At 43.3% G+C, this 72,089-nt stretch overlaps 1 protein-coding gene across 1 annotated transcript; it reads left to right on the top strand.

Moving 5' to 3' along the window:
- Positions 1-30,415: 30,415 nt before the first annotated feature.
- Positions 30,416-60,434, top strand: TMEM218 (transmembrane protein 218). The gene is made up of 4 exons (XM_060250590.1): positions 30,416-30,843; positions 35,899-36,009; positions 38,423-38,525; positions 60,119-60,434. Exons 2-4 carry the CDS (start codon positions 35,900-35,902, stop codon positions 60,254-60,256), a joined length of 351 nt encoding a protein of 116 aa, XP_060106573.1. The 5' UTR covers positions 30,416-30,843; position 35,899; the 3' UTR covers positions 60,257-60,434.
- The last annotated feature ends 11,655 nt before the right edge of the window (positions 60,435-72,089 follow it).

Genomic DNA, 72,089 nt, shown 5'->3' with positions numbered 1-72,089 from the left:
GTGATTGGATGGTGAGCTTGGGGTGGCCCAAAGCAAAAATCATGAGGATCAATGAGGATCCGTGGTTCAAAACCAAGTTTTTGGTCCATGTTGCTGCCACAAAGCCATGGATCCATGATTTCTGTGGTGCAAACTCTACCCATGGACATGATATGTGATTGGATGGTGAGTTTGGGGTGGCCTAAAGCAAAAATCATGAGGATCCATGAGGATCCGTGGTTCAAAACCAAGTTTTTGGTCCATGGTGCTGCCATGAAGCCATGGATCTCCTATTTCCGGGGTGCAAACCCTGCCCATGGACATGATATAAGAATTGATGGTGAGTTTGGGGGGATCTGAAGCAAAAATCATGAGGATCCATGAGGATCCGTGGTTTGGAAACATGTTTTTCCACTGTTGTGGCGCCGCAGATTCATGGAGGCATAATTTTGTGGTCTGCCTATAGTCTAAGACAGGATCTACAGCATGATGATTGTATGATTTCATTTCACCGTAAAAATCATAAGAATTAATGAAGATCCATGTGTTGGAACCCTGTTTTTGCACTGGTGAGGCACCACAAATCCATGGAAGCATGATTTTTGTGGTCCTGCCTATAGTCTAAGACAGGCTCTACAGAATAACAATGGTTTGATTTCATTTCAATGTAAAAATCATGAATTCATGAAGATCTGTGGAGATCCGACTTTTACCTTTTCCCTAAAAACATACTCCAAAGCAAGAGAAGCACTGACATCTTTGAGACTCTCCTACCAGCATGTCCATGATCTTCCCTTTGGGCTTGTTGGCTCTAAGTCTGGAAAGGGTGGAGGGACAGGGGGTGGGGTCTTGGAGAGAGCAAGCGGGTCTTGTTTACGGAAGAATCCCAGAGGTGGAATAGAGAAAGCGACTCTTCTTTGTATTTTCTGTTTCGGTAGCAGCAAATGGTCAGCCTGGATTTTTTTCTCACCTTCTTTACTTTGATGAGCTGCAGGAATGAACTGCAATTGTCAAACTGTTTGCAAAGGGCTTTTTCATGCAGAGCAGTGGCTGGTTTTTTTGGGGGGGGGGGGTGAAATGAAACCACTTCTGAAGGGGGGGAGGAGATAGCCCGTGAGATTTTTCCCTCCATCCCTACCACCCCAACACACACAACCGCTGTCGGGGAAGTGTGTACAACCAGGCACCAATGGGAAGGGTCTGGGATGGTGAGGAGGGGGGAGAGAAGAAAAGCAACTGGGAGGGAGCGATTATTGCATTCCTGTATTGCTGCGGGTGAGGAAAGGGAAGGGATTCCAGCGGGCCAGGTGGCAGTGCAAAAGAAGTCGATCTTTCTCCCCCCTTCTTGGGGGGGGGGAGGCACCCTATTTGGCACCCCCCTTCTGGCAGCGCCAGGGGCAAAGCACCCCCTCTGCCTCCCCCCTAGATCTGACCCTGCTCAGGGATCCTGGAGGTTTTTTTCCTTCCTCAAGGCATAGAGGAGGGGTCCCTGGGGGAGTGGAGGGGTAAATGCCCTGCACTATGCATGGAGTTGGACTGGATGACTCTTAGGGACCCTTCTAGCTCTATTTTTCTATGTTCTGTGTTTCTATATCATTGCAACAGGTGCCTTGAAATGGTGATGCCCCAAATTGTATCAGAATTCCACAACTCTGATCCTATGTATTAATTTATGCAGGCATACCTGTAGGATTGGGCTATAAAATACCTATCTCCTAAGCCGTAACATTTGGGGATATGTGATTCCCCCCCCCCCCCACTTTATCTGGATCTGATTCATAAGCTTTATTATAAAAATGGACTTATGAAACATTGCGAACACTTTCCAATAAGTGGGCATTAGCTACCGCTGAACTGCAATAGAATTACTATGGATTAACATATTACAGGCCTATTAAAATCTAATGAGTATGCCATGATTAATATCATTATGAAGAATACCAAAGGAACTAATGATGATTACCCACTTTACAGTTAAGTACGAGAGTTTCATTATCAATGACTGGATGGCTTCTCTTGGAACTCAGGGTGGATCTGACAACATTTGCCATGTGTGTGGGGGGCACAACAACATGGCTATTTATTCAGTTGCTCATTGGAATATATATTTCCTTTATCGCAGCCTGTAGGACCAAGAGAAAGAACATTTGCCGTCCAGCTGTGTTGAAGCTGATTGAGCTCTGCCAGATTAAAAAAAACAAACAGAGATACTTACTCTCAAAACATGTATTTATAAATGCTGGAAAGCAGCAGCTCTGATCAGCTGTGTGTATAGTTGATGCAGTAGTAAGATATGTGAAGATGCTCCTGGCCATATTCAGTACACCTGCTTTTTCCCATCTGGGGGCCTCAGAAATGGGATGAAAGGAGATGCTTAATCTGATTCCTTCTCCCAGTTGGCATCTAGAGAGCTAACTCTTTCATCCCTAGCCTGGATGTCAGCCCACCTTGTGGTGTAGTGCAGTATAGTGGTTAAGTGTGTGGACTCTTATCTGGGAGAACCGGGTTTGATACCCCACTTCTCCACATGCACCGGCTGATGTGACCTTGAGTCTATCACAAGTACTCACAGAGCTGTTCCTTTCAAGAGCAATTTCTGTCAGAGCTCTCTCAGCTCCACCTACCTCACAGGGTGTCTGTTGTGGGGAGGGGAAGGGGAAGGAGATTGCAAGCGACTCTTGAGGCTCCTTCAGATAGTGAAAGATGAGGTATAAATATCTCTTATCTTCTTCTTTATTCCTTCCTCTTCTGCACATGCATCCTCCATAGGTAGTTCCAGAAGCCATCTGGCCGAAAAGAACTTCCAAGGGTTTGGGCCAGCCCTTCCTACTCCTGGGCCCAGTCTCCTACTACCTGTTTTCCCCCACCTTTTGGGGCCATACAGGAGGCTCGTCTGTCTTTCCACCCTACCTACATGCTGCCTACTGGTCAGCAAGATCTGCCCAGGCTTCCCATAAAGATGGCAGCCACCCAGTGGTTGCATATGGACCCCATTTCCCACTTGCTGGCCATCCAGAGGGCCTATGCTGTGCTGTCTCCATTAGCTGGCTCAGCCTGAGGGCTCTGCCCACTCCATTGGCTGCTGGGGCAGGCAGGAGTGGCCCAGACATCAACAAGGTTGGAGGCACCTTCAAGACCAGCTTGGAACCCAGTGTTTACACAGACCATGGGGAAACCAAATCCAGAGTGTCTAGGGCTGGAGAATAACCCAGTTAATTTGTCACAAAAGCTATTAGTATCTATAGCAAGCGGAACAATTGCTTAAATGAAGATGCTTGTACTAAATAAGACCAATAGTCCACTTGGTGTTTTTTTTTCTTGGTCATGTGACAGCCAATATATGGTAACCACAACCCCATAGGGGTTTCAAGGTAAGGGGCTTTCAGAGGTGATTTGCCTACCTCTGTGTAGCAATCCTGGACTTCCTTGGGGCCTCCCATTCAAGCAATAACTAGACTTGACCCTCCTTAGCATCTTAGCTCTGACAAAACCTGGCTGCTCTAGGCTATGCAGGTCAGGGCAGATAGTTCACATAGTTAGATTATAATTGGATATCCATTAGTACACTGAAACTTGAGCCTTTCAGCAGATATGTGCTGCTATGATTTAAAAAAACCCTCCAACTGGGCGTTCAGACAGGTTCCTTTATTAAGGCTGCCTCTTCTGCATTAAAAAATGGATTTAAAAGAGCTTTGTGTATATAGGTGCTATGCTAACCATCAGATTTATTTTTCTCATTACCGTCAAGACTCCAGAAGTGGCAGCTGGTGAATTCCAGAGCTGGTGGGGCAGTTGTGGGGTTACTTTGTGTGCTTTGTAAGCAAGGCATCCTAGGCAAGGCTAACTACTTACGCCCTCTAGTGTAACACCACAGTGGTGACCCGAATGTTGGAACTTCCTGTATGTAAAGCCTGGGCTTTACCACTGACCTAGAGAAGACAAAAAAAGAAGTCAGGGTGGTGAAATGAGACCATCTATGAAGAAATCAGATCCAAAAACAAACAGGCAGATACACAGAGACTGAGACTGATTTCCCACTAGCCTTATGCTGATCTCACGCTAGGGTTGCCAAGTCCAATTTAAGAAATATCTGGGGACTTTGGGGGTGGAGCCAGGAGTCTTTGCGGGTGGAGCCAGGAGACATTGGGGCGGAGCCAAGAGCAAGGGTGTGACAAGCATAATTGGACTTCAAGGGAGTTCTGGCCATCACATTTAAAGGGACTGCACAATTTTTTAAATGCCTTCCTTCCATAGGAAATAATGAAGGACAGGGGCACCTTATTTTGGGGCTCATAGAATTGGACCCCCTGGTCCAATCTTTTTGAAACTTGGGAGGTATTTTGGGGAGAGGCACTAGATGCTATACTGAAAATTTGGTGCCTCTATCTCAAAAAACAGCCCCCCCAGAGCGCCCAATACTCACGGATCAATTCCCCATCATTCCCTATGGGAATCGTTCATGGAGATGCATGATGGCTCTGGGGGCAGGGCTTCCCCCGCCGGCCAGCTGGCTGGGGGAGGGGGGAAGCCTGTAAAACCGGGGGATCCCCCTCTGGGACCTGGGGATTGGGAAGCCTATCTCACGCTCCTCTTCTCAGCTGGGCTTCCGTCAGATTTCACACTATCTGCACTGGGGCTGCAACTAGCTTCACCTTTTTTGCACAGCAAACAGAAACCTCTAAAAACCAGTTTCTTTTTGCCATGCGAAAAAAGTGAAGCTAGTTGCAGCCCCAGGGCAGATAGTGTGAAATCTGACGGAAGCCCAGCTGAGAAGAGGAGCGTGAGTGGCGTAAGGCTAGTAGGAAATCGGTCTGACTGTAGGTATCCATAGCATTGCTACAATTAAGTAAACAACCTACTGCATCTTTGGGGGTTATATTTGTTGGGGGTATTAATGGCTGCTTTTTATTGGGTAGCAGCCAATATTAGATTTAGAGAGTCTGCTTTGTCAGATGCAAGGGCTATTTCATATGCTGTGAACTAAGGCAGTTAAAAAAATAAAACGATTATTTTGTTTTCCCTGAATTATTTGCCTGAATTATTTCATATTATATAAAATTGTGCCTGCAACTGAAACAGGCAAATACACAGAGACTGCACCACCACCATCACCACCACTCATTTTCTTATATGACAGACAATATAGTCTTATGGGCTTAGACTGGAGTAACTATGCCTTGGATTGTACTGTGAAGTCCATGATTCAAAAAAGAAAAAAAATAATGGATCCAGTTGTACTGCCTCTTACATATTTTCCCACAATGAAGAATTATTGCCTATAGGATATAAAGATGCTTCCAATGTTATTTATATCTTTAAACTTCCACAATTCACATTTTTAAAGCTCTGCTTTGTATGAGAATATCAAATCCACACTAAACCATTTGAGAGGTTGCTATTGCAGCAGCGTTCTGCTCTTTCTAGAAAATATCAGATTTTTTAAAAAAAACTTTTAAAAATGACTTCATATCTCATTTTATTATTTCTGAACCTTGCAGGATTTGTTCTGTTTGAAGTTTTACATCCTCATTTCCTGTCAGTTCTATTAAAATTGATTTCCGCCATGAGCAAGAGAAAGATAATACAAAATGGGTTCCTGCAAACGGGTGGAAAAAAACTTTATCCCCAAAGGAGTCATCAAAACCCCTTATTTTATTTGAACTTTCTTTTCTCTGTTGTTTTCCTCAGAAAAGGGCAACTTCTTCTCTGGCTGATTATAGAACAAACATCTCTCTCAATAAAACTGGTGAGAACCATTTAGCTGTGTGATTGTGACAGGCCATTTATATCACAGGGTCCCACGCAGCATCCTATGATTTTGGAGGAACCAGTTTTAAATGATAAAACCTTCCCCTTAGTTACCAGTCATTCTAAAGGGATAGGCTTTGAGTTCACTGCTCTAAGTTTAGTGGAGCAAACAATATAAAAATCACTGAAGCAGGAATTATATATTAACAACAAAGAAGATTTATTTATTTACAATTTGGTTTCAAGATACAGATAAGCAGCACAGGTCACTAGGCAGACAAAGGAGAGACCTGGTTGAAGCACATTAATTTAAACTAGTTGCGGTTTCAGAGAGTAGTCAGAATTTTCTTTAATACTTTCTGGCACAAACAGGCTTTTATTGATAGCCACTAGGTTGGATCCTGTCACACACACACACAAACACGAATCCACCCACACCAGCTTGCCTTTTCCCAAGAGTCAGACTAATAGGGTCAGGTCTGCTTATTGCTGGAGGCAGGCCTAACACTCAGGTACTCTAGGGTTGCCAGGTGCAACTCAGAAAATATCTGGGGGCTTTGGGGGTGGAGCTGGGAGACTTTCCCATTCCCTAAAGTAAATAAAAATACAGCAGTGCAGTTCCCCTGAATGCAGTCTTCATTTCCTCATTCCCCAGCAGCTAAACTTCCACTAAATCAAAGTGAACACATGCACACACCCTATCACAAAGCAGCCAAAATAAACACATGTCAGTTAGCAAGCACACACTTTTGTAATCTCACTGGGCCAATTTACTTACATTGCTGCATATAACCATCTGCTGTATTTCAATCAACTTCTTCAGACTAATAGGCAGGGGTTTTTTGTAGAAAAAGCCCAGCAGGAACTCATTTGCATATTAGGCAACACCCCCTGATGTCACCATTGTTTTGCAAGGTCTTCTTGTAGAAAAAGCCCAGCAGGAGCTCATTTGCATATTAGGCCACACCCCCTGACACCTACCCAGCCGGAACTGCATTCCTGTGTGTTCCTGCTCAAAAAAAGCCCTGCTAATAGGAAAATGAAAGAACAGCCTAGAAGTGGAGTTTTCCTCCAAACAAACAGAGGTACTGCTGAGAGTAACATGGCTGTCTGCTCACCCCACCCAGCTGCAGCTTTCCTGCTGAGACTTAAGGGCACACAAACATTCAGAAACACAAACAGTTGCAAGCCTCTTCTAAACTTGCCATGGCCTGAAGGCATATGGTGGCTGTTGGGGCAGGGCTTCCCCCCTCCAGCCAGCTGGCTGGTGGCAGGGAGGAGCCTGAAAAACTGAGGGATCCCCTGCCTGGACCTGGGGACTGGCAAGCCTAGGGTATCCTCTTCTCTGTAGAGCCAAACCACTCTGCCACACTACCAAGCAGAGCTACCCTTCACTCAGTCTGCTCTATTCCTGAGCTCTCACTGCCCTTTTCCTGAGGCAGAACTGAACTCCTGCTGGGTTTTCACTCCAACATTCCTCCCCCGCCTTCTCAAAATTGATTGGATGCAGGAGTAGCAGTCCTATAGGCTCAAGTGCATGGCTGTTTTCCTCTTCAGGGGCAGGACAGCCTCCCGTCCATCACAGCAGCTATTTTCATTGCAAAAAATAAATATGGTAGACTCCTTGGTCTGTCATAAAGAATAATGGAAAATTAAGGTTTGAGCATTAGATGGTCATGGGTAATTGTATTGTTTGCCATTTTAAAATGCAAAGACCATTATGGAAAGGTACACATCTCTTTCATCAGCAATGCAACTAAGGTGACCTTATGTTTGCTGAAACGGTGATGTTCTTTTTGAGCCGTGAGCACCTTTAGAATTATGGCACAGGGGGTGGGCAGAAGCACAAAATGGCAGCCACAGGAGGCAGAGCCACAAAAACACAGAGGAACCCCCAAGTGCAGGGAATATTTTTAAAAAGAAAACTAAGAAATAGGAGTGAAAAAAGAATTAAACCAGGGGTGTCAAACATGCAGCCTGGGGGCCGAATCAGGCCTCTTAGCAACTGGCTGTCATCTGCTTCCTTCCCCTCTCTCTTGCTTCTCTCTGCATCACAGTTTGCTTTGTAAAGCTTCCTCAATTGCACAGGAGCTACAGAGCAAAACCTCTGTTTTCTCCATTGGCTGAGGCGCCTCCCTTGGGGAGGAAGCAGGGAGGGAGAGCTTACTTTGCCAGGCCCTCTCTTAAATGCACAGCAGAGCTACCGAGCCAAGTCTCTCTTCCTTCTATTGGCTGAGGCTCCTCCCCCTACTGGTCCCCTGGGGAAGGAAGGAAAGAGCCAGAGCTTCCTTTGCTCAATTCCTTGGGAGAGATACAAAGAAAGCACCTTTAAGACTAATGAGTGCTAATGTTTTAATCATGTTTTATTTTAAGTTCTTTTTTTTTTTACAAAATTGTGTTTGTGCCCTTTATAAAATTTATATCTCTGCTACCTAATCTTAAATACGTACACACATGGCTTGGCCCAACAAGGTCTCATTAATGTCAGATCTGGCCCTCATAACAAATGAGTTCGATACCCCTGAATTAAACTAACACTTCAGGGGCAGCTGCTGGAGAAACATCATTTTAATCTGCATACCCAATCAGCTTTCCAGTGGCTAATCAGAGTCCCACTTGGCCCAAACCGCTTTCTACAAGCACTTAGCAGGCACCAGGTAAGGTATCAGTGGTTGCCATGGCACACCTAGACACCTTGTTAGGGACCCCTGTTCTAAGCTGCCTCCATTCACAAGAAGCATGAGGCTTCCCAAGGGAGCGAGAACAGTGCAAAAAAATGGACAAACCAGACAAGGACAAACCAGAGTGGCTTCAAAGTAATGGTAATTGTGATGTCCAAAATTATTTTCAAATAGTATAGCTGTGCATACTGGTAGCTTACCAAACACATGTAATGAGAGCGTGTGCTACCTGCAAGCCTCTCAGTACGCCTCTCGTGTGAACAAGAACAATGTATGTACTTGCCATGCGCATGCAACCTTGGTACACATGAATGTAAACCTTGAACAACCCGACATAAATCACACTTTGTTGGGCTTGGCCATGCGTGCCATTAAATGCAACAGGAGGTACCAGAGATATAAACTTTATAAATGCCTAAATTAGTTTCAGATGCCAAAAGGCAATAGCAGGTGAATGACAATAGCAGACTTGATTGGATTAGGTGTGATATGCAGAGGGTAGTAGGCGGAAGCTGGGTTCAGGCAGTAGTAGGCTTTCAGGCAAACAGGGGACAGGTGTGGGAGACTAGGTCTGACTGTTGGGCATGCTCCCAGTTATGTCTGGTGGTCCATAGAAGGTGCCAAATGGCAGGCCAGGAAGGAGGTGTTAGGGTCTTTTTCAGGCTGTGGAGGATAGATTTGGGATGCCAGAAAGAATAAGGCATGGTTAACTCTCTCTGCATCTGAAGCCTTTGCCGGCCCTTGAGCCTTGGCTAGAACCCTAGAGATTGGCACCCCTGGATCCCCAGAAAATGCATGAACTTGAAAGACTTGCTATTGGCCCAAATATTGGTTTGTTTGTGGAATCTGAATACAGTCCTTTACTTTTAGAATGGGAACTGTTACCTCATTTAAGGTCAGATAGTAAATGGAGATAAAATGAGGCACGAATGGAGTTGCATGTGGGCTAGAACAGTGAACGGCTGTGAGAGTTGGACAATAAGGAAGACCGAGTGCAGAAGAATAGATGCTTTCGAGCTGTGGTGCTGGAGAAGACTCTTGAGAGTCCCTTGGACTGCAAGAAGATCAAATCAGTCAGTCCTAAGGGAAATCAACCCAGACTGTTCCCTGGAAGGTCAGATGCTGAAGCTGAAGCTCAGATACTTTGGCCCCCAAATGAGAAGTGAGCACTCACTGGAGAAGACCCTGATGCTGGGAAAGACAGAAGGCAAAAGAAGAAGATGATAGCAAAAGATGAGATGGCTGGACAGCGTTACTGATGCAACTAACACGAATTTCAGCAGACTTCAGAGGATGGTGGAAGACAGGAGGACCTGGTGTGACTTTGTCCAAGGGGTCACAAAGAGTCGGACTCGACTGTGTGATTGAACAACAAAAAGAACAGTGAACAGCACCCCCCCCCCCCCCCCCCGTGGTGCCTGTGGGTACCATGACATCTGCCAGCACCTTTACGGTTCCTGCCAAGTGTTTTTAGAACATGGATGGGGCCAGGTAAATCACCTCTGGACGTCTCTTGCCTCAGCAACCCTTCTTCCCTCCCTGGGGTTGCCACGAGTCAGCTGTGGTTTACAGCAAAAAAGAAAAACTGCCTCTAATAGCTCTGCAGTGCTGTTACTTTGTAAGGGGTCTCAAAACGCCTAGCACCTTAATTAATAACTTACAATGTTTAACTGTTTTATCTAACTTTTAACTTAATTTATGACTGTAACTCAACTATATTTTATATTTTAAATTGTTTTTATAGTAATGATTGTATTTTATTGTAATCTTGGTAAACACCATGTCCTGTGAGCCGCCCTGAGCCTGCCTTTGGCAGGGGAGGGCGGGATATAAGAATAAATTTATTATTATTATTATTATTAGTGTTTGCTGTAACACACTTGCACAGTAATCTTTTAGAAATTTGGCAATGTGGGAACTGGCAGATGAACTTTGGAAATTAAGACTGTAGGAATTTGCCTCTGGATGTGTAGGAAAAAGAGAGAAGGCTGGAATTAGTAATTCTAGTCAGATTAAAGGCTTCAATTGCAGGAAGGGGGAATCCGTCTTCCTTCCTCCGTGGTTGTACCAGAGCCTTTCCCTTCAACTCTGAGCTCCCAAGACAGATGGCATATGCAGAGAGACATCTTCAGCTCTCTCTGTTAAGAGAGGTCCCTGCCACCTAGTGGTGCCTTGTGGGCCCCAAGCTTTTGCCTGCCTTTTACAAGAGAATAATTTAACGCCACTTCTCACTTCTGCACCATATCTACAGGGCGTGAAATTAGTTCCAGCAAGCAGCTAATAAAAATATTTAGCAATTCGCTAGTCCTTAAATCGGCAGCAGAATGTATTTTTTCATTTGCATTGGTGCTTGTTTCTTCTAGTTCTAATATTTGATAATCAAGCCAAAACTGCTCTGCTAAATCTGTAAATCTTTAGGTTATATTTCTGTGCAAAAAAGTTCAGGATTGATTCCCACACTTATCATGCACGTCTTTTGAGCTTTGGCTTCTAGCATAGTTACCTGGAAGTGCTTATTTCCTTCTAATTTTAAGATGTGAAAGGGTTCTGTGAGCACACAGGAAAGTATTTTTCTGGTACCCCCCTCCCCCCCATAAATCACTATTCCAAGATTATCTTTTGGAATATGTTTCCCCCTCCCCCAGTTCTCAAGGTTAAAATTCCAAGCCCAGGCTTCTACTTTTTGCAACCCTAAACAGGTCTACTTAAGTCCCATTTTAGTCAATGGAGAATATTCCCAGGAAAGTGGTTTCAGGATTGCATCCTTAGCCATAGCAACCCTGCAGTATCACCTCGAAGAAGCAATGGGAAGCCTTCCTTTTCCATTGCACAGATAGCACCTAATGTGCGTGGATCCCTCATACAAGTGGCTGACTATGCAAATGCCCTGTTGGCTAGAGGGACACTTTTCAAGGGGAGAGAATCCCATGAACTGAATCTCTGCCCTGTTGTCCATTCACACAGAAGGGCCTCATTCATACTAGGCTTCCCAACCCCACCGCCCTGGCAGGGGACCCCCGAATTTGTAGCCTCCTCCCCCGCTCTCCAAAAATCTGGAAGTGGGGCGGGGAGAGAACATGCGTGTAGGCATCATGTAGTTGTAGAGCTCCTGATCCATTTGTAAAATGTGTGCCTTTAAGGCTGCGCAGGAAACAGGAAGGGCTTCATTGGAAAGGGTCAGTAATAGTTTCCATGGAGAACGGCCCCTCCCTTTCTTTTGCTTTCGTTTTCACAGCAAGTAGAGTTCTGCAGGAAGAAGATCTAGTAAGTATTTGTGTGCGTGAGAGGGAGGGGGCAGGGGATTCCCTGGTTTGGAGGCCCTCCCCCCCTTTAGAAAGCGTGGGGGGGAGGGAAATGTCTACTGGGCACTCTATTATTCCCTATGGAGAATGATTCCCATAGGGAATAATAGGGAATTGATCCGTGGGTATTGGGGGCTCTGGGGGGGCTATTTTTTGAAGTAGAGGCACCAAATTTTTAGTATAGCATCTAGTGCTTCTCCCCAAAATACCCCCCAAGTTTCAAAACTATTGGACCAGAGGATCCAATTCTATGATCCCCCAAAGAAGGTGCCCCTATCCTTAATTATTTCGTATGGAAGAAAGGCATTTAAAAAGGTGGCTGTCCCTTTAAATGTGATGACCAGAACTCCCTTGGAGTTCAATTATGCTTGTCAAACCCTTGTTCCTGGCTCCACCCCAATGTCTCTTGGCTCCACCCCCAAAGTCTCCTGGCTCTGCCCCCAAAGTCCCCAGGTTTTTCTTTAATTGAACTTGGCAACCCTAATTCACATCCAAGGCTACTGTGAGGGGACTTTGGTCTCTTCAGGTAGCCGTCATTCTGCTAGCCAGAGTTTGTTAGCCAGAGTTTAGGCATTTTTGCAGCCCTGCCTACTCCAGACTACTATCATTCTCTGTTCTACTGAAGCCCTTTGGTGCATGGGAAGAGTGCCAGAGCCCTTCAACTCTGAGCAGAACTCTGTGTCCAAAATAAGCTGAAAAGAGATAAGCAAGGATGGATGGAACTGAACCAGGATGGGCCTTCAATGCAACGATAAATGGGCTTGTCACCTGATGCAAGCCCTACTGGTCACCAATTAAGCCCAGCTATCAAGAAGGGTGGTCAAGAATTCGATTAAATGAATAAAAGTATCCAAGGGAAAGATCTGTTGAAGCTAAGATAAGTAGGGAAGATAAGTATCTCTGCATCTCTCACACAAGACCACTCAAGGAGGAATTGCTGAATTCCTTCTCCCGTATAAAAGGGTTCAACATGTGTCCACTCATAAGAGGTGAACCAGTGTGACTCAGCCCTGAGACCAGAGTGTGCTGCTCTTTGCAGATCAGTTCCATGCAAGAGAAGGAGGGCTCCTTGATTGTGTGTATGAATGGAAATAGTGGTCAGCTGCAGGGCTTTTTTTGTAGCAGGAACTCCTTTGCACACCCCTCTAATGTAGCCAATCCTCCAAGAGCTTACAGCGCTCTTCTTCCTGGGCCTACTTTAAGCTCTTGGAGGACTGGCTGCTCAGGGGTGTGTGGCCTAATATGCAAAGGAGTTCCTGCTACAAAAAAAAGTCCTGGGGGTTGGGTGATGCTGAAGGGCATTGAAAACAGCTAGAGCAGGCCTGAGGCAGGCTCATCTGCAAAGATGTATATGTAGTGTTACCAGGTCCCCCCCCCCCCGGTTGCTGGCAGGTTATAGGAGCAGGGTTGCCATCTTCAGGCTGGGAAATTCCTGGATATTTGGGGAAAACAGGGACCTCAATGTGGTAAAATGCCATAGAGTCCATCCTCAAAAGGACCATTTTTTTCCCAGGGAAACTGATCTCTGTAGTCTGGAGATAAACTGTATTTTCAAGGGACCCCCAGTACCCATCTGGTGGTTGGCACCCTTAAGTTTAAGCTTTTTAATTAAAACTTTCATCCAATGGGATTAACTGCAGCTCTTTGCCTGATGCTATTGGGACATGGATTTTTTTTTGTCTTACTTCCCCACAGCAATATGGTGCTTCCATCCATCTTTGGCATTCCCGCCCTCCTTCCCTGCAATCCTTTCGAAACCTACATGGCTTCAAAGTTTTGGGAAAGACTGGATTTTCCCAGACCCACCCACACCAGTGCCATTTCCCCTGCCCTCCCTGGTGGCCATTTCCCTGCTTACAACTGGAGGGCTTTTGTAAAAAATGGCAACTGATTTATCGTTATAATGTTACAATGTTATAATAATCTCTGTCTCTCATTCTCTGACCTCCCAGGTTTCATCTCTTAAATAAAGTAGTTTCTAACCTCCTTTGTTCAAGAGATACACCAGATAAACCTTCTTCCTTATCTCCACTGTGGAACAGACTAAAGATTTATGTCTCTATTCAATAGTTGTTGTTTTAAAATCCTGACAAATCCTCTGGGGGAGGGGCAATGGGTGCTGCCTGGGGGAGGGCAAATGCAGGGAAACCTGCTTTGTGGAAGCCCTATTGCAGCTGCAGAGTATCTGTAGCCGTAGCAGCAACAGGGAAATGGCACACTCCTATGCCCATGTTAACAAAAACTCCAAGATTTCTCTGTAAATTGTTATGCCACCCTTTCTCCAGGATTGCATATAGGACCAGCCAGCACTATAGCCTGGAAGTTTTTCTTGGAGGGGGCAGGCAGGGGGCAGCAGTCTTCAGAGGAAACCTGCTAAGCGGATTGGGCTGACAGCAAATGCATTGTGTTAAAATGCAGGCAGTGATATTTTGTGTCATGGTGCCTCTGAGCATTACAATGAGTGAGGAATGACAATGCTGTAAGAGGTCTTGCCTGCAGCATACAAGTATATCTTCAGCTCAAAAACACTTTAGAAATGCTAAAGACTGGAAATTGGTCAATTAAACAAGGATGATTTCATTTCCTTATAAGCAGCTGTCAATTGGGTTGCCAGGTCTGGGTTGGAAAATACCTGAAGACTTTGGGGGTGGATTTATGAGGAGTGGGGTTTAGAGAGGGGAGGAGCCTCAGCATGGTACAATGCCATAGAGGGTACCCTTCAGAGCAGCCATTTTTTCCAGGGGAGCTGATCTTTGCCAGCTGGAGATCAATTGTGAAAGTGGGAGATCTCCAGGCCCCACCTGGAGGCTGGCAACCCTAGCTGTCAGCTTATAAGGAAATGAAAACAACTTTTACCTACAAAATGGATTTTTCTCTCTGTCTTTCCTACCAGAGCAAACACGGGACAATCAATCTTCTGGCCAGGCTGGAGAAATCGGGTAGGGGGCTTTGCCTGGTGAGAGCCCTCCCATAGCTCTGGGCAGCTGCCAGCTGTGGGTTGGGAGATACCTGGATATCTGAAGAAGAAGATGAGATTGGATTAATGCCCAGCCTTTCAGTTGGAGTCTCAGAGCAGTTTACAATCTCCTTCCCCTCCCCACAACAGACACCCTGTGAGGCAGATGGAACTGAGAGAGCGCTTTCAAGAACTGCTCTTGGAAGAACAGCTCTGAGAGAACGTGTGGCTGACTCGAGGTCACACCAGCAGCTGCATGTGGAGGAGTGGGGAATCAAATCCAGTTCTCCCAGATTATACATGCTCTTAACCACTACACCAAACTGTCTGTTGGGTGTGGAGCCTGGGAAAGCGGGGAGAGGCAGGAGCTCAGCAGAGCATAATGTATGGAAAGTCCACTTCCAAAGTAGCCTTATTCTCCAGGCAGGACTGGATCTACATGTTTTTTGAGAGGGGGCAAAATTAAAAAATGACGTCCCCTTATGGGCCATTCTATCTTATGGTCTCATAGAATACAATGAACTCCATATCCAATTTGGTGCTCCCCCCCTTTGTTGGCACCCAGGGCAACCACCCCCCTCTGCCCCCCGCTAGATCCAGCCCTGTTTCCAGGGCAACTGATCTTGGTTGCCTGGAAACCTTCTGTAATAGCCAGAGATCTCCAGGTGCCCCCTGAAGGGTGGCAATCCTAGCTGTGAACATGATTCTTCATCTCCTATTTTGTCTTCACAACAACCCTGAGAGGCAAGTTAGGGCTGCAAGAGAGCAAATAGTCCAAAGCAGGGGTGTTGAGCTCATTTGTTATGAGGGCTGGATCTGACATAAATGAAACCTGGTTGGGCTGAGCCATGTGTGTGATAAAATGTAATAGTATATAATGGAGATATGAACTTTATAAAGGACACAGACAAACACAAAGTTTTTGTATCTCCCCCATGTGATCGAGGGAACTGGGCAAAGGAAGCTCCGGCTCTTTCCCTCCCTCTCCAGGAGATGTGGAGGGGGTGGAGCTTCAGCCAATAGAAGGAAGAGGCTTGGCTCAGTAGCTCTGCTGTGTGATTGAGACAGCCTGGCAAAGCAAGCTCTCCCTCTTCCCCAAGGGAGGAGCCTCAGCCAGTGGAGAAAATTGAGACTTTGATCTGTAGCTCCTCTGCTATTGAGCAAGCCTGACAAAGCAAGCTGTGACACAGAAGGAAGCAAGAGAGAGGGAGAAGAAAACAGACGTGTTTACGGGCCTGATAGGAACCCTCCGGGCCTGATTTGGCCCCAGGCCTCATGTTTGACACCTCTGATCCAAAGGGACCCAGTTAACTTTTTTCAGTAGAGTGAAGATTTTAACCCAGATCTTTCAGGTCCTAGTCTGATGTCTGCTGTAGCGCACTGGCTTTCTTAATGGTCCAGTCGATGATCCTTGGTGTGACTACAAGGGCGCTACAAGTATGAAAGCATTTTCTTGTTTCCATCAGTGAAATATTTTAGGGCATGATGGTGTTAACAAACCACAGACTCTCTTCATTGCTATTGTACTTATTTTGATCTGATAAATCTTACTCTGAGTTTGGTTTAGGAAGATGGCAGAGAAAAGGTGAGAGCAGAATTCTTTCACAGGAACTGATTGCACAAGGCAGGTTGCTAGAAGGTGACTGGAAATGATTTTATGGTCTGAAGATGATGGGGTAAATCAGCTCCTAATACAGGACTAAATACCAATTCAAGACCTTGAGCCCAGATGCTAAGCCAGCCAGAACTGCATTCCTGCTCAAAAAAGCCCTGCTGATCAGGTGTTGTTCAGGTGTGTATCTGTAAGTTGCAAACCTACTTTTGGTTTATTGACATTCATTACAGAAATCTTATGGTCAATGTTTTGAGCCTAAGACCCAGAGGAAAATATGAAATGGCTGGGCACTGTGAGCTTTTGTATATAAGTTGCTTCATGTGCTGGTCAGCCAGTAGAGAAAATAGAGGCTTTGCTCTGCAGCTCCTGTGCAATTGAGCAAGCCTGGCAAAGTAAGCTGTGATGCAGAAGGAAGCAAGAGAGAGAGAAGGAAGAAGATGACAGTGAGTTGTTCATGGGCCTGGTAGGAGCCCTCTGGGGGCCTGATCCGACCCTCGGGCTGTATGTTTGACACCCCTGCATTAGATTTCGTGTATTCTTTAATCTAGGCAACAATTCTAAGCAGGTCTACACAGAAGCAGGGCTTTTTTTTGAGCAGGAACACAGTTCTGGCTGGCTTGGCATTAGGGGGTGTGGCTTGGAATCATAGAATAATAGAGTTGGAAGGGACCTCTAGGGTCATCTAGTCGAACCCCCTGCACAATGCAGGAAACTCACATACACCTCCCCCTAAATTCATAGGATCTTCATTGCTGTCAGATGACCATCTAGGCTCTGTTTAAAAACCTCCAAGGAAGGAGACCCCACCACCTCCCGAGGAAGCCTGTTCCACTGAGGAATCGCTCTAATGGTTAGGAAGTTCTTCCTAATGTTGAGCTGGAAACTCTTTTGATTTAACTTCAACCCATTGGTTCTGGTCCTACCTTCCGAGACCAAAGAAAACAATTCCACACCATCCTCTATATGACAGCCCTTCAAGTACTTGCAGATGGTGATCATATCACCTCTCAGCCACCTCCTCTCCAGGCCTAATATGCAAATGAGTTTCTGCTGGCTTTTTTCTACCAAAAAGCCCTGTATGAAACAATGGTGATGTCAGAGTGTGTGGCCTAATATGCAAATGAGTCCCTGCTGAGCTTTTTCTATTAAAAAAGTGCTGCACAGAAGCAAGTCCCATGTGATTCAGTTGGATTTATTTCCAGCCTCCAGGAAAGCATGCTTAGGATTTCACTGCTAAACTGATTCCCCATGAGTAGTTGCTCTGCCCCTAGCTCAAGCAATCAATTTCCCACCAGTTGCTGTGTGTGTGGATTCTGAGCCGCAGTTCCCTCCAATTTCCCTCGCAGCTTCTCTAAAAAACAAGAGCAGGAAGCCACAAGGGAAATTGGAGGGAGCTGCAGATCAAAATGCACCCACACAGCAACCGGTGGGAAATTGATTGCTTGAGCTGGGGAAAGCAGGAGCCCAGGGGCAGAGTATCTGCTAATGGTGAATCAGTCTGCTAATGATGAACCAGTCTCTTGTTGATTACTGTATGTTAAAATCAATTTAAAGTATTGATATTTAACAATAAACAAACTGGAAATGCAATAAGCATCGAATGTTGGAACCTCTTGCATGTGTAGCCTGGGCTTTACCACTGACCTAAGGAAGACAAAAAAAGGAGTTATGGTGGTGAAATGAGACTAGCTATGAAGAAATGATCAGATTCAAAAAGAAACAGGCAGATACACAGAGAATGACTGTAGGTATCCATAGCAATCATACAATTAAGTAAACAACAGCTTTGGGAGTTAAATTTATTGAGGGTATTAATGACTGCTATTTATTGGATAGCAGCCAATATTATATTTAGAGAGTGCTTTGTCAAATGCAAGGGCTATTTCATATGCTGTGAACGAAGGTAGTTAAAAATTATTTATTTTGTTTTCCTGTAATTATTTGAATTATTTCATATTATATAAAATTGTGTCTGAAACTGAAAACATGGACTGTGGAACATGGAAAACCTTATGGTACAATAAAAGTATTTAATCACTAAGGACCAAAATACACCTTATCTTTGGGATCTTTGGTTGGACCTCCAAATGTGTAATTTACGTAGCTGTAAAATGCAAACACAGGAGGATCCAATATGCATCAGGGAGGCTATTGGATTGGGAAAGGACTGGGAAAGTTATACCCTTCTCCTTTGTCTCCCAGATCAAAACTGCTCAAAGGTAGCTTTGGGCAAGGAGATAGGCACAATATTAGTGATAGGTAATATTGATAATGCTTGTGATGTTTTTATGATTTTTTAATTATTTTTATTTGTGTGCCATCTTAAGTATGTCTTTGAAGAGGAGGCAAGTGACTTTTCTGAATAAATAAATATCGGTTCCTGTTATGGTTGTCAACATCCTGGTGCTGCCTGGAGATCTCCCAAAATTACAACTCATCTCCAGACTACACAGATAAATTCCCCTGGAGAAAATGGCAGCTTCAGAGGCTGGACTATGGCATTGCACTCTCTTGATTCATGTTCCTCCCCAAACCCTACCTTCAAATCTCCAGAAGTTTCCTAACCTGGTCTTGGTAACTGATGGAGGTAGGAATGAAGTGAATAGCAGAATCTCTCAAGCCAAGCAGATGATCACTTGTTTCTTGATTCTGGCACGCTCGCTGTGAGATTTTACTTTTGCCTCTAGAGAGTCGACCTTGGGAAGGAATCAGAAGCCCTTGAAACTTCAGGTCAGATCCTGAGAAGAGGCAACCCTGTGTTTTCAGAATCCCTGATCAATATGCTAATTGGTTGGTTGTGTGTGTGTGTAAACTTCAGGGAGAAGGGTTACCAGCCTCCAGGTGGGGCCTGGAGATCTCCCGCTTTTACAACTGATCTCCAGCTGGCAGAGATCAGCTCCCCTGGAGAAAATGGCTGCTTTGAAGGGTGGACTCTATGGCAGGGGTGGCCAACGGTAGCTCTCCAGATTTTTTTTGCCTACAACTCCCCTCAACCCCAGCCAGCATGGCCAATGGCTGGGGCTGATGGGAGTTGTAGGCAAAAAACATCTGGAGAGCTACCGTTGGCCACCCCTGCTCTATGGCATTGTGTCCTGCTGAGGCCCCCCCCCCAAACCTCGCCCTCTCCCAGATTCACCCCCAAAGTCTCCAGGGATTTTCCAACACAGACCTGCAACCCTATAAGAGAGGCTGTTAAAAACAAGAAGACTAGCAAGTTTTTGCAGCCTGTGGTACTTGTGGACATCTTGGGGTTGCATATTATGCAGGTCTGACCATTCTTAGGGACTTAAATCTGCCTCTCTGGGGGAAAAAAAAGAACAGATCACCCATATTGTTTTTCCTTCTATAATAAATGGTTAATGCTTTCTCCTTCTTAAAGACCTTCCAAATCCTACAAAGAACCAAGGAATCGAGTGTCTGAGAAATGACAATGCATTTTTTTTTGTTAGACTTTGAAATATCGAAACGAGCCACTCCTCCAAAATTAAAAATATATGTATATATTAAGATTGTGAAGGCAGGCTTGCTTTCATAAAAGCACAATGAAAGCCAGGGGAAGGCTTGGAGGTTTGATTTCCGGCCATCCTACCTCATTTTTTCAGCCGCACACGAGAGACAAAAATCCTGACTATGGGGAAAAAACATTTATTAAATGGAAAATAGCAAGAATGGAGCGTTCCAGTCTCACACAATGGCATTCTCCCCCCCATCTTCCTGTTGGGCATGAGAAGCAGCTCTCCTGAATGCAGGCTGCTCAGACAATGCAATTTGCTATTTTTGTCCAGCCCACTTTCTTTCTATACAATTCTTGTTAATTAAAGCATCCTTTGCCGAGTGTCAAACCAGCGCTCTGATCACCTTGCACTGATTGTGATTACATGTTTGTACGCCATGGCAGATCTGGAGGCAGAAACAAAATGGAGGCAGGTGGGTGTTCAAGATTCAGCACCTGAGAGCTTCCCCAGCCTTGTAAATCAGCGTCCCAAAACCTTCTGCTAGCCTTCAATATGTTGGAAGATAAAGTAATTTCTCCTTGTGTGGGTTGGATGCAGAAAGTAGCTTAATGTTCTCCCTTTCTTAGCATTCTCTGCCCCCTAATAGCACGGTTGCCAGGTTGCAGCCCAGATATACATGTCTCTTTAATAGCTCCACAGCAGTGGAAGGTGTTGAAACACCCACCATATTCTTTTACTGGTCCCTTTGTACATGCACCCTCCTGACTTCCCAGGCAAGTAAGGGCAGTGGTTCCATTGTTAGGCCTCATGCTTTTCATCTAGTTAGGGTTGCCAGTCTCCAGGTGGCTCCTAGAGATTTCTCACTGTTACAATTGATCTTCGGATGACCAAGATCAGTCACACTAGAGATAACGACTGCTTTGGACGGAGGACTCTGTGGCATCAGGCTCTTCTGAAGTCCCTTCCCAACCCCACCCTCCCTAGGCTGCACCCCAAAAATCTCCAGGTATTTCCCATCCAAGATCTGGTAACCTTGCTTCTAGAAGGCCCGAGATTCAATCCTCCGCACTGCTAGTAGAAGGATCCCAGACAACAGACTTGAGCAAGGCTCTCTGCGGAGTCATCTTGGAGAGCAAAAAAGAAAAAAAACAAGCTGGATAGGCCAACAATCTACTTAGGTGCAAGCAGTGTCCTTGGTTCATGAGCTATGAGTCATGACATGTTGGGAATAGATTCAGGTGGTGTGAGGAAATAACCCCTCTTTCCCCAATACTATAGTCTCAAGCATGGTTGCCAGGGCGCCTGGAGAAGTGAGCTTGCACCCATCTGGCCAGAGAGTGCGAGTAAAGCCATCCAGGAACTGAATGGGACTCATGTGTACAAGCAGCCTAAGTGTTTTAAACAGGCACAGAGTGCTTGCCAACATGCACGGACGTTTCTCCGCTACTGCGTGGAGTCCGCCATGGTGGGGAAGAAGCTGCGCCGACATGGAGCTGTCCAGGCGACTGGTGTTGAAGCGCTAAGCATGGAAACCACTGTGTTTCACTAACACCACTTGTAGCCATCTTCCTGCCTGGTTGGGCTTCATTCTTTCTCAATGGGAACCTCACGTACACACCTTGAGTCATTCCTAGCCCGCAAGCAACCCATCCGTTCCATGAATGGATTAACAGCCCAACTGTTGATCCTAATTGCTCAGTAATATCCTGAACAGTAGCTCTGGTCTAGGAGATGATGAGAAAAGAGGAAGGATCTCTCCTGTCACATCCAAGCCTTTTGTCTACACCGGGGATACCTAGGTCAATATCTGATTCCCTATTGTCACATTCCCAGATAATCCCATCTCATCCCAAGCACCCAGCCATTTCCATACTGATATCACTGGAGCCGCCCCAGGCCCTGTCGCAACCTGGAAGTTTCCAGGATGCCCAGGACGAAAGTGAAGTTCATTGGCCAAAGCATACACCCAATCAGGTGTCACCAAAAACTCACCATTGGTCCAGCTGATGTCCAGCCTTCGTGGTCATCAGCAGAACCTCCCATCTCCCTTCCCAGTCACCTCCCATCCCCTCGGGACTTAGGTGACTCTTTATAACCTGTGGACTAGCTACCCACAGGTGTGCTTTCTATTCAGCAACCCCCATTTCCCACTGTGTAGATACATCCCCGATTCCTGATCAGTTTCGGGTCCTCCCCCATTCCCTCATTCGTCGCCATCGGTGTCTTCCTTGGAGTCTGCGAGAGGTAGTATCACCCTGTCTGTTTATCCTTATATGTACCCCTATCGATCTATCTATATTTCCTAGACCTGTGTGAATGTGTGATTGTAGTATTTTGTCTTGTGTGAAAGAACTATTATTCCAAATAAATTACAATTGATTTTATTAAATTAGAGTCCTTTTATTGAGCATTTACTATCTGGATGGTTGAGCCTGGTATACATTTGGTAAAAAGATTCCTATTAAGCCGGGTGTCCACCTAACTAATTCCCCAACCTCGTTTAGAGGGCATTTGGCTTAACAGTGGGAGCCATGTAGGTTGCATCCAGTAGCACCTTTAAGAACAGCAAAGTTTAATCCTGGGTATCCAGAATTAAACTTTGTTGGTCTTAAAGGTGCCACTGGACTCAAACTTTCTGTTGGGAATAGGGCAGCCAGTCTTTAGTTGGGATTTGGAGTTCTCTTGGAATTCAACTAGGGTTGCCAGGTCCTGCTTAAAAATATCTGGGGACTTTGGGGGTGGAGCAAGGAGCATGGGTGTGACAAGCATGATAGAACTCTGAATGAAGTTCTGGCAATCACATTCAAAGGGACCACATGCCTTTTAAACGCCTTCCCTCTATTTGGAATAATGAAAGATAGAGGCACCTTTTGGGGCTTGTAGAATTGGACCTCCTCCCAGTTCAATCTTTTTGAAACTTGGGGGGTGTTTTGAGGAGAGCCACCAGATGCTATGCTGCAAATTTGGTGCCTCTACCTCAAAAAAACAGCCCCAGATACCCGCGGATCAATTCTCCATTATACCCCATGGAAATCGGTCTCTATAGGGAATAATGGAGTGCCTAGAAGACATCCTCCCCCCTCCGCATTCTGATGACCCTGAAGCTGGGGGAGGGCCTCCAAACTCAGGGATCCCCTGCTCCCACCTGGGGATTGGCAATCCTAAAGTCAACGGATCTCCAAAGATCAGTTTGCCTGGAGGAAATGGCAGCTTTGGAGGGTGGAATTTACAGCTTCACATCTGTGCTGAGCTCCCTCTCCTCTCCATACCCCACCTGTTTAGTAAAGCACCGCGCGGCCATGCGGCAGAGGCGACCAGGGGGAATCCCCTGGTCACTCGGCGCAGCGCGTGAAAGGACTCTGCCAATCAAGATCTGTGGCGGGAAGTTTGACTGGCCAGGATTGGTCTGGGCCAGCTGGGGGGCTGTTCCGGGCTGAGTGTATATAAAGCAGGTCCCGGCCCGCGTTGCCGAGTTCTGTTGTGATGTACCCTCTATTAAAGCATGTTGCCTTCAACACATCTCGTCTCTGAGTACATTACACCACCCTTCACAGGAAACACACTCAGATCTCCAGGGATTTCCCAAGCTGGAGTTTGCAGCAACTCTAGGTGGGAAGAAGCAGTGACTTGGTTTGCAAGAGGGGAGGAAAGAGCAAGAGGAATAAGTCACTGTTGTATAACCTTTCACAAAGGAAAAGTCAGGGGTGGGGTTGACACAGAAACCTTGGGCAACTCTGTCTTCTCTTTCTTTTTTAGCCCACTCTTCTTACACAGAATGCAAGGCAGCATACATGATCCTGCCCCATTTGCTCCTCACAACAACCCTGTGAAGTAGGTGAGGCTGAGAGAGAATGACTTGCCCAAGCTTACTCAATACATTGCACAGCTAAGTCAATTGGGGTCCTAGTTAGACACTAACTGCTAAACTCTCAGGCATCTTTCAGCAAAGCCTCTCCAGCATGGCTGCAATGAGAACACACTGAGGCAACTTCAGGTGTTCTGCTTTGCTCAGTTTAGGCTGAAGCTACATGTCGGTGGGAGACCAGGATGCTAGAACCCAAGTTTGTCCCAACTGCATATCATTTTGGGAGCATGTGCTAGGAAAACTGAAGTCCTTGGTCCTAGGGAAACTGAAGTCCTTGGTTCTAGGGGATTGGTAACCCTATCTGGGGCCATGGCCAGCTCTGCTGCAATGAACTGTAATGTAAGGATAGGACTAGAGCAAAACTTGTTTTTTTTCCAGGGCACAGGAAGGTGGTGGTAGAGGTGGAATAATTAGACACATGTGGAATATCTGGCTGAAGTTATCAGACCAGTCAGGAAAGAAGGACAAATCTAATACAGACACCCCAACCATAATTGATTGAGAAATTCTAATAATTATTGAGCATGGGTTCTCAACCTTTTTGAGCCTGTGGGCACCTTTTGAATTCTGAGACATGGCAGTGAGGGCAACTACAAAATGGCTGCCCCCCTAAGGATGTGGAGCCAACACAAAATGCCACAGAGTGAGGTCATGCATAACTCTAATAGCAACTCCTCAACATTTCAGGGAGAACCTCTGATTAATAGGATACTTTTCAGACTGAACATATTGTTTAAAAGTATTTTCTTGTATACAGACAGCTTACTTTCAGTACAGATCTTTGTGCTGCAGTGGCACCTGTTGCCAAAGCAACTTTTGAAAAAATCTCCTCAGGCAGTCAGATCTTCAGAGACCAATTGGAAGTCGTGCAGGGCAAAAGCCGTGCTTGGCCCTGCCAAATTTCTAAAAACACTTCGCTGGTGCCAGAAAAGGTGTTGGTGCGGGGTCTAGAGAGAAGGGTTTTTGGTCACATAATAGTAGTGACTGAAGACATTTTTGTTTTCTTTGCCATTCCCTTACTGATCCTTTTGCCTCTTTATGTTTCACACATATGTATATGGCTTTTAACTGTTCACCATAAGAGCCTGAACTGGGTGGAAAGGTGGGATAAAACTGTGAGAGAAACAAATAAATATAATGTAATAAATTTTAGGTGGGATAGGTAGTATTGTCTGGAAAGCAAAGTTAAAACTATGATACATTTAAAAATTTCCACCTGTCATCCCAGCCTCTGGTGGTGTCACTGTGGCGATGTGTAGATGAAGGTGAAGATAACTGGGCTTTGCTTTTGAATGTTTTGGTGAGGTTCTGACATATAAATGATCTCAAAGAAATCGAGCATTCTGCTCAACAGTATGCAGTATGAGCTGCGGAATGCCATTTTAAGAAGCAAGTATGTATGTTGAAGGAATGGTATATTTGTTTTGTTAGAACTGGTTTTCTATTTTCTGTTGCCACAGTACTTCTAAGTAGATGCAACATCAGCTGCTGTTATTTCTGGAAAAGATGCTTAATTTTACACCCTTTTAATATAAACGCTCTGATGTACTTCACAGTTCCATCACTTGATCGCAAGATAAGTAGATATACATGGATCTTGCCATAATGGAGGAGTGAGTTTGCATAGCTTATGGCAGATCAACAAATTCCCATGTGGCTTTGACATTTTGTATCCACAATATAGAAATAAAATAACAAATGAAAATAACTATTTTAAAAACCATCAACATTTATGCAAAAAATTGAATAGCTTAGCGGAGAAGTTTTTTGAAAAAGAAGATGGGAAACTTTCAGTCACTGTTCAGTAGGAATAAATGAGATGTCATTTCGGTGGCTATGAGGTTCAGGACTTCAAAAAACGCCAGAAAAAGGGACCAGTTCGGCAACTAGAGGTGCTTAATTTTGTGAATACGCGTTAAACAAAAAGAACAGTGAGGAAGACAGTGTAAATTCACTGCATGCATAAACTTGAAAAAGGTCAAAATAATCTTTCATTTCCACAAAGTAAAAACTTATTCTGGAAGCTGTTGTAACATTAGCATTTACTGGGAACTGGTTACCTCAGGGCATTTCTTATGAAGTCCTGGCAGATCCACCCAGTAGGAACTATAAATTGTTCACAGATAATGGATGTTTGGCAGCTTTAGATGAAATGAATTTCATAGGGCTGGAAGGTTGCCTGGGGTGGCCTGTTCCAACCCCATTGCAGTGAGGCAGAATCTAGGGCAAGGTCTGAAGGCACATGATGCACTAACCTTGCTGAAGTGAAGTAGCTCTGGGATTAGTCAGTGCCTGGGTTAAGAGGCAGTTGAGGAGCCCTATGTACATTGCCTTATCTCCAGGGCAGTAGGGCTGCAAACCTCCCAGGTGCTTCCGGGAGATCTCTTGGGATTACAGCTGATCCCCAAACAACAGATCAGTTCCTCTGGAGAAAAGGTCTACTTTGGAGGGGGATTCTGTGGTGATATACCTTGCTGAGGCATGTCCACCAACTAGGGTTGCAAATCCTCAGTTGGGGCAAGGGATCCTCTGGTTTGGAAGCCCTCCCCCTGCTTCAGGGTTATTAGAAAACAAAGGGTGGGATGTCTGCTGAGTACTGCATTATATCCTATGGAGACCAGTCCCCATAAGGTATAATGGAGAATAAATCTATGGGTTACTGGGCCTCTTTAAGGGACTGGGTTTTCTTTGAAGTAGATGCACCAAATTTTCAGCATAGCATCTTGTTCTTCTCCTCAACACCCTCCCCCCCCAAGTTTCAAAAAGACTGGACCAGTGAGTCCAATGCTATGAGCCCCCCCCCAAAAAAGATGCCCCATCTTCCATTGTTTCCAATGGAGGGAAGGCTTTTAAAATTAGCATGGTCCTTTTAAATGTGATTTGCATAAACCCCTGCTCCTCTCTATCTTGCCTGCTCCCCCCCCCCCAGTGACTGCAGTTTGGTGTAGTGGTTAAGTGATAAGACTCTTATCTGGGAGAACCAGGTTTGATTCCCCATTCCTCCACTTGAACCTGCTGGAATGGCCTTGGGTCAGCCATAGCTCTCGTAGGAGTTGTCCTTAAAAGGGCAGCTGCTGTGACAGGTCTCAGCCCCACCTACCCCACAGGGTGCCTGTTATGGGGGTGGGGGAGGTAAAGGAGATTGTGACTGCTCTGAGACTGAGATTCAGAGTATAGGGCAGGATATAAATCCAGTTTCATCATCTGTATCATCGTTGTCTTCTTCTTCTTCTCCTCTCCCCCCCCCCACCTCCTGCGCTTGTTCCCATCTACTTTCAAGCCTCATTCCCTCTCATCCCTAAGCAGGCTGGGGAGTTAAAACATACTTAATAGTAACAGAAAATCTCTGTGTCAAGTAAATATTTCCCAAGAATCTATCAAAGTAGTGAAAGGGCAATTTCACCCCCCCCAACACCCACACTTTACATGATGATTTATATTTAACTGCATTTGAGATTTATAAATGTGGAATAGTGGATGTCTTAGATGAATGCTTTAGTTTCAGTTTATATCACATGCTGCATAGTTAATTCATTTAATAAACAACTATGATGTGACATCCATTGGTTTAAAGTTCTTTAAAATGGGTGTCACAAGCAGGAGACAACATAGGGCCTTCTACTGGCTGCCACTACTGTGGTAGGGGTCTGTCTGGGAGGGCACAGAGCACCCAGCTGACCCTTGTCTTCCTTCTTAGCAAGCACTTTTTATCTGTGACGGAAGAGGCATGCAGACCCAAACAGTACGACAATAATAATTTTACTGCAAGTGCTCAAAACAAGTGGTTGTAATTATTAGTGTAACAGTGAAAGTAAACATATAGAAATGGTAAAGGTGGTGCAAAGCAAAATAAAAAGACTAATTATATATTCCTTTCCTCTAATTCCAACTGACTCACCACCCTTTGGATGAGGGAACTCTCATGACTGCAGCCTCTCCAGAGACAGCAACCTTCCCTTTCTATCTGGGCCTTTTACTTCCTTCCTTCCAGGTCTCACCTCCCTGGTCTCCACTGGGCATGTTTTCCCTCCAAAATTGCTGCCCACCCAATCAGAGGAACAGAAGGGATCCTGGGAAATGTAGGCCCTGTAGCTACTCTAACACAGGCTTCCCTGGAGCCTGTAAGCTTCACTAGGCCTAGGATCACAACAAGGGAATTAGACATTGTGCAGGGGGTTGGATTAGATGACCCTGTAACTCTATTATTCTAGTTTCATGGAGGTTGAAAAGTCAATAAGTAGTCATTAATTATGATAACCAAATAGAACCTCTACATTGAGGTACAGTATATTCTTGAACAGGAGTTTGGGGGGGCAACTTTTTGGGGTGACTGTTGGCTGTATTCCCTGCTAGTGGGATTTCCAGGAGCATTTGGCTGGCAAGCTAGTGTGGAAATAGGACACTGGACTAAAGAAACATCTACTGTGATCCAACAAGCCTCTAATTTTATTCCGATGAAAGGCACAGGGCACGTTTATCCTGTGCTCATTTTTACAGAGAGTTTTAAAATATTATTCAGTGATCCCTCTGCTCTTTCTCTGCATCTTTAAGTATGCTACTAAATTATTAAAGTGTGTGGGAAGAAAGGAGACTGCAATTTTTGAAAGCTGAGGAAAAGGCATTTTGTGCATGCCCTGAAATATTTTTCTTCTAGGACTTAGCCTGTGCTGAAAACAGATTCTTAGGCTAAGTCCTAATGAGATCATTGCACAAACTGATTAACTAGAAAAGATGAATTCTAGAGGGCAGCCATGTTAGTGTGTTGTAACAAAACCAAAAAGCAATCTTAACATGGATTGTGTCTTCCAGGTTTCATGTTTAGAATCTATTTCATAGATGCTTGAACTGAACTTCAGTCTGCAGAAATTGCTATACACATGGGGAAAATGTTTGTTAGTATTTTATATGCTGTTAGCCACCCCAAGTCTTATTCAGGGGAGAAGGAACAGGATATAAATTTGATAAATAAAATAGTAAGGAAGAAAAGCAGTTGTAATTCCCATTAAAATGCATGCTATGGAGCTATAATATATGTAATAAATTAATATATGTTAATTATTAAAAAGCTCACATGCAAGGAAAACAGAAAACTGAGGATAAGCCCCATTGAATAAAATGGAACTCACTTATGTCTAAGGATACTCAGGACATTTTCTGTAGCAAAAGCCCAACAGGAACTCATTTGCATATTAGGACACCCCCTCCATGGCATCATCGTCAGGACACCCCCACCATGGCATCATTCTCTTTTTGCAAATATGCAAAAAGAGAACTAACGGGCAATGCAAGTTTAATATATAGCTTATCCTTCCAGACAAACCACAGTTTAAAAGCAAGAGAAAACAGAGACATGGTAGTGTCTACCGGTAAGCAATCCTCAGAGGAATCGATCATTCTAGCTATGGAAACAGACTATTCTTAAGGGAAAGGGGGAAAGATTCTCCATGGAATTTTGCCACTTCTAAGTGATCAGTCAGGAACTTACAAATCTTGAGTTTGTGATTATTTATGGGTCATGGGTGAAATGTGCCCACAAATTTCTATGTCTTTCTTCAGCCTTTATTGTCATTGGTTGAAAGGTGAAATGTTTCAGATTTTTTTAAAAAGACATTTGGGTCACAGAGAGGTCATTTTAAGGCAAGGTTCCTAAAATTTATATTTCCTCCCTGCTACACTGTCTCTCGCACTGGAGAAGGCATCTACAGGCCTCCCTCACTGTGGTACACCTGCTTGTTTTGGATAGCATACATTGATTTATGGAAAGGGAGTCTCTGATTCTATTATTCACATTCCCTCCTTCCATCTCTGGGTTATCCTTTCCCATCTGTACACTATCATCAAGTTATTGGTGTTTCAGAAAGGTCAGGGAGCTGTAATTTGCCCTAACCTCCTTCTCCATTTCATTTCCCTCACCCACTGTTGCTCACCTTCCACCTCTTCTGAATGCCTATGCTGAATTTGAAAACCTTATTTCCCTGTTTTGGGAAACTCTGTGTTATGGATTGCCGGATGTCTGGTCCTCTTTGAAGCTGTGTTTCCTCTGTGCCTGAATTATTTTAGAGAAGCATATTTTAAATCTTCCTGTATTGGAAGATATGATGTGCTTTGGTTGTTCAACATGGGGGGAAATTAAAAGAATCTCCTTTCCTTAGCAATGCAGGATGTTAAAAACATGAAATCAAAGTCCTTCCTTAGTCAACCTGATAGAAAGAAAAATGGACAGATGGTAATTTCTTGCAGGTTGATACTATGAGTGTTTCATTTTAGATCTTAAAAGTTTTAAATGCTGAAAGCATAACAACTGTGGGAAGGCTTTCCTCTAATGAAGAATGACAATTTAGCTAAAGGGAAGGGGAAAGAAATTATTCTAGAATGATTGAAACAGATTAGAAAGGTTCATCTTAAAAATGCACATCCCTGATTATAATTTATGACTGTTAATTAGACATATTGATTTAGTAAAGAAAAAATTCAGGAGGCATTTTCCCCTTTTATTATGGTAGTTTCTTTTATCCAGCGAAGCTTTTGTCTTTGTCTTGCAATCTGCTTTAAATCTACTATTAAAGTGTGTGTTATGGAGGGAACATTCAGCAGTCTGTTTACTGGTGTACCAATTTGGGCTGATGCATTCTGCTGCTGGAGACTTGCTTCTTTGTTTTGCTTTTTTCCCAATGATCTGTTTATTTTTAACTCAACCCCACTGCTAGCAATTGACAATTTAAAGTTTGCATATATTTACATAAATTAACATGCACTTCCACCCGCCTTCCTCTCAGGAGGTGGCAAAAAAGCAACTGAAAAGGGAAGGGCAAGCGGCCTAATTCAAGATCACTGCTCTGACAAAGGAGGGGAAACGCTACCAGCTGGCACCCAGGAGGCGTTCACATTCAGCTGGAGCTCAGTAACGCCAGCCTTGCCCTGATGGCGAGGGCAAGTTCATCATATTGAACGCAGAATGGCCGGCAGTGATTGGATGGCAGCTTTCTGAGCCAATCAGTTGGGTACATTCTCCCGAAGTACATCTCGGCCTCTAGTAGGCTTTGGGTTGCCCACAGCAACCGCCAATGAAAAGCAGGAAAAGCGATGAGATGTAACTGCTGATTGGCAACGATAGGAAATGCTTGACTAAACCTTTGCTGTGATTGGCTACGATGTCAGCGGCAGTAGGGCGAAGATTAAAAACTTTTAGCGGGGAAACAAGCTTCTATAGCTTGGCTGGGCCTTCCTGGGTTCAGGTGAAAGGTAAGGAGCGACTAATTGAATCGTTTAGGGTTTCTCCGGGGGCGTTGCTCTTTCCAGATCACCCTGGCCTGCAGAGGCTTCGTTATTCATTGCGGATTTCTTAGGAACGCTTTTGTTTTGTTTGTTTTGTTTTGTACTTTCCAGTTAATTTGTATTGTGTTCGCTATCATGCACAACAACCCTGTGAGGTACGGGCGTCACCTTCACACGCACCCACCCCGATTCCTGGACAGACGCCTCCCTTGTCTTTAAGAACTGTGTGGCAAGGAGGAATTCAATGTGGGACTTTTAATTTTCAATTAAAAAAAAAACCCTCCCAAAACGTTTACTGCTACAAATAACGAAACGGCATCCAGGACCTTGCAATTTCTTCCACAGTTGGGGCATCTCAGTTTATATTAGTTGTTTGTGTAACTAGGGTTGCCAGGCCCCCGGCAGGGGATGAGAGGGGGTAGGGTTGCCAGACGGGAAACTCCTCTAGAGATTTGGGGGTGGAACCTAGGGGGGGGGGGGCAGGACCTCAGTGGGATAGAACGCCATAGAGTCCGCTCTCCAAAACATCCATTTTCTCCTGGGGAACTGATCTCTGGAGTCTGGAGATAAGCTGTAATTCCGGGGGATCTCCAGGTCTCACCTGGAGGCTGGCATCCCTAACTTGTCTCCTTCATATGCTGCTGTTCAATAGGAACAGAATATTGTGAGGCTGCCAGCCTCCAAGAGGGGTCAAGTGATCTGCTGGCATTACAACTGATCTTCAGGCAATAGAGATCAGTTTACCTGGAGAAAATGGCTGCTTTGGAGGATGGATTCTGTGACTTTATACCCCCGCTGGAATCCCTTCTCTCCCCAAACCCCACCCTCTTCAGGCTCCACCCCTCCAAATCTCCAGGCATTTCTTAACCCAGAGCTGGAAACCCTATGGGGAGTTGTTTCCCCTGCTAGAACCAGGGGTCATTTAATAGAAAAAGAGGTGCTGGAGCTCATTAGCATAATTTATTTGCATATGCCACACACCCCTGACATCACTGGAAGGTGTAGTAAATTATATCAGCCCAGCATCTACCCTAAAATGCTTCTTGAATTATAATTGTCATAATAAAACATTACTCCCATCTCTAAGCTGTGGGGTTATGTGAGCAAAAATTCTACTTTGTGAACTACTGGCATTAAAGTTTTGAGCTACTGCATAAATTAGTTTGCTCTGGGGCCATTTTTCCTGAGCAAAGACAAAAATGTATGAGGTGGCAGCTAAAAAAACTGAGCTAGCTCACACAAACTCAGCTTAGAGGGAACACTGCTCCCATCATACTTTTTAAATCACTTTCACAGTGGCATGATGAAGATTTCCATCTGTCTGCTTTATATGTTTTGGTTATTTTCCCATTTTTTGGTGGGGGAAAATATTAGAAAGTTTGTCAGTCTTAGAGTTCAACAAAATTCTCACAGGTGATTTGAACAATGCAGTCTAGAAGCAAGTAATGGGGAGGGGGTAAAGAAAGAAAGAAAGAACACAATAAAATTGATAGGCTCCACAGTGCCGGTCCTGCGAGCTCCTGCCCAAAATGAGGCCTGGCTAGAGCAAATACGCAATGCAGAGGCAGGCAAGGGAAACTTCTCCTGTTTATGTTTAGCTCCTCCGTGTTTTTCTGTTCAAGAACCAGTGCACACAGTGAAATAGCATACAAGCCAATACACAAATTGAGCAATAACATTGTATAGCTGTTTTAAGATGTTTATCTTTTTTAATGTTTTAACTTTGTTGTTACCGGCTCTGAGCCTGCTTGCAGGGGGGACAGGATAGAAATCCAAAATAATAAATAAATTTGATTAACTAATCAAATCCTTTTGTAAAAATGCAAATGTGCTGAATTTCTGCCTGCCATACTGCTTTTGAAACTATAGGGGCCCTGCCAGAAAACTGCTGAGAAGCAAGTCACAGTGGTTTCTAGTTAGAACCAGTGTCGGTACAGCGGTAGAGCATAAACTAAGATCTGGGAGATCCAGGTTCAAATCCTCAGCCTTGAATGCTTGCTGGGTGACTTTGGGCAAGTCACACACTCTCTGCCTAACTTTTCTCCCAGCCTTGTTGTAAAATGGAGAAGAAGAGAACAATGTAAACTGCTTTTGGTCACTAGGGAGAAATGTGGGGTATAACTGAAGTAAATACATTTTGACAATCAAACCAAAGTTCCACATACTCAGTACCCTTTTCCCTCTGTGATGAGCAAAATGCTTTGAGAAATGCAGAAGCAGGTTATGACGGCAACATCCTTCCCCTGCTGTTTACTTCTCCCTTGATTAGTATATGGTCTCTAATCATGGAGGTTCCATTCGTGATCATAGCCACTGTTATCCAAGACCTTCTCCATGAATTTGTCTAATGCTCCTTTTAAGAATATATAAACCAGTGGCTTATCTGGTGGTGGCAAATTCCATAAGTTATTAATGTTTTTCATTCTAGGAAGACGCCTTTAGTCTGCCCTGAATATGCTGCTGTTTGGTTGTTTGATCTTTGGTATTTTATAGGGGAAGCAAAAATATGTTCACTCTGATTCATTTATTTAGGTGATTTCTATGCTACCTCTGCTGCTCAACACAGTTTATACTTTAGCTCCTGATAATTTTATGTATATCTGTCACACACACACAGACTCACCCCTGTTAGGGAGGGGATGTGGCTCAGTGGAAGAACATCTGCTTGGCATGCAGAAGATCCCAGGTTTAATCCCCAGTGTGTCTAGTTAAATGGTCTGACAGTGTTGTGAAAGATCTCTGCTTGAGACCTTAGGGAGCCACTGCCAGTCTGAGTAGACAATACTGAGTTGGCAGTTTCATGCGTTCATCCCCTTTCCCACACATCTTAAGGCCCCAAATTCTTTCCTCAGAGGGAAGATATTCCAACTATTTGAGGTCATTTTGGCTGCCTTTTTCTACCATGTTTACAGTTTTGAGGTAGATGTTTGTCAGAAAGTGAACTGATGGCAGCTTTGGGACTGGAATCCACATCTTCCTGATTGAATGCTATTGACTACTGTACTATGAATTCTCAAGGGTGACACTAACCTTTTAATTGCAGATTACCCATGGGGTTGGTTGTGGCGTCTATTTATAGTTAAATGGGGGAGTCTAGATTGGTCATGATGCAAAACAGTGTAGTGTTTTAACTCTGTATTGGATCGTGGACTCTTTTTTTAATAATAATAATAAATTTATTCTTATATCCCGCCCTCCCCCGCCAAAGCGGGCTCAGGGCGGCTCACATGACATGGTTTACACCGATTTATTTATTTATTTATTTATTTATTTATTTATTTATTTATTATTTGTATCCCGCCCTTCCCACAAATGGCTCAGGGCGGCTCCCAACAATTAATAAAACATAAAATTAAACAATATTTAAATATATAGACAGTTAAACATTTAAAACAGTTAAAACCTTAAAACAGTTAAAACCATGATTACACTAAAATCCAATCATTACAATAAAAAACAATTAAAATAGTTAAATACATTCAATTCAATTAAATAAACAAGATTATTAACAGCTACAAATTAAAGTGCCACAGTTCAATATATGTATAGGATGGCTAGGTGTTATTTCCAGGTTCCATCTTAAACGCGAGTTGACAGAGGGTGGTTTTGCAAGCCCTGCGAAACTGATTTAGGTCTCGCAGGGCTCGCACCTCCTCTGGTAGTTGATTCCACCATTGGGTTTTTTTTGCTGTAGCTTTAAAACATCTCCTTGTATGCTAAGAGGCACTAGGGGGTAAAATTGCTATTTCTGAGCTTCTGCAAAACAGGAGTATTAATGATGTACTTCACACGGGTTGTTAAGAAAAACAATGAGATAAATTATGTTCAAAGCTAAACATTAGTAACAGTAAAGGCACTTGAATATGAAATTGCAATCTGCTCAGTCTCCCTCCTCCCCATAAAATTCTGCACTGGAATTTGATTATTTCAGAAAATTCCAAATTTTTCACGCATAGTCTGTGTGGTTTTGATATCTGATTGGTGGTGAAAAGTGCTGTTGTCACAGCCTGCTTATGGCGACCTTGTAGGGTTTTCAGGGCAAGAGATGAACAGGGGTGGTTTCCCATTACTTTCTTTTGCATAGCAACCCTGGACTTCCTTGGAGGTTTCCCATCCAAGTACTAACCAGGGCTGATCTTGTTGAACTTTGGACATTTGACAAGGTGGAGCTAGTCTGGGCCATCCAGGTCAGGGCTGATTAGAAACCAAGATACAAAGAGTTGTGTGTGTGTGTGTGTGTGTGTGGAGGGGTGCAATTTGATCTATGGGCAACCTGCACAAGCCAGTAGATTCTCAACCATCATCTGTTTCTTATCCATATCTAGGGTTCTTTTTTCCCCAAGACAGAAAGAAAAAAGACTGACAAAAGAAAGCATGCTTTCACTCAATGCATAATGAATTGATTATCACAGTCAGGGCAATCACCAGTGGCTCACACAGCTTTAAAAGAGGACTGGACAAATTTATGGAGCACCAGTGTATGAACAGCTGTTATCCATGATGGTTAAATGGAACCGCTGTATTCACTACCATTGAATCCCAGTGGGGGAGGGGCAAGACCAGGGAAAGGGTGCTGGCATAGTGCTCTCCCTGTGGGCCTCCCTAGAGCATCCCATACATTCCTTCCTGAGAATTAAGATCACAGAAAGAGGTCCTCTTGACTGTCCTGTCACTGAAAGAACCTATATAAGAGAGGGCCTTTTCAGTGGCATTTGATTAGTTCATTGCCTACTGGCAGTTTTAAATTGTTGGTTTTAACTAGTGGTTGTGTGTGTTTTTTGTATTCTATTATCATTTACATAAGCCACCTCGAGTTCCTGTAAGGTAGAATGGTGGCTAAAAAGTGTTTGAAATAAATAAAAGCCTCAGAATAGCACGTTGAATGAGATGTTCCAACCCTCTTATCACAAAGATTCACTTAGTGTGGCATGGGCCTTAGCTCTACAGACACCAAAGTGCCACATACAGATGAGTGAAGTGATCCTGTTCTCAAGTTTATTGATGCTTCTTCTTTATTCCCAGGATGCCTGGCACAGTGTTTGGAGTGGGGCCAGGAGTATTCATCTTAGCACTGCTCTGGGTATTGACCTTGGTGCTCTGCATGTTGTTATCCAGAGCGTCTGGACTCGCTAGGTAAAGTGAGCTCTCCTGTTGGGAAACTAATTGGAGGAGAAGCTGCAAAGCTGCCTAAATCATGGGCATCTCTGGCAGATAATTTCAGTAATTCTGCCTCACAAGGCAGGCAGGCAGACTGCATTTTGAAGTTAATTTATTACTGTATATTTGTTTGTGTCATTTCTGCCCACCCTTTCTTCCAAGGAGCTCAGTGGCAGTTTTTAATGCCTTGTCACAGGAGACTCCCATGTTTTATTCTGGTTGGATATTCAAAAGAGCGCAGAGGCTCTGGCATACTTCCAGTGTGTTCTGGGTATTGCATACTTTGTTGTAGGGCAGTTACACCGAAAGGCTGGGGAACACGGAATAAGGATGTTTTTTTTTTAAATCTAGCAGTGAAAAATATGGAATGTGAACTTACACAGATAATAATTTCAAACTTAAAAAGAAAGCCAGTACAATAAACAAACATAAAAGCAAGAGGCAGCAAGCACCTACTTGCTTCCATAAACAAGCATGAATCGTAAAGGAACAAACCACAACAAATATGATATTTTACAACAGCAGGATGTTCAAGCCCTGAGTACCTTCCCCAAAAGCACTATTTAAACTTTGCAAAGGAATTATGATGGTGGGGGATCAGCACAAACATCCCTTAGTGCAGCATTCTATAAACAGAAACACTGCAACAGAAAATGCCCTTTTTTGTCTAGAGCATTTTGGACTGCCAGGAGCTTTCAATGATGATGCAAGTGCCAGGGGACATTCATAAAGAAGATATAAGAACTGAAGAGTAGAAGTAGAGTTTGCTGGATCAGACCTGTGGTCCATCTAGTGCTGCCTCCTGTTTCACATAGCAGCCAACCAGTGTCTCTGAAGAGACAACAAACAGGACAAAGACCAAGGTCTTTACCAGATGCTGCTGGTAGCATCGGGTTTCAGAGGCTTTTGCTGCTTCTGTAAGTGGAGGTTTTCTTTAGTCACTGTCGCTAGTTGCCCTTGATGGGCCTCTACCCCATGAATCAAACTCCCTTTTAAAACTTGCTGTGCTTGTGACCATCACTAAGTCTACTGGCATATTGCTGGTCCCAATTTGCTGAGAGCTTTAAATATAAAAAAACTGCTTTGAATAGGCCCTTAAATTAACCTGAAGTTAATGTAATTGATGTAAAATACACTCCAGGCAGTCAGTCTCCACTGGCATCTTGGCATTCACACAGTGGTCCCGCTGCAGTTGCAGAACACTTCAAAGGCAACTCTCTGTACAGCCCATTTTAGTAATCCAAGTTGGACCCAAAAGTGGCCTTCCATGAGCTATTGATCCAGTCCCACAAAGATGTGGACATTTTTTCTGAAGTTTTTTAAAAAGTCAAATTGTCTTTATGGTTTTATTTTTGCAATAGATAATATAGTCAGAAGCCCCCCCCCCCCTTTATTTAATGTATTTTTCTGTTTGGTGAAGACTGAATTATAAACTCTATCAAATGAAAATTGGCAGTTGGATATCTTACATTTAATCTGAGAAGAACGTTTAAGTGCCTTCTCAGTACAGTGCATATTTTTGCCATTATTAAGCAATATTTTTTTTGGGGGGGGGGAACTGGCATCCAAGGAGTGCAGATTGCAGAATGTAGTATTTTAAAAAATTGCCACTTCCCTTGAAGCCCCCTTCCTGCCATAGCAATTAGAACATCACTGCAAGGATACATGATTTTTCACTGGTGGAATTGCATTAACTTCTGTAAATCGTATCCTAAAGTTGCAGCCCTGAAACACTGCCTTCCTTACAGAACCATCTCTTTGAAGTCAATGAGGATCTCCAAGGATTTAGGATTTCCAAATTGTTTGGTCTTGGTTTGCAGAGCAAAACCAGTGCCCTGAGAATCAATGATACTTCTGCTTTGATTTCTGTACTTGAGACAGTCTGCTGCACATGTGCAGTTTGCCGCAGCTTAAAACGTCCTTCTGTTAGTTCTTACCTTCTTTTGCAAGCTCTTGTGCTTGTCGATAAAGCACAACTCAAAAAAGGGAATCTGGATATGTCTGTGAGCTTAGCTGTTAGTTGTGCATGTGATCACATGTACTGTGCTTCCTCAATGATGGGCATATACATCAGCAAAGTAGAACAGAAAAAAGAATATATGGAAGGAAATGAAAACTCTGCTAGTTCCAGCGTTATTAGAAATTCTCAATGTTAAATTGGAAGGAAGGTAAAGTCTGGATTATTCATGAGCAAAACAGTGAAATAGAACCAAGGAAATCTCCTCTCTTTATTTACTTAAAAATTCCCTCACAAAAGCAGAAAGGAGTCATACAGCATAATCCTATGCATGTTTAGTCAGAAGTACAAGCCTGCATGTAATAGCATGTACACCCATCTAAGTGTGCATAGGATTGCAACATTAGTGATTGTTCCTGTTACTTTTCCCAGGTTTTCTGTTATTTTGGTTTTCTTGGCTGCTGTGATCATCACATTGGTTCTGCTGCTTTTTCCGCGTGCTGGCGAGTTCTTCGAACCCACTACAGAAGTGAAGGTAAAGGAAACAAGGGTTTGTTTCCATGCATCTCATATTTGCTGTGTACCAAATCTAGTTGCGTACACACCTTATTGGTAGGTACTGATATACTCCCTGTGAAATACATAATTGGAAGTCAGTTCTCAAGAGAAAGCAAGTGTGTGCTGCAGCAATAAAGTTATAGTTAAAAGGAAAGGAGTTGGAGGTTGCCACCAAAGGCTACTAGAGGTTGAGAATCATTTGCCAGTGATGCCAAGGTAACTCACCTGTACTTTGGAGACAGGTGGGCTGAAGGCAGGCTGTCTGTTTAGCTGTCTGTCTGTAAGGCAGTGGGTTGCAAAGCAAGCAGGAAGCCAGAAATGTAGCAGTGCAGAGGGAGAATCAAGTGGCCTCCCCAGCAGTGAGTTGCCCAGAGTGTGTGAAATGTACAGGTGTGTGTGTCTTTATATTCATTAGTAGCATGAGATTGGCCCTCAGTATTACATTTCCCAGGCCAAGAGGCCCATGGGCAGATTCTTAATTGGAATGACTAGCCCCTCCCTGATGGCTCAGGGAGAAGAGAGCCAACATCTGTCTTTTGGACACTTTTCAGTCATAATGCAAGAAGTCCCTTTTAGAGAAATTACAGTCTATTGGATATTCTCCTAGCAGTTTAATAGCCTTGGGTTATTCCAAAGCTAAATCTGAAATCAATCAAAAGATTTGGGACACTGAACTTCAACACCATTTAAGTTCTGTTGCAAAACGCAATAACTTTGGGGACGAGAAATTGGCGTTGACTAACTATTTAGCTAATTTATTAATTCCCAAACACAGGATAGCCTTTACTCTGGCTTGTCTCAATATTATTCCATCTGCTTTATTAGAAGGGAGATTCTGCAGTGTGTCTCTTCATGAACATTCATGCTCTTGCAGTTCTGGGGAAACTGAAATGTCTGGCCATACGTTGCTGCATTGCCCTAGTATAATGATCTTAGATATGTACTCATCACACCCATTCTCCGAAAAATCCCAGGAAGATTGGAGAAATGGTATACCTCCTTTCTTCTTGCCTTCCTTGAATATAAAATGCCAGAGTTGCCAGATTCTCTGCATCTGTCAGCGTCTCCTTCGGGGCTTAGTGTTGATTTAGTGACACGTATTTGTTTCTTTTATATCTCTTAATAGAAGATTGTATATATTATTCTTATATCCCATGCTTATCTTTTATTCAGCTGGTCCATGATTGTAATAAATTATTGATTGATTGAATTTTTCTGTTGGGCAACTGTTTCCTGTTTTTGTTTCTGGGGTAAACTGGGGAAGGACTCCCCCTTTCTCCTGTAGATTTTATACAAACAGATAATGCAGTTCTGTTTATTTTACCTAAAACATGTATATTCTGCATTCCTCCCAGAAAAGGAGGGCTCCCAGAAGCCCACAAAAATAAAAATAAACAAAGTACACCTTTACCTACAGCATTTTTAAAACAAGAAAATCATAAAGCATTTTAATAGGTCACAAGAGCTTCTTCAGAGAGCCTAGATGTGAACTGATCACAGCTTTTGGGAGAGGGGGGAAATCCCAAGAGTGAGATGGAACTAGCAGATTGCAGGGAACCTTGCTTATATTACCCCTGAACATTTTTGGTGAAAATTAGTGGGAAATATTGTAGTAAGTATGTTCCCTTTCATCTTTGTCACTGTGTTTCACCTGTGTTTTGTGATACCACAGAACAAAGTGATAGGCTGTAGCTTTACTGTTATCTTTCTGGAAAGAACACAATAAAATCAAGTTAGCATGGCATCTGGACAGGAAAGTTTGCAGTGGGTTCATACATGTAGAACATGCAGTCTGTCTGGCACAAGAATGATATGGGTGGATCATGCAGAGAGGGCCAACATGTGTGTGTTCAAGATTTGCCCCAGTTCGTCATCTTGTCAGGGCTGGATCTTGGCGGGGGGGGCAGAGGGGGTATTTTGCCCCTGGCACTGTCAGGGGGGCACCAAATTGGATGCCTCCCCCCCCAGGAAGGGGGGAGAAAGATCTGGGTTTTTTGCACCGCCACCCGGCCTGCAGGAATCCCTTCCCTTGCCTCACCTGCAGCGATACAGGAATGCAATAATCGCTCCCTCCCGGCTGCTTTTCTTCTCTCCCCCCTCCTTGCCACCCCAGGCCCTTACCATTGGCGCCTGGTCGTACACACCTCCCCAACAGCGATTGTGTGTGTTGGGGTGGTAGGGACGGAGGGAAGAATCTCGTGGGCTATCTCCTCCCTCTCTTCAGAAGTTATTTCATCTCCCCCCCCAAATAAAAACCCAGCCACTGCTCTGCGTGAAAAAGCCCTTTGCAAACAATTTGACAATTGCAGTTTATTCCTGTAGCTCGTCAAAGTAAAGCAGGTGAAAAAAAATCCAGGCTGACCATTTGCTGCTACCGAAACAGAGAATAAAAAGAAGAGTCACTTTCTCTGTTCCACCTCTGGGACTCTTCCGTAAACAAGACCCACTCGCTCTCTCCGAGACCCCAGCCCCTGTCCCTCCACCCTTTCCAGACTTAGAGCGAACAAGCCCAAAGGGAAGATCATGGACCTGCTGGTAGGAGAGTCTCAAAGAAGTCAATGATTGACTTGCTTTGGAGTACGTTTTTAGGGGGAAAGGTAAAAGTTGGATCTACATGGATCTTCATGAATTCATGATTTTTACATTGAAATGAAATCAAACCACTATTATTTTGTAGTTCCTGTCTTAGACTATAGGCAGGACCACAAAAATCATGCTTCCATGGATTCATGGTGCCTCACCAGTGCAAAAACAGGGTTCCAACACATGGATCCTCATGAATTCATATGATTTTTATGGTGAGATGAAATCAAACAACCATCATGCTGTAGATCCTGTCTTAGACTATAGGCAGCACCAGAAAAATCATGCCACCATGAATCTGTGGCACCACAACAGTGGAAAAACATGTTTCCAAAGCATGGATCATCATGGATCCTCATAATTTTTGCTTTGGATCCCCCCAAGCTCAGCATCAATTCTTATATCAGAGTTCGCACCCCAGAAATTGTAGATCCATGGCTTCGTGGCAGCACCATGGACCAAAAACTTGGTTTTGAACCACGAATCCTCATGGATCCTCATGATCTTTGCTTTGGATCCCCTCAAGCTCACTATTCAATCACATATCTCCATGGGCAGAGTTTGCACCACAGAAACCAAGAATCCACGGCTTCTTGGCAGCACCATGGACCAAAAACTTGGTTTTGAGCCACGAATCCTCAAGGATCCTCATGATTCTTGCTTTGGCCCACCCTACGTTAACCATCCAATCACATACCGTGTCCATGAGCAGAGGTTGCACCACAGAAATGATACATCCATGGCTTTGTGGCAGCACCATGTACCAAAAACTTGGTTTTGAACCATGGATCCTTATGATTTTTGTTTTGGATCCCCCCAAGCTCACTATTCAATCACATATCATGTCCATGGGCAGAGTTTGCACCCCAGAAACCGTGGATCCACGATTTCTGTGGTGCAAACAGTGCCCGTGGACGTGCTGGTCATTACCTTTAAAGCCCTATATGGCCGAGGACCGGCCTACCTGAGGGACCGTCTTTCCCCATATGAGCCCCAGAGAGCACTGAGGTCAGCAGGGAAAAACAAGCTGACCATCCCAGGGCCAAAAGAGGCTAAACTTCAGAACACTTGTGCACGGGCCTTTTCCATCGCGGCCCCATACTTACGGAATCAACTCCCAGAGGAGGTGCGGGCCCTGCGGAACCTTGACCAGTTCCGCAGGGCCTGCAAGACCACCCTTTTCAAGCTGGCTTTTAAGGACTGCTGACTTATGATGGTTAAATAACGGGACCCGCCAACATGATTTGTTTATTGAATTGTTTTTATATGAACCGAACTGAATTGTTTTTAAATAATGTTAATTTTAATGTCTGTATACCTATTGTACTGTATTGTATGCCTATATATGTTGTTAGCTGCCCTGAGCCTGCTCCGGCGGGGAGGGCAGGATATAAATAAAATTTTATTATTATTATTTTATTATATAAGAATTGATGGTGAGCTTCGGGGGATCCAAAGCAAAAAGCATGGGGATCCATGAGGATCTGTGTTCAAAACCAGGTTTTTGCTCTAGGGTGCTCACCATGATTTCTGTGGTGCAAACTCTGCCCATGGACATAAGAACTGATGGTGAGCTTGGGAGAATCCAGAGCAAAAATTATGAGGATCCATGAGGATCCGTGGTTTGGAAACATGTTTTTCCACTGTTGTGGCACCACAGATTCGTGGAGGCATGATTTTTCTGGTGCTGCCTATGGTCTAAGACAGGATCTACAGCATGATGGTGGTTTCATTTCATTTCACCATAAAAATCATATGAATTCATGAGGATCCGTGCTTTGGAACCCTGTTTTTGCACTGGCGAGGCACCACAAATCCATGGAAACATGATTTTTGTGTCTAAGACAGGATCTACAGAATAATAGTGGTTTGATTTCATGTCAATGTAAAAATCATATGAATTCATGAAGATCCGTGTAGATCCGACTTTTACCCAGACACAGTTTTTAGAGTATCCAGTTGCAAACACTTTGCATTTTTGCTTACTTGTCCCTTGCAATCCTTAGCTCTTTCTCCTTTCTCCCTCTTTGCCAAAATGCAAGCTGTAACTTCCTCGGTTGGGGCAGAGACTTGCCTTATGTTAGTCTGTACAGCACCCTATACAGGAACAAAACTATGAATATTATTACCAGTTCTCCTTTTTGAAGGTGAGAAGCTCTCTAAATTTTATACTGGCTTGTAAGAAAGTCCCATTGAATTTAATGAGACTAGAGGAGAGGGGACCTAAAATTGCAGCTGAGAGTCCTGAACCTTTACTCAGAAGTAAGTTCCACATAGCTCAGCATTTAGTATCAAGTCTGTATGCTTTGGACTGTGACCTTCTTTGGTGCAGATCCCAAACAGTTTATGCACTTAAAGAAATGCAAACAGCCATCAGATCCCTGGAAAGAAATGCATGCCATATTGAGAAGGGAAAACCAACCTGGGTTTTTCTCTTACTGTTCAGGTAAAGATCCTGTGAATTTAGGAGGAGATATTTGTGGGTTTCCTGCATTGTGCAGGGAGTTGGACTAGATGACCCTGGAGGTCCCTTCCAATTCTATGATTCTAGGTTCCTATCCTTTCGCCACTGCTGCACAGCTCTAGAGAAGGGAATTTAAACTTTAAACCCCTTCTCTGGTGTGGCACTGCAGAGGGGTGCACAAAGTTAGTTTTGGCTAGGGCTCAAAATGCTCTAGGGCCAGCCCTGCTGAGGCTTCTCCTCCCCATACAAACACCCGATGGGTGTTTAAATGGAATGTGTGTGTCAGATTGCCCATGGGTCCCTTCATTTTTTGAGTGGGGGGTTCTATTTTTTGGTTTTGTCCCCCCCCCTCAAAAATATGTAGATCCGGCCCTGCATCTTGTATAGACTCTGTAACCCCAAGAATTGCATGAATCGGCCCTTGTCAAGATTTGCATCTCCCTAGCAAGAACATAACTTTACTTATGCAAGGAAACAGCTGAGGATTGATTAATATTACAGTAACCTTTTAAGAGTTATAAGTACCATTATGTTTAATGGAGATAAATTAAAGATCATATAATACATTCCAGTAATATTTTGTAGAAAGTAGGGCCAGAGTGTAGATGCTTCTCATGATGCAGCAGTATAATGTGTGACATAATGATACACAGCAGGGAAAGTAATTCTGTACAAAGTGCAGTGTGGTTGGTTTGGTAAGTTTAGAATCATAGAATCATCGAGTTGGAAGGGACTTCCAGGGTCATCTAGTCCAACCGCCTGCACAGTGCAGGAAATTCACAAATCCCCCCCCCCACCTCCAGTGACTCCTGCTCCATGCCCAGAAGATGGCAAAAAACCTCCAGGATCCCTAGCCAAACTGGCCTGGAGAAGAATTGCTGACTGACCCCAAAGTAGCCATTAACATTTCCCTGGGTATGTAAGAAAGGGCCATGAGAACTAAGCACTCATGCACAACATATGAAGCTGCCTTCTACTGAATCAGACCCATGGTCCATTAAAGTCAGTATTGTCTACTCAGACTGGCAGCGGATCTCCAGGGTCTCAAGCTGAGGTTTTTCATGCCTATTTGCCTGGACCCTTTTTAGTTGGAGATGCTGGGGATTGAACCTGGGACCTGCTTTCCAAGCAGATGCTCTACCACTGAGCCACGGTCCCTCCGCAAATGCAACCCTTCCTGCCCTCTGTCCCATGACTTAAGTTCACAGAATCAGTATTGCTGTCAGATGGCCCTTTAGCCTCTGTTTAAAAACCTCCAAAGCAAAGCCCACAACCTCCTGAGGAAGCCTGTTTCATTGAGGAACTGCTCTGTCAGGATATTCTTTCAAATGTTTAACTGAAAAATCTTTCAACCCATTGGTTCTGGTCGGATCTGGAGCAACAGAAAACAACTCCAGGCACATTCAAACTAGTCACCTTCCTGATGCCCTAATGTTCATTCTATCCCCCCCCCCCTTCTCATTCTGGTCTATACTTTGCTTCCTTTTCATCCTGTTGGATTTCTTTTCCCTGCAGTGAAATCTTCAGGTAGCATTTGGGACTTAAATTATAACCTCTTCAGTACTGGAAAAAAACAACATTTGCAGCTAATTCCAAACAAGTTGCCTTGTGTTGGGGCGGGGGGATGGAGAAAGGCACGGATAGGCCAATTTCGAAGTATTTTTAAAAGGCTGAGTGAAAGTTATTTGCCTCTCCAGAGAGGCAAGGGAGCAAAAAAGATGTTAAAAAATAAGCGTTTGAGCTGAAAAGAAGAGCATTGAAAGGAATTTTTAAGCTACTCACTAAAGTCACTGCATTAAGGCGCCTTGTAAGAGTCTTTGAGGGGAAATGCTTTTACACTGAGGTTTGTTTGAAATGTGATTCTCCTTCCATGTTGGATTGTTCATAAGGGAAATATTTTGGTCTTTTGAAAGACAAACAGGAGGCGCCTGGCCTCGCGTTCACTCGTGTATGTGCAATCCAGCCGGGGATTTGGAAGTTTATCACATTTTATAGAGAAACTTGAGTTGAGAAACCACTTGTTAAATATCTGCCAGACTATATATGCAACTCATTCCTCTTTTAGCACTCTCACATTTGTGAACTCCAGATCCAGCTGTAGCCTCCGCAAGCTTAGATTTGAATTCACATTGTTTCCTCATTCCTTTTTCTATACATTCCATGTCAAGTTGGAGTCCTCTGTGTTTATAGCTGAAGAGTTAGCCATGTACAAGTTTGAATAAACAGCCAGTGTGGTTTGCATTGGACTGGGTTCTGGGAGACCCGGGTTCAAATTCCTGCTCTCTTATGAAGCTTTCAGCATGACTTTGGGCCAGTCACACACACTAGGCCCAGCCTACCTCAAAGGGAGAATAGTGTATGCTGCCCTAAATACTTTGAAGAGAGGATAGGGTAGACATTTACTGGAGAGATCATTTAACTTTGAAGTCATGTGGCACTTTAAAATGTTTACCTCCAAATTCAAATTCAGAAACCTTTAATGGCATAAAAATGTTTACCTCCTTGTCTCATATGCTTCTAAAGCAAAGCCAACCTATTCTAGGGGAATGTAACTGGGACTCTTGATAGCCTTCTAGTCCAGAGGATCTCTCCATGTTTTTCCACATTTCTCTCTCCATGTTAGACTTGGTTTTGTTTCAGCTTTTCCTCCAGCTGTTTTTTTTAAAAACCCTCTTTCCTCTGATGCTCCTAACAGGGAAAATCTGTGTCAATTAGCACTGCTTCTTCCCTGCCTCCCCAAAGTTTAAAAAGTTGTTGGTTGTGAGAAACATTACTCATTGCTAGCAGTCCATTTCTTATATGTATTAAGGGGCCAAATAATTTTAAAACAAGTCAAGTTGTGGTTCCCTTGACTCAGTTCACTTTCCCGGGGCCATTTTGGCTGGAGAAAATGGTGTGGATATGAAGTCATAGGACTACCTCTCCCAGCACCACAGACCCGATGGAATGCAGGTTCTGTAGTGCTTGGGGAAGAAAGATTCCCACAACTACCATTTAGCTATGCGGGAAGTGATTCTTTAAAACCATACCGTGTAATTTAGCTCTATCTGGCCAAAGACACGTGTCCATTGAAAATTGGTATATATTCAGCAGGCATTTTATTGCATCTCCTAGATCCAGTCCTGAAGGGTGGTGGTGAGCACACAACCAGCCTTCTTGCCAAAGCTAAGCAAGTCTGGGTCTTTTCAGGATCCAGAGGGAGACCTGGAATTCTTATGCATGTTGCTGTGTTTCATGATGGATAATTAACAACAGTGCATTCGTTGAATGGTCAGGGCCAGCCTAGGCAAGGCACACACACCCCCACACACTGATAACGTCACCAAGTCACATGGGGAGCACCCAATTTGACTCCTCCAGAAGCTCGGCACCTTAGGCAATCACCTGGGAGGGGAGATCTCCCTACCGACTTTTGACGGTGTCTCACTAATACCAGTGCACAAGGTCAAAAGCCTGGGAGTGCTACTGGAGCCCTCCCTGACAATGGAGGCACAGATAGCTGCCACTGCGAAATCCGCCTTCTTCCATCTTAGAAGGGCGAGACAGTTGGCCCCCTTCCTGGAACGTAGCGACCTAGCAACAGTGATCCATGCAACGGTCACCTCGAGACTAGACTACTGTAATGCCCTCTACATGGGGCTGCCCTTGTGCCGAACTCGGAAGTTGCAGCTAGTGCAGAATGCTGCGGCCAGGCTGCTACTGGGACTACCTCGGTGGGAACATGTGCGGCCTGGGCTGAAGGAACTGCACTGGCTTCCAATTATATTCCGAGTTCGCTATAAGGTGCTGGTTATCACCTTTAAAGCCCTATATGTCCGAGGCCCTGCCTACCTTAGGGACCGCCTCTCCCCACATGTTCCCCAGAGAGCACTAAGATCTAGTTCTCAAAGCCTTCTAAGGATCCCTGGACCAAAAGAGGCCAAACTAAGAGTAACAAGAGAGCAGGCCTTTTCTGTAATGGCCCCCCACTGGTGGAACCAATTGCCAGAGGAAGTGCGAGCCCTGCGGGACTTTAATCAATTCCGCAGGGCTTGCAAAACCACTCTCTTTCTGCAAGCATATGAGGAACCCTGAAAGCGATATCTCGCCATCGAAATACGTCAACTGAATATAGCACCTTAACTTAATTTTAGCTGTAATTTAATGTAACTGTTTTAACTGTATGTATTAATTGTATTTTAAAATTGTTTTATAAATCATGGTATACCATGTCATGTTAGCCGCCCTGAGCCTGCTCCGGCGGGAAGGGCGGGATATAAATAAAAGTTTATTATTATTAGTTTGCCTAGTGGCAGGGCTGGCCCTGTGAGTGGTCATAGTCAGTGTCTCTTGCCACATTCCCCAGTATTTCCCTTTTGTTCCTCTCTCCTGCCTGCCAGTTAGCTGGATTTTGCCATGATCTTTTTGCATCCCACTTCCCTGCCCTCATCCCCCCCCCTCCAACAGCCATGCAATGCTGCAGTGTCTGAGTGTGTCTTCTCCCATGCCACGTGCAGAAAGCCCACCTCTTTGATGACAGCGCTTCCTGGGTCCTTCTCTACTTTTCCTGTTTAGAAAGCCACCTTAAACCAGCAGTCTCCTTTTTCTACATCAGCCTCTTCATTATTTCTTTTAAAAAACTCAACCTTCCATGCTGTTTAGGCTTTCATTGCCTCAGATTGAAATCATTTTTGAGGTAGTAACACATCAGTCTGTTAAGAGTGTCATTAAATGGCTGGTAATAAAGAGATAAATTTTAATTGCAATTGCCACATCTTCTTTGATCCGGAGAACTTATTTTTATTTCTCTTGGTGCTGACATTTGGCTGCTGTTACCCTGTTAGAATGCTCCCTCCCGCCCCCATGCCCTTTCTCCAGGGGCAAGGGTACTCCTCTCGTCCAAAAAGCATAGTTCCACTAGCACAGCTGCTGCTGCCAGCAGATTTCACTGATAATGAAAAGTTTCCCCTCAAGGCTTCCCCCTGCTGCTAGATTAACCCTCCAAAACTTTCTAAATTTCCATTACCAGTAGTTTGGCTCCCTTGTAAGTCAGGTTCAGAGGAAAATCTGTTTCATCCCAAAGGTTTCCCCAATTGTAATTATTTAAACTTGGCATTCCTTCCAAAATCTGTCCCCTTCCCCCCAGGTTTTGCTGTCCTCACCTCTGAGACTGCAAATGTTTCAAGCACCTCCCCCCTCCCGTCCCAGCTTGAGGCTCCTGCCTGCCTGCCTTCTTCCACACAGCCCAAATGTTACAGCTCCAGCTGTAAAAATAGTGGCCTTAGGCTTTCTTAGGACGGTGTGGACTGCTTCCAAAGGGAGGCAATTCTCCACTGTGTATTCATTGATGTTGCAAATGTAGACTAGAGTAAGTTTATATGGGAGTAGATGGTCCTTAAGGTATTCTTGTTCCAAGCCACATAGAGCTTTAAAGGTCAATGTCAACATCTTGAATTGGACCCAGAAACAAACTGGAGCTGGCGTAAGTTGGAGTGATATGGACTCTACAACACATGCCAGTCATCATTCTTGCTGCAGAGAGCACATAAACTACATTGCAGTAATTCATCTAAATGTTACCAGAGAATCCACCTGCAATTCATTAGCTGTTCTCCATCCCAAAACTGCCTCCAGACACTTTTGTCAAGGTTTCCATAGCCTTCTTGGGATCTGCTGGAAGTGCAAGATAGAGTGCAGTATCATCAACACATTGGTGATGACCAATACTCCCTTCTAAGATGTGGGGTCTTGTGGACAAAAATTCTACTTTGAGAGCTACTGGCATTAAAGTTGTGAGCTACTGAATAAATTAGTTTGCTCTGGGACTATTTTTCCTGAGCAAAGACAGAGGCTAAAAAACTGTGAGTAGCTCACACTAACTCAGCTTAGAGGGAACATTGGAGATGACCCAGCTGCAGATAACTTCACCCAGCGGTTTCATAGAGATATTAAAAAGCATGGACAGAAAGAGGTCAAGCAACCAGGACCGGCGTGCCCATTAGGCAACCTTAGGTGGTCGGTGCGACCAAGGGGGGCACTGAACTGGGTGCCCTCTGGGAAGGAAGGGGTGGCCCCCACCCTCCCAGCCTAGGACACCAGAAAGCCTGGCACTGGCCCTACAAGCAACAGCCTGCTCCCAGCACCAGCTTCTAAAACCCAGTTTCTGTTTCCAGAGAGGACTGAGATTACTGCAAAATTGTGCCATCCAGTCCCAAACCTGAAATGAGGTCCGGAAGGAGACCATGGCTGATGGTACCAAAAGCCACTGAAAGGTCCAGAAGAATCAACAGGGTTGCCTTTCCTCCACCTATATGTTTCAAGGCTTGTGACCTACCTGTCTCTCAAGGTGGCTTTTATTGCCTACTGAACCAAGGCTACCAACTCCTGCCTTAAAAAACTGAGGACCTGGACTTCCGGTTTGCGGCGGAGCAGCTGGGTCTCAGAGAACTCTCTCCTGAGACGAGTTGAACGAAGGCTTTCGGGGGACCCTGTGGTCCTCACAAGACTCCAGTTGTGGAGCAAGTGCACTGAAGGAGCTAGGGGGAATCAGCTGGGGGTTTCAGCGCCTGGTTTCCCCCCCCCCTTTTACCTTGTCCCGAAGCCTTTCGGCATCTTCGGACGAAACAGCCCGGCCTCCGGAACACAGAGGTGGGAGACGGTAGGTGCTGTGGGACAAAATTGTTTGGAATCTTTTCTTTATTTTTGGTGATGTACAACTCCCAGTCGGGGATATAACAAAGGAGGCAACTGGCGAATGGGCGGAATTGAAGAGACACGACATCGGCCACAGCGGTTTCAGCTAGGCTCGAGTGGACATGCCTTCTTCACTTTGATTTAGTTTTTTTTTTCATTTTTCACGCTGCCTTGCTGTTTTTTCAGCTATTCCGGATTTGCTCCATCGTGAGGCGCTTGAGCGGTGAATGGGCGAGACTGAACTGGTTGGTGAAGAACTGGTCTACAAGGTGTTTTGCAGGGGTGCCCTCCTGTTTGTTTGTTTGTTTGGTTTGGTTTTGTTGCCTTGCCTTGAGTGGGATAAACTAAAACTTGGAGTAATTACTTTGAGCTGGCTGTAAAGAAAGGTGTGAGAGCTGAGGAGACTGCCAAGACTGATAATTGGTTGAGCTGAAAATTGAGTGTGCGGAGACGGAGACGACGGTTGATAAGTGTGGGAGACACGTGGAAGGAGATTTGTTGAAGGAGGAGACGCGACGTGAAGAAGAGTTGAAGAGTGGTAGGAGAGCTGAGAGATAAGGAGCTTTTTCTTCTTGGACTGGTGGATCTGTAAGATGATTATATTTGACGATTGTATTTAATTAGTTGCATTTGATTTGTTGAGTATTTGAGGGGGTGGTAGTCGGAAAGATTAAATAGGCAGCAGAAGTTATGACAATATAAGAAGTGTTTTCAGAAAATAATTTTGTTGTTATAATCCAAACGCATATTTAGGCTTCTCTTAAGGTTGTTGTTTAATTTAATTCTAATTTTGTAAATTAATGATGTCTCACCAACCAAAAACGAAGTTTTCTCCAGGACAACCTAAGTCGGTCGGGGCTACAATAACCCTGGAGACGTATAAAGAATTGCAGTCGACATTTATGGATGCTTTAAATCAAATGCAGAATTCATTGAGTGGACAGATGAACGGGCTGGCAGATAAACTAGAGAGTTTAGATTGCTGTTCAATGGATACGAAAAAAGATATAATGAAGTTGGTTAAGATAACAAAATCAATAGAGGATAAATTAATGATAACTGATCATCGTGTGAATACAATAGAATCTAAACAGCTAGAGTTAACTGAGAAAGTGGCTAAGATAGAAATGGGGAATGCAGATTATATTTTAAGATTTTTGAACATCCCGGAGGAGAAAAATGAAGATTTGACAAATTTATTTGGGGATGCATTGATGTCAATTTTGGAAATGGAAAAGTCAGTGGTAGAAAAGGAATTTGATTATATAGAGAGAGTAAACTCTTTATATGCAAAAAAGAATGAGTTACCTAGAGAAATACATCTCAAATTTGTTCGGAAAGGAATAAAGGAGAGAGTGTAACAAGAGAGCAACCACTTGTAATTAAAGGAGTAAGAATTAAAATAATGAGAGAAATTCAATGGTCAATAAGGCAGAAAAGAAAAGAATATATGAAATTGGCGATGATGTTACAGGATAATGAGATAATGTACAAATGGCTTATTCCAGAAGGTCTATTGTTTACATTTTTGAACACCAGATATAAAATCGACTCTAGGTTTAAATTAGAAGATTTTTTAAATAATCAGGCTAAGAATTGGTCGAAAAGAATAAGCAAAGGGAATTCAAAAGAATTTGAGATAAGGCAGGGCTCGGGTGAGTCACAAGAGTTGGTAGACCCTTTGCAAATATATGAGCAAGAGGAGGGAGAGGTTATTCTTGGTGAAGAATCAAATCAGATAGAAACAAGACTTCAGGAAAAAAAGAAAAATCTACAATCAGAGTATAGAGGGTCGTAAAATTAGTTATGGCAAGGCAACTGAAGATTTTATCATTAAATCCCAATGGTCTAAATTCTCCTAGTAAAAGGAGAAGGGTGTTAATGCAACTAAGGAAGTTGAATGCAGATATCGTTTGTCTTCAGGAGACGCATATAAAACAAAAAGATGAAACCTTGTTAGAGGGCAAGAGACTAGGTAAAGCGATAATAACATCAGAAAAGGAGAAAAATTAGAGAGGGTTGGTTACTTATATTAAAGGAGATATACAAACCAAATTGATTTTTTCCTCACAAGATGCAAGATTTCAAGGAATTGAGATAATTAGGGACCAGCAGAAATTTCTGTTGGTAAATATCTATGCACCAAATGAGAAACTGGGAGCTTTTTATAAAAACATCTATTCGACTGTGGGTAATTACGATTATGAAAATATATGTATGATCGGAGACTTTAATGCGGTAAATTGTCCAGATATCGATAGAAATCTGGAGGGGGGGGAATAATAAATGAAAAAAATGTAATAGTAATGTTTTACTGGAAATTTTTTTTAAATGGCTGAGGAATCGTACTGATTGATTTGTGGCATTCATTAAATCCGGGAAGGAAAGACTATACGTTTTTTTCCCCACAGACACAGTTCGTGGTCTCGCATTGACATGTGTTGGCTCTCAGTGAGCTTAGTGAAATCAGTTGATGATATTGAAATCCTCCCAAGTACACTGGCAGATCATAATCCTATTTTATTGTCTATGAAAAGTGCAAGAAGAATAGGAGGATGGAGGATGAATCCAGGATTAGTTAAAGATAAGAAATTTATTGAATACATAAAAGAAGAGATGAGATGGTTTTTTTAAGCTAAATGATCAGAAGGAGGTCTCATCAAAAATTGTGTGGGAAACGAGTAAAGCTTATGTTAGAGGCTTGATTAAGAATTTTAGTGTACATAAGAGACAGGAAGAAAATAAAAAATTAGAAGAAATAACTGAACACTTAAAACAACAGGAAAAACAATTTAAAAAGACACCAAATATTCAGGAGATTAAGAATAAGATAAAACTGTTGCAACATAAGATTCATGTGATGTTTTTGGAGGAAATGGAGAGGAAAGTTCTTTTTGCCAAACAGCAGTTTTTTGAGAATGCTATCAAATCAGGAAGATGGCTTGCGTATAAAATTAAGAAAGAACAGGAGAAAAGAACAATAAAGGTACTGAAGGACAAAGAAGGGAATCCTAAATATCTTTCAGAAGACCTGAAAAAGATAACTAAGGAATTTTATGCACAGTTATATGATTCAGTGGAAATAGATCAGAAAAAGCAGAAAGACTACCTTTTGAGTAGATCTTTTCTTAAATTAATGGATGAACAGAAGAGAATAATGAATAGTCCGGTTACGATGTTTGAGGTTGAAGAGGCTTGGAGCAAACAAAAGAAGAATAAGGCGGCAGGTCCGGACGGCCTCCCCGCCAAGTATTACATCGTGTTTAGGGAAAGTTTAATTTACCAATTTAAAAAAATGATAGAGGAAGTGTGGTTAACTGCAGAAATACCAAGCTCTTGGAGATATGCGAATATAGCCCTTATACCAAAAATGGATTGTGATTATGATGAAATTAAGAACTTTAGACCGATTGTGTTACTTAATGTTGATTATAAGATTTACGCTTCTATACTCGCAAATAGATTGAAAATTTTTTTGATTGTATAGATCCACCCGGACCAAACAGGTTTCCTTCCAAAAAGGCATTTGAGAACAAATATTAGAATTATTTTAGATATTCTGGAGTATTATGAATCGAATAGAGATAAACAATTGGCATTAATTTTACTTGACGCGGAAAAAGCCTTTGATAATTTAGACTGGAATTTTCTGTTGCAACAGCTTAAGACTATGGAGTTTGGAGAGGATTTTATAAGAAATGTTCAAGCAATTTATAGTGAACAGAAAGTTAAAATAATTGTAAATGGTGAAGCTACTGAAGAAATAAAGGTTTGTAAGGGTACTAGACAAGGCTGCCCACTCTCCCCATTACTTTTTATTTTATCATTGGAGGTTTTTAATGAATCTATTAGAAGTAATGGTAGTATTAGAGGCTTGAAGGTAAAGGGTGAGACATATAAGTTACTGACATATGCTGATGATATTGTTTTAATTTTGCAAAACCCATTGGAATCAATAGATGAGGTTTTGAAAGAAATAGATGATTATGGGCAAGCCACAGGTTTGAAAATAAATAAACAGAAATCTAAAATACTAACAAAGAACATGACAACACAGGAGATTAATAACCTGGAAATAAGAGCTGGTTTTAAAAGTGAAAAGAAAGTGAAATATTTGGGAATAAATTTGACAAGTAAGTGTAGTAGTGTATATGATAACAACTTTGTGATTCTGCTCAAAGAAGTTGGAAACTTATTGAAAAAATGGGAAGGTATGCAACTGTCTTTTATGGGCAGAATTGCTCTTATCAAGATTACTATTGTCCCGAAAGTGATGTTTTTACTTCAAACAATCATTTTTTCAATTAAGAAGGATTTTAAAAATAAATTGAATAAAGCTGTCAGGACATTTATTTGGCAAGGGAAAAAGCCAAGGGTTAAATGGAAAATACTTAGTGATAAAAAAGAAAATGGTGGATTAAGTTTACCAGATTGGGAATCGTATTATATTGCTAATGTGACGGTCTGGCTGAAAGATTGGATAAATTTGGAGAATAAGAGAATTCTTGCTTTAGAAAGATATGATCTTTCGACTGGTTGGCATGCAAATCTGTGGTATATAGATAAAGGTCATAAATATTTTACTAATCATTTAATTTGGAAAACCATTTTCAGTGTTTGGATAAAAATAAAAAGAAAGATATATAGTAAGACGCCCAGGTGGATTTCCCCAGTAGAAGCATCTATAAAACCACAACTATGGGACTCTTCGAATATTGTGACATATCAGGAGTTGTTGGATGATGATGACAAGTTAAGAAAGATGGATGACCTAGAACAGAGAGAAATAAAAATAGACTGGTGGTTAAATTTGCAGATTATGGCTAAATTTAATAAAGATAAATTAATTGGCTTCACCAAAGGGAATTTTGATTTTGACAAAATATTATCGGCAAAGGAGGACAAATCAATTTAAAAAGTGTATAACTATATGATGCAACTAAATTTAGAAGATGAATTGGTGAAAGAATCGATGATCAAATGGTCACAAAATTTGGGAAAGACCATTGACTTAGAACAATGGTTACAATTGTGTAAAAATAACTATACAATCATCAAGCCAGTAAGTTATAGGGAAATTTTTTTTCAAAATGTTCCATAGGTGGTATATTACTCCAGTCCAGTTATCAAAGATGAACACTAGTTTGTCACCTAAATGTTGGAAATGTGGAACTAAAACAGGTACATTTTACCATTTATGGTGGACTTGCTTCATTGTGAAAAAGTTTTGGGTGAAAGTCTTTGTATTTTTAAAGGAGGTACTATGTATGGATTTCCAATTTAAACCAGAGGTTATGTTATTATCTATGGTAAGAAAGGAGCTATTAAAAGAAGATGAGTATTTGGTGATTTATATCCTTACAGCTGCTAGAATCTTATTAGCTAAATATTGGAGGAAAGGGAGATGCCCAAATTTAGATGAATTGGTTGAAAAAGTACTTCATGTTGCTAAAGCGGACATACTTTCAGCTCTCCTGAAAGGGGAGGCCAAACCAGTAGCAAGCAATAAATGGAAGAAATTGTATATGTGGCTTGATAGAAAGACAAAAGAAAATGATAATAAAGGATCTGGTGGAGATGAAACAATGGTATAATATTAAGTTTAGTTTATAAAATTAGGTGGTTAATTTTTGATGTTGAAATCCATTTCCACTCTCTGTTTTATGTTCTATGGATAAGACAGTTTAGTTTAAAGATTGTGGTATATAAATAGGATGAAAGTAATAAGAAGAATTTTGTTTATGTATTAAGATTGGTTTGATAGAATGACATAGTATTTTGTAAAAGGACGATGTTTGTGTCAATAAAATTATGTAAAATGAAAAAAAAACAAAACAAAACTGAGGAACCAAGAGGGACAAGTAGTTATACAAGCAGATGGTAGGTCTTAAAGCTCTAAGAACCCTACCCATATCCTCAGACTGAAGAAAAAGGTGGATAATTGGGCACCATCTGACCTTATCACTGGTAGTGTAGTCCAAAATGTGAGAGATTTTATCTGCAAAGTGTTAGTTAAACTGGTCACAGTGGGCCCAAGCAACCCACTTCCTCCCACAGGCTGGATTCCAATGGGCCTCTGACCACCTGGAAAAGTTCCACAGGCCTACAGTGTGCAAAACATGAGTGGCGAAGTATTGATTCTTTTACTATCATCACCACTACAGAAGAGGCTTTAAAATGTGCTCCAGCCTGTGTCTTGTTGGATTCATCACAAGTCATTCTCCACTGTCACTCTATAGCAGTTTTCCTTATCTTTTCATAGCCCACAGCCTCTCTGTAAGCATAGGGGCTACCAGAGCTCTTAAGACCTGAGAGAGTGCATCTAGGAGCAATTGTTACCAACAGCTCAGGTCATTTTTTCAAACCAGAGATCAATCAGGGCATCAACAGGAGCACCAACTATATCAACAGGAAGATCACCTAAAACTGTCAGACCTGTTTGGATCCATCTGGTTCTGGCTGTGGATCATCTTACTCAAACCCCATCCCCCACCCCTGCCTTAGTATTCCTGTAAGCCTAAACTCCAGCAAGAAATGACAAGGGAACTATCTTCAATTCAAGTACTGTGGGAAAGGGAGAAAAAGCTCTCTCCATTCCATGAATAATTTTATACACCTGTATCATGTCCCTCTCTCTTCATCTTTTATTATAAACTAAAAAGTCCTAGGTTCCTTAGCCTTTCTTTGGATGAAAGATTGTCCAGCCCCTTGGTCATCTTGGTTGCCTTGTGTTACCCACGAGGGACTTGGTCTGGATCCGAGCTGAGGACATCAGACTTGTAAACCGCAGAATGCAGACACATGTTAATGATCTAGGCTGCTTCAGAGTGCAGCAGTAAAGTAGGAGGTCAAGGGGAATGAAGGTAGAGGACTAGAGGATCAGGCAATGGACTGCAAGCTGTCAGAGAAGCATCGCTGACTCAGCAGGGGTCAGCAGGAGCCAAACGTCTTGCTTCAGGGTAGAGTCAACCCAAGTAGTTCTGCTGCAGTGGAAATTAACACCAACTAGCCAACATGCCAGGTTTCATGTCCTCATTCCTGCAATTCAGATTCCCCACCCCTCCTCTTTCTTCAGCTCTCTCTTTATGTCTACCTTTTTGTTTTGCTCTGTATCGCAAAATCAAAGCAGGGGGACACAAGGCAGAGGCGCTGTGCAACAACAAAAAAAGTTCCTTTCCAAGGATCTCTAGCCCCAACTGCACCTGCCGCCCAGCATCATCCGTATCAATAATACATGCTCTGAGCTTTCAGCACCCAAAGTCTGCTAATTGGCTAATTAAAAAGTGAAGCGTGTTGAACGAGCAAACATGTCGCCCTCGGGAGACTTGTTCCGTAGCAGAGCTGAGGTCAAGCTTATGTTAAGGCTGTTTCATGAAACTCACCTTTGCTGTAAGCTGAGTGTCGAGCAGTCCTGGGAGCTGGGAAGATGGTTTTGGAATCCATGTCTTTTTGGGGACGGTGGGGGGGAGGGAAAAGATGGGTGTCTCATGCTATCAGACTCTTTTTTTAAAAAAACTAGTTATTCAGAACTTCTTTTCCTGTAATTGTATGGCAGTTTTAAGCCCATTCCTCTCCACTGTCCCAGCATGCATCCCTCTTTATATCTGCAGGACAGACTGATGGCCATCCAATGGAACTTGTTGGCTACAGTGTGAGGCAGGATGCTGGGCTATGTTGGTCTGATCCAGTGGGGTTCTTCTTATGACCACAACAGCAGTTTAATTCTAAGGGCAGGGGGGTCACTAGAGGGCAATTGGCATGCAAAGCATCTAGAATGCAAACTAAGCTTGCAGTTTTTTGCAAATAATTCTTGCGCTAATGAGCATGGATGGAAACTTTAAAAGTTAATTGTACATTTATTAATTACAGAAGTCTCCACTATAAACAAGAACTGGAAGCCCTAGCTCTGTAGATCCTACTACTGACTAGCTTCAAGTGGAGACTAATGATCGTACTAGAACTGCTAATGGAAAGTAACTTTACAGGCCTCCTGAAGTGGGCTGTGGTTCAGGGGACCTTCTGCCACAATAAACTGATGGTCTTTTAAGATGCCATAGGACTCTCGTGGTTTTTGTTTCAACCTCTTAATGTGGCTTCCCCTTTGGAATCTAAAATTGTATGGTTACCAAGAGGTTCCTTCAGAATCAGAATGGCAAAGTATAGTTGATTAATAGGTAAAATTAATCTCAAACCATTTTGGATGGTGCCCTACTTTTATCAGGAAGCAATTCTTAAAAATCTAATCATTTTTAATACAAAGATCTTACAAAAACTATGATGGAAGCAGTTTTCCCTCTAAGCTGAGTTAGTGTGAGCTAGCTCACAGTTTTGCAGACTCCGGCTCATACATTTTTGTCTTAGCTCAGGAAGGATGGCCCCTGAGCAAACTAATTTATGCAGTAGCCAAATCGCTCACTCACAATTTTAATGCCAGTAGTTCACAAAGTAGAATTTTTGTTCATAAGACTCCACAGCTTAGAGGGAGCATTGGATAGAATCTATCTTAAAAGAGGCATTCCTCTTCTTTTGTCACATAGGACAGAAAGATACCTCTTCTGAGGAGGTATCTTCTATGGAATGTCCATATGTCATCTAAAAGCCAAGAAAGAATGCTGGTTCCTTCCAAGGTAGCATGTGCAAATTCTAACGGTTAATTGATTTTGAATGGACTGACTAAAAAGGTGCTTTTCAATGTTAAGACTTACAAAAACTGCAGGTGGCCAGCACTGTTCGCCTTAAGTCTGTGCGAGACAGGTGGAATAGAAACAAAATGAATATCTTAGAAAGAAGCATTCCCTCTTGCGTGTGAGAGCTGGGAATCCCTCTTCCAAGATGAAGCCTGCTGCAACACACGTCATATCATCATCTGAATTAGTTTTTCCCCTTAGAATGATTTTCTCCTGTGAAAGTTTATGCAGATTTAATAGACTGGTTAGTTAAGCAGGTCACTCAGAACCTTAGCTGAGAGGGAGGAACATCTGGGGAGATGTGGCTGACTGGGGCAGACTGAAAGCTATTCAAGACATTGTTGCACACCAGAGGGTGGGAAACACAGAAAAATAAAATGAGAAGACCAAGGGCCCCCGTAGTCCAGCATTCTGTTCACTCGAGCACAGCTGCTGATGTAGATCTGAGTGGAGCTGTGGCTCAATACTACAGCATGTGCTTTGCCTGCAGGAGGCCCTCGGTCCAATCTGTAGCTTCTCCAGTTAAAAGCATCTGATAGCAGGTAATGAAGAAGGAGAAGACTGCAGATTTATACACCGCCTTTCTCTCTGAATCAGAGACTCAGAGTGGCTTACTTCCTATATCTTCTCCCCCCACAACAGGCACCCTGTGACGTAGGTGGGGCTGAGAGGGCTCTCACAGCAGCTGCCCTTTCAAGGACAACCTCTGCCAGAGCTATGACTAACCCAAGGCCATTCCAGCAGCTGTAAGTGGAGAAGTGGGGAATCAAACCCATTTCTCAAAGATAAGAGTCTGCACACTTAACCACTGCACCAAACTGGCTCTCAGTCTGAGAGCCTGGAGTACTTCCTGTCAAAGTAGGCAGTACTGACTTTGATAGACTGGTTCTCTGGGACAGTATAAGGTGGCTTCATACGTGTTCAAGAGTGGTACATTTGTATTGGAGAAGGAGACCCTTAAGGTATACAGATCCCAGATGGACTGAGAGCTTTAAACTGAAAACCAACACTTCGAATTGGGCCTGAAAAGGAACTGGCAACCCATAAAGATAGACCTGCCCCAGTGGGCAGCATCTGTGGTCACTAGGTCAAGTCACTCTGCAGCTACTTGGACACTCCAGAGATTTCTGCCCCACAATAACATGAACTATCTTTCCTTCTCAGATCGTGGACACCTTCTATGTGGGCCGTTATGTTCTGCTCTCCATTTTAAGCGTGATTTTCCTCGGCTCTTTGTTCTTGGTTTTGATTCAGCATATCATGCAACCAGTATATGCCAAACCAATGCGTTCCAGCTCATAAGAGGACAGCCATTCAGCAATACTGCTCTGGCCCAGAGGAAAATGGAACATAAAAGCCCTAAGCAAGAGCCTATTGAAGTCAAATGGACTTATGAAAAGGGTAACACTGCATTGTAAATTAAATTAAATATTGTCAATACGGTTGGTTTTATAAATATATATTTTTTAATTTAACTTCACTTTGTGTATTACACTGTTATCTTCCCTGCGTTTTCAAGAAAGGAAGGGTGAGTTGCGCATTCAACTTAATATATACAATTAAACATTCTATGAGTGAGCTTCAAGGTTGCTTTTTCATACTGGGATTTTCCCTTCATCTCTAAAAATACATTTATGGGAAGGTGTGTTTGCAGAACAATATTGGTAAAGAGTAGTGATTCTGGTGATCTACAGTGTTGAAAGCTGATATGGCAAAGCCCCTAAGCACCTGAGCCATCAATCAGGAAACCCTTGGTTCAGATCTCACTTCTGCCCCCAACTTAAAGGAGGGTGGGATTGTGGGCAAACTACCCTCTGTCTTCTCCTTAGCCTCCTGTCTACATTGGGAGGATAACAACACTGGACCTCTGTGTGGGGCTGCTGTAACAGTATCAACAAGGTAAGTTATGTCACGCATGTTGAATACTTGACTGTACTGTGCAGGTGTTACATATTATTATTATTACCACATTGTAAGCATCTGGGTGTACTGGGTCAGGTTTCTGGGCCAGAGAGGAAGGGTTAAGCTTCACCTTGAATCCTCCTCAGGCTTCTTCACTGCACACTAGACAGCCTGAGCCCATCCTCCCTAATGACTCTGCTAGAACGACCCAGGTGTGTGTAGGGGATTCTAGTGAGCCTCATGAGAGTCCAGACAGAAATGTGGTCAATTCCCCAGCCAGGACACCCCTGGCCATCTTCCAGGTCTGCTGCCCGGATAGTAGGTAGTGCAGATTTTAGGCGTAGCTCTTTAAAGGTGCCGCTCTGAACCCCTCTGATTTCTTCCTGGGCTGCAGCAGTAAGAGCAGAGGTGGACCACTGTTGGCCTTGAGAATGTGACTGTTCCCAGGTCCAACACAAGTGCCTCTTTCCTGCCTGAAAAGTCTTCCATTGCTTTGCCGCCTCTCTCTCTAAAATCAGATCTTGAGATACCCATGTCCATTACCTTCAGTCCCCCAGCATTGCCGTTCCCAACTGTCTGAAGGGCTACTGCACCCCAAAAGGACTTTGCCCCTTGATGCTCCTTATGCCCAGAAACACCTCCCAGAACACCTCCAACGCACCTATTCTGCAAAGCCCTAGGTACAGACCTCCTAAGTGCCTGTTTCCTACTGAAACTAAGCACCTTCAACTGAACTGACTACACACCCTTTTTTCGGTCATTCCTTCTTTCATCTTCCCCTTGTTGTCTCCCTTATGGTAAAATTTATATTGTAAGCTCCTTGGAGGCAGGGACCTACTTTCTTCTACCATATGAAGCACCATACACATTGTCAGTGCTCCACTCTGTAAATAACAATAAGCAATAATACATTTCAAACCAGTTTCTCTTTTCTTTGGCACTCAAAACAGAAATTCATTCTGTATATTTCTTTGTAGCACCTCCTGTATTTAGTGGATTTAATTTAATGGATCCCCAAGGGCTTATTTATAGTCTCCCTCTCCTTCCTGACACAGGTGAGAGATGCTAATGAGTCCCTCTGAGTAGTCACTGGGTTGAATTTTTCCAGGAGGACAAAATAGAACCAGAGATCATTTTTCTTAGTCAGCAGGTGCTTTGCCCACTATACAGCAGCCCACATCTGATTTGATTTTTCTCTCGGGGCTGAATCTCACATTGGGTTTGCTCAGATCAGGGAGTCACATGCATGTCAGTACACACAGGAAAGATGTAATGTCTGAATGGGTAAGGCACAGATTGCATCTGTGCATGCACAGAGACACCATCTCAATGTGCCCTCTGCCTCTTTTTTTTTTGTATATCTGTAGTTCCAAGTTCAGCTCTGGATTTCACAGCTCACTTAATGGATAAGATCAATATATTACCAATTTCCAGGTATCCACTTTCCGCATTCGTGGCTGGGGTTGTAATAATTCCTCATGAATTAATTCCCTGAACTATATCAATAAGATGATTCTAATTTTCTCTATTCCAGGGGTGTCAAAAGTGGCCCAGGGGCTGAATCAAGCCCCTGGTGGGCTCCTATCAGGCCCCTCAGCAACTGGCTATCATCTGTTTCCTTCTCCCTCTCTCTTGCTTCCTTCTGCATAACTTGCTTTGCAAGGCTTGCCCAACAGCACATGAGCTGCAGAGCAAAACCTCTGTTTTCTCCATTTGCTGAGGATCCTCCCTTGGGGAGAAAGGGGAGGAGGCAGAGTTTGTTTTGCCAGGCTCTCTCAATCACACAGCAGAGCTACTGAGCCAAGCCTTGCTTCCTTCTATTGGCTGAAGCTCCTCCCCTTCCTGGTTCCCTGGGGAAGGAAGGAAAGAGCCAGAGCTTCCTTTGCCCAGTTCCCTGGATCCCATGGGAGAAATTCAAAGAAAGCACCTTTTAAGACCAATGAGTGCTAATGTTTTAAGCATGTTTTGTTTTAAAGTTTTAAAAAACTATTTAATTGTGTTTGTCTGTGTCCTTTATAAAGTTTGTATCTCTGCTACCTAATCTTAAATAGGTACACAAATGACCTGGCCTGACATGGCCCGGCCCGACAAGGTCTCATTTATGTCAGATCCGGCTCTCATAACAAATGAGTTTGACACCCCTGCTCTATACAGTTGTACCTTTGAAGAGCACCAGGAAACTTTGACTTGTCCAGAATGCTCCAGCAACACTGCTGACAGGAATGTGATGCAATGAGCACATTATTACAGCCCTGTGCTGCAAGAACTACATTGGGTTCCAGTTCTACCAGATATAATTCAAAGTACTGTTTTTGACTTGCTAAGCCCTAAACGGCCTGTGCCTGTGGGATCTGAAGGGTGACCTGCCTCCCATATGAACAGGCCCCTGCATTGTTTGGTCTCAGAAGCCTGTCTCTGAATCTCTGCCACTGGAAGCAAAGTGAGCAATGGGCAGGAATATAGTCTCCTTGGGTTTGGTACTGCTTAGAGTATACGATATGTTGAAAAGCAGGATGGAAGTACTTTTAAATACATGCATGCTTAAACACATTTAGCAGATCCATTCTTCCTACTCCTGAACATTTATTCTCACTTTCAGCAGTGTTTGAAAAGAGCTGCTTTGCTGAATCGATGGACAGTGCTGAATATATTATGTAAAATAAGAACATTGATGTATAATTGATTAGTCCTTCTGATAGTCTCAGATGAACAATAAGGAACTGTGAGAGCTGCTAAAGTCTGTCTACTTGACCATGTAAAGTTAGGCATGCAAAAGCCCAGTCAATGCACTTAGAAATCCACCATGTAGGACTGAGATACCAGGCACAGCTTACACCTTCAAGGTTGTTGTCACAGTTATAAGGTCTAGGAACTTGCTTTTTAAAACCGTGGACCTGAATTGCTTATCTCATACCAAATTCTACATTTGCATGGTGCAGTTCCAAAAGGGTGGAAGGGACAGCCCTATCAATGACAAGATACTGAAACCTGACAAAAAAAGATTAGAAATATCCAAATTGACTTGTACAGGGTGCCACATTGGTATTGTTAATGTATGCTTTTGTGTGTGCCATCATCACTGTTAATATTTTTAGAACAGAGTGACCACAAGGCAGATCTTTATTCCAGTTTTAGGTTTTTGGGGTCACCAGCTCTGTAACTTCTGGATATTAAATATAGCTTTGATGTAGCATCTTAGTTCTTGCTCATCCATCCTCTGTTGGCTATTCCAATTTCTCTCCCAGACTAAAACTTTGCTGGCATTCACTGCAGAATCATTTTAATTTGGCCTAAAACATTAAACTTGAAATAGGAGAACATCCCCTTTCTCCCCCCCACCCCCCGCCACCCATGGAAGAACTGTGAAAGGTGGCAAAGGGTTCTTTCTAACAAGGTTGTAGATACATTTTCTAACTTCATTAAAGGTACTTGCCCTGAGAGTGAATAAAAACCCTATAGAATAATTCTAAAATAGCCAAACCTCATTTTTAACAAGAAGAATAAGTAGAAAAGTAATTGGCTAGCTCAGGAATACTAAAAACCTAGAAAATACCAGAGAGAACTTCCTGAAATAGATTGTCAATGTTTCCATATCACATTAATTGGCAACAGTCATTTGGAAAGCTGTAAAAACTTGGGGAGGTGGCAAGAAATTATGGAATATAGAATTGCTGGGTTTCTGATTTCATTTTTGAGAGATACTGACAGATTGAAATCATGATGCTTATGGCAATAAATTAGTCAGACTGTGATTTTTTTTTCCTAGGGGGAAAGTTAAAAAGCACAAGTGTGGCTCAGAATTGAAAAAGAAGATGATTCATAATGTATTTAAATAAAAACACATTACAGTCAAGTTTGTGAAACTTTAAACCACACTAAACTCAATAGGTTGAACAATGCAATCCTATGTGTGTATACTCAAAAGTAAGTTCACTGCCAAGTATGTTTGCATAGGACTTAGAGCCTAATTACACGTTACAGATTACACGAATTCACTATGGGGATTTGCAGCTATACTGTTGCTGCTGGTTCCTGGAGGAAACTCATGAGTAAAGGCAAAGTAGGGTCCAGTTTGGATCAGGAGAAGGAGAAACTCCTGCTTTCTTCCATGTGCTGTTTTCAAGCAGCTGAAACAGCCCAGGGGGGTGCTGCAGGAAGGGAGTCACTGTGTTGAGATCCAGCATCTGCACTGAATGGTTCCATGTGCTGGCTGCCCACAGAGAAAATTAGGCTCCCACCTCCAGTCCCTGGGCCGTTTCAGGCCCATTACACATGAACATCTTTTTTTTTTTTTTTTTTTTGAGAAAAATTTTACTTTTATTTAAGAAAAGAAAAACATTACATCCACAAAAGAAAAAGAAGAGTATACACAAAAAACAACATATTACATATAGTCTATAACTAAACCACAAACAAAATACATACACCATCCTCCCATTATCAAACAACCGCCACAAATACCCAGCCAAACACACTGGGAGACGGAGAGGTTTCGGCAAAGAAAAAAATGTTGAGTTACAATTTCACAATTATTGCATTCATATTTTAGTATAAGAACTCAATATCAAAACCTTTGTTTTTTGACTAAAAAGCATTCTCATTAAACAATAATTGTATCTTATTTACATCTTACTGCAGATTTTCAGAGCAGTAAGCCTTTGATTTTGACTTTGGATTCTGTGCCCACCTTACGCACCATTCTTTTTCTTCTGGTGTATTTATTCTCCAGCTGCAATTTTTAAAAACTGCACTTTCTAAATTAGGATGGAATGTCACTTGTGATGCCTGGATGTGGGATCCAAAGGGTTTTTTCTTGTTTTTTAATATTATGCAATTGCCCCATTGCAATTGCATAGTGGCATCCAGCAAGCACCTTCCATTTAAATCCTTGTGGTCTAGGTTTTGCACATGCGTTTTAGTGTTAGTTCATTGAATGAAAGGGAACAGAAAGGAATGCAGGCAAAGGCCACTGTTCGAACTGAACAGACCTTTCCTGAAACACAAGCAGCTGCCAGGTCCTGTTTTCCAAATTGCCAAGTAGTTGGGAATTCTCTGCTGTGTTATCAGCTACTGTGAAAAATGGGAAAGAATTGCATGATCTCATAATATGGGGAAACATGTTGAGTGTACAGAATACATGGTTGGCAACATGTGTGCATGCACCTCTGCAAAGTCAGCTGCAACTCCACCATGCTTTGCAAAGGGCTGCAATTTGTATGGGCAGTCCTCTGGCAGAAGTTCTGGAGAGTTTTTAAGTTTTGTGCCAATAAATTGAAAAAAATGGGGAATATATTCATGGATGCCCTAGCACAGTTGCATAGTAATGCTAATTTCTTGCCCTTCCTTGCAATTCTGGGGGATTCCTAGGTTTTACTTGGAAGCTGGCATCCCTATGTGGTGATGGGCATGGGTGGACTGGCAATGAAGGCCAGGGGAAAAGTCATGGTAAGTTGATGGCCAAAGGGGCATTCCCCTGATGGGGTCATCCCAGCCCCAAGTGAGGAGCAAATCTCATCCCCTGTGGCCATAAGCAGCTCTGGTTGCCACCATAGTAAGAAAAAAATGGCCTGAGCTGTGCAGGAGCATCCTTTGCTTGTCCTCTTTTCCTCACCTCCATGGGGAGGGGCTTTATAGGGCCATTTTTGCCTCCTGGTCCAACCCTGGTGCTGGGCACTGTCTTAGAATGGAACTACCAATTCTGTGCATGGCAGGTTGAAAAGATGGTGCATACATATAGCACAATACTGGAGAATCAGTGAATAAATTAAGGACAGGAGAAGCAAGCTGTATGCTGATCAAAGAATGTCCTTCCTTCCTTCCTTCCTTCCTTCCTTCCTCCCTCCCTCCCTCCCTCCCTCTCTCCCTCTTTCTTTCTTTCTTTCTTTCTTTCTTTCTTTCTTTCTTTCTTTCTTTCTTTCTTTCTTTCTTTCTTTCTTTCTTTCTTTCTTTCTTTCTTTCTTTCTTTCTTTCTTTCTTTCTTTCTTTCTCTCTCTCTCTCTCTCTTTCTTTCTCTCTCTCTTTCTTTCTTTCTCTCTCTCCCTCCCTCCCTCTCTCCCTCCCTCCCTCTCTCCCTCCCTCTCTCTCCCTCCCTCTCCCCCTCCCCCTCCCTCTCCCTCTCCCTCTCCCTCTCTCTCTCTCTCTCTCTGCTTAAGTGGAGGTCAGGATGCACCTGGCAGGGTGAAAAGAGATGGGGAAAGGAGCTGAGAATACTGGGGAATGCCTAGCTGGCATGAAAAACGCCTGCCACACTGCCTCGCAATTGCGGTGATGTTCATTGAGGCCTCCTACTTGCATAACTGCTTGGATCTTTAATAAATTTGTGGCCTATTTCCATCCCAAATGTCAGCTTTCTTTCTTCCTCTCCCCTTACACTGCAGGCGCAAGTGTGAGAACCGCATATAATTCTTGCTCAAGCCCTGAGAGACTTAATTAAATGTGTTAATTCTGAAGCCTCCTGCTGTAATTTGTCAAGTCGCTCTGTTTAAGTTTCACAACCCTAAGGTCAGAGATGTAGCCTTCAGGGAGTCGGAAATGCTCCACTGCTTGATTTTGGTAGTTTCCATCTGAACCTCTGCTTAGTTTCCCTTTATTCTCTTACTTAAGGGCTAGCCCATTTGTCCCCTATCAAGAATCATTGGATCTTACTGGCAAGTGGTGGCATGCAAGACATTCTCAGGCATACTAGCAGAGGAGCTCTTAAAAGTATGGTAGATATTATTCACTCCAGTCATACTGCAATAGGGGATGGTGTCTTGATTTACATCTCTGTCAGGGGCTACAAGGCTTTTATGTTTCTAACAGTGCTGTGAAAAAGGAAGTTTGCACAGTTCTAAACTGTATATTGTCGTATTGGTAACTAGTTTTACTGTTGGGCTACACTGAAAGAGGGATGGCAGGTGCCTTCCTTCTAGGTGGGGAAGAGGAAGGGAGTGGAATGTGCCAGTTAGAGTTATTCATGCCCCACTTTTTCTGGGCAATAAGAAGTTCTAGAAGTAGCACTTAGAAAGAAGAGGAGAAAAAACCCTACAAAACCTGTAAAAAGGAGAGAAATTCTGTTAACCACCCACCTCCTTGTTTCTTGGTTCTCCAATCTCACTAAACACTTTCAAGAAGTTTGGAAAGCCAGGTGGCAACCCTCAGTGAGGCAGATTCAGCTTCGCAGCTGCCAGCTCCTAACCCAGAGAATTCTGAACATTCCTATGTTCCTGTTTTTTTTCAAGCAAAAATATAAGCAACTGGTAATTCTGCAGGAAGAAAGCAAAATAGGAGGTGATTTCACTATGTTTGTCCTTACTCTGGCTCCATCTAGTGACAAATCCAAATGGAAGACATGCACAACATTGTATACTTTGCTGGTTCTCTCGAGACAGGAATCTGAGACCTTTTCTGCACCTCAGTGTTGTCACTGTTAACAGGCAAGTTGAATCCCCACCCTTTCCATAAAAGGGCCTTTATTTTGGGGATTTCCGCCCTTGAATTTGGATCTGACCCTCCCCATATGTTCCACGCTTCTTTTGAAATGGGGTTGTGTGGTCATGTTGTCATGTACCTCATCAGCGACAGAACCACCTTTTTTTCCTTTTGCACATGTGTAGCAATGCTATAACAACATAACACTAGGGGAAAAAGGCTGGGTGAATTGTGGGGAAATCATCTTAGTCAAACTGGATACACCAATTCACAACAGTGTTATTCAATAATTATGAAGCATGCTAAATGTTCCATCATGAACATATCTCTCACCTCCACCCCGCCCCGTGCTTCCAGGATAGGAGAAGCTTCTCCAGTTGGGTTGCTTGCCTGTCAGGCAACTGTCACAAGACACAAAAACAAACAATCCTGCTTTGATTTTTCTCATCACTCCCAGAGATAGGAGTACCAAATTCTGCTGCTTATGGTGGGAAAGGGGTCCTTTTCAATGGCTGGCACAGATACGCCCGCGGAGCCAGACATTTCACTGGCAGGCATCACAGTGTCCCTCTTTGCTTCGAAGACTGGGCCCTTCTATTTTCAGTATAAACTTCAGCTTTGTGCGCAAAGGGGATTAACATGTGCAGGAAACCCTGGCGGAAAATGTCCCACTCTTGCCAGCTGAGGATTAGCAATGCCTGTGCAAAGCACCTGAAGTCATTAGTGTGAAAGTCAGCCAGGTCTTACTAATGCCATACAAGGTGTTAATCTGCTCAGGCTCTTTCCTTCCATCCAACATGGCTGCCCAGCAGGCCTCACTAGCCTAGAAGGCAGGCGATCCTCATTCCGGCCTCCAAACCATGCCCACTGAGGCACTGCAAATAACAGCTGGCAACAATGCCAGGGGGATGCAGAGCCTGCCAATCCAGACAGCAGAGGAAATGGAGATATTGACCTAACCTTGCAAGCAGCTCAGCAGCTCCCTCTAATCCAATGCAGGGCAACCCTTGCTCATTCAGTCTGGCATCCAGCCCTTTTCTTTCTGCCGTTTCAGTTATTGAGATCAATCAGATCAAAATCCAGCAAAAGCTGAGCTTGCTTTTTCTTGACTTTAAAAAAAATATATCACCAAGCAAGCTGCATCCGTTTCCTGCTACTGTTGTTTCAGGGTCTCTGTGGATGGGATGTGTTCAAAGCAAACTGCCTGTATAATTATACATCAAGACCCAACGTTTGGTTAATTTGCAGCAGCATCCTCAGCAGAGTAACACCCGACTAAGACAATTGGTTTCAATGCATAGAATTCTGCTTAGGATGGCACTGTTAACGTTCCTATGCTATGTGTAGACAGGACAAAGTATTTTTTATGGTTTTCTGTAGTGGCTTGTAGAGTAGTGGTTAAGTACGCGGACTCTTCTGGGAAAACCAGGTTTGATTCCCCACTCCTCCACATGCACCTGCTAATGTGATATTGGGTCAGCCACAAGTTGTCACAGAGCTGTTCCTCTCGAGTAGTTTCTGTCAGAGCTCTTTCAGCTCATAGGGTGTCTGTTGTGGGGAGGGGAAGGGAAAGGAGATTGTAAGCTGCTCTGAGATTCCTTTGGGTAGTGAAGCGTAGAGTATAAATCCAATCTCTTTCTTCTTCTTCTTCTTCTTCTTCTTCTTCTTCTTCTTCTTCTTCTTCTTCTTCTTCTTCTTCTTCTTCTTCTTCTTCTTCTTCTTCTTCTTCTTCATCATCATCTTCGTCTTTGTCATCGTCGTATCATGGTCATAGAGTGACTACTTAAGGTGGTGATATCTGGGAAAGCTTTCTGCTGCATTGGGGGAAGGAAGGAAGGTTCCTTGAGAGGAGGTGCCAGAGGCCATGCTAGTATTTATTTTAAATACTTGTACCCACCTGCTCTCTGCAAAGGGCACTCAAGGCAGCTTGCAGCATCATTCAGTTCTCTTCCACTTTATCCTCTCAGCAAGCACCCGGTGAGGTAGATCAGCTGAGAGAATGTGACTAGCCCAACATCACACAGCCAGTTTCCACAAGGGAACAGCTTTTATAGCCCGGGTATCCCAGACCCTAGTTGGACACTTTAACCACTACACCATGACAGCTCTCTGGCTACCACCAATGAGAAACAGTTTTGGGATTTGGATGCAGTGTCTGGAAGTGAGCATAGAGATGGAAATGCAAGAGACAATCAGCCCTTGGGCTTTAGGTCCCCATGTGCCCCCCCCCCCCAATGACTTGTCCTAACAAAGCTTAATGTATGGGAAAGGGCATCTGAAACTTTTAATGATATGGTAAATAACATCCTATTAATCATTTTGGGGGGAAACCAAACATGGCACCCAGAAACACTTGAGGAGAAACTTGTGACTTTCTGCTACAATTTAAAAAGATATGCTGGGCCCTGTGAAGTCAAAGTTTGCTTGGCTTTATTATTCAAAATGAGAGCATAATCAAAATTTTACTGGAACTGTGAGCTGAGATTTGTGACCCACTATTTGTGGGAACCTGTTATTATGAGAAATTTGTGGAGTATCTTTGTATACAAACCTCTTAGAGTTGTACTGTCCTGTCGACTCTATGGCTTTGTATGTAGGAACTATTTTGTATGGATGAACAATATGAACTGTGGATGTTTTGTTTTGTTTTTCTTTGTATTGATTGCTTGAGGTTATCATGATGCTCTTTGTCTAAAAATTACATTGGAATACAAAGATCACACCTACATTAGGCATCCTTTAGGACTTCCCTTTTGTCCAGTGAGTTTGTTGACTTTTTAAACAGCAGCCACCCTTTCCACCTCTGGCTGACCATTGTGGGAAACGTGACCAAACTTTGGTCTGATCCAGTCAGGCTCTTCTTATGTTCTTAACTGGAACCAGAAATATAGAGACAAGAAGTGAAAAGAGTCTCCACTTTATGAGCTCAGGAAATTCTGTCAGATAAAACATGGATGTGGGATCTGATAAGAGCCCAAGGAAAGCAAGCAGTGATGAAAACAAACCACGGAATGCCAACTGGACAGGAAAAGAAGGAATGAGGAAGCCAAAGTCAAGAGAGGGAGGGAGGAAGTTGCCCATGCCAGAGCTGTCTGCAGCCGCTAGCAGCAGAGAGCAGTGCTCTTCCATTTACCTGGCAAACTTAATCTTGCAAAGATTTTAATTAAAGATTTTAAGAAATTGGTTTTATGCAAATGACAGTGTGGAAGCTTCTCTTCCCCTCGCTTTGAAGAGGGATGCAAAACTCCAGAGAGGAGGAAGCCTGGAGGGCCCCCTTCCCTCCTCAACTCAGCCAACATTAATGATTTTATCACAAGTCTCATGATATTTGATGGTATTTTTAAGCCCTCGCTGCTGGGGACAAAGTGATTAGATGAAAAATTTGGCTTTCTTTTCTTCTTTTTTCTTCTAAAAGTCGGGAAAGGATTTAAAGCTTTAGACACACAAACATACACCCAAATGGAAGCGACTCAAAATGGAAACCAATAAAATGAAACAATAAAATGGGCATGGAGCAGGGGGGTGGGGAGCAGATATTCAAAGAAGAACTTGTGGGGTTGGGATTTTTTTAAAAGGTGGTCAAGGGAACTGGAGACAGCAGCCAAACCTACCAGGCTTCTGAAGAGAGAGTTCAAGAAAGAAGCTAAAAAATTGTTCTACAGTTGAAGCAGAGCTTTCAATTTTCTGCATCTTCCTACTCCTCTACCTATGACTACACGCTCTCAGCTTGGAATCTATAGTATGTAGAAGCCTGGTCTCCCTAGTGTAGAGATGCAGTCGCTGATGTGGGAGGGATGGAATTGCCAGATTCAGGTTGGGAAAC

This window comes from Heteronotia binoei, chromosome 12 (genome assembly GCF_032191835.1).
Source record: "Heteronotia binoei isolate CCM8104 ecotype False Entrance Well chromosome 12, APGP_CSIRO_Hbin_v1, whole genome shotgun sequence".
NCBI lineage: Eukaryota > Metazoa > Chordata > Lepidosauria > Squamata > Gekkonidae > Heteronotia > Heteronotia binoei.
Note: the sequence above shows the minus strand (reverse complement) of the source record. Positions and strands in the feature narration are given on the sequence as shown.

Bases quoted from the DNA above. Each gene is read 5' to 3' on its own strand.
- TMEM218 (XM_060250590.1), top strand. From the start codon at position 35,900: ATGCCTGGCACAGTGTTTGGAGTGGGGCCAGGAGTATTCATCTTAGCA. The intron at 36,010-38,422 runs GTAAAGTGAGCT...TACTTTTCCCAG, and splicing joins AGAGCGTCTGGACTCGCTAG to GTTTTCTGTTATTTTGGTTT. The intron at 38,526-60,118 runs GTAAAGGAAACA...TTTCCTTCTCAG, and splicing joins AACCCACTACAGAAGTGAAG to ATCGTGGACACCTTCTATGT.